Source organism: Hippopotamus amphibius, chromosome 15 (genome assembly GCF_030028045.1).
Source record: "Hippopotamus amphibius kiboko isolate mHipAmp2 chromosome 15, mHipAmp2.hap2, whole genome shotgun sequence".
Taxonomy (NCBI): Eukaryota; Metazoa; Chordata; class Mammalia; order Artiodactyla; family Hippopotamidae; genus Hippopotamus; species Hippopotamus amphibius.
Window position 1 is genome coordinate 18645985 of NC_080200.1, and position 72089 is coordinate 18718073.

The 72089-nt window shown below is 42.9% G+C and overlaps 3 protein-coding genes across 3 annotated transcripts; 1 reads left to right on the forward strand and 2 right to left on the reverse strand.

The window, feature by feature from the left end:
- The first annotated feature begins 5500 nt into the window (after positions 1 to 5500).
- SLC1A6 (solute carrier family 1 member 6) lies at positions 5501 to 25428 on the forward strand. Its single transcript, XM_057709028.1, has 10 exons — positions 5501 to 5796; positions 11294 to 11505; positions 12287 to 12424; positions 13972 to 14176; positions 14962 to 15004; positions 15249 to 15592; positions 18391 to 18624; positions 19739 to 19933; positions 23902 to 24036; positions 25209 to 25428. The coding sequence occupies exons 2-10, from the start codon at positions 11301 to 11303 to the stop codon at positions 25402 to 25404; spliced, it is 1695 nt and encodes a 564-aa protein (XP_057565011.1). The 5' UTR covers positions 5501 to 5796; positions 11294 to 11300; the 3' UTR covers positions 25405 to 25428.
- Positions 25429 to 32361: 6933 nt separating this feature from the next.
- LOC130836284 (olfactory receptor 7C2-like) lies at positions 32362 to 33366 on the reverse strand. The gene has a single exon (XM_057708344.1). It carries the CDS (start codon positions 33322 to 33324, stop codon positions 32362 to 32364), a length of 963 nt encoding a protein of 320 aa, XP_057564327.1. The 5' UTR covers positions 33325 to 33366.
- A 15833-nt stretch (positions 33367 to 49199) lies between these two features.
- LOC130836285 (olfactory receptor 7C2-like) lies at positions 49200 to 50210 on the reverse strand. Its single transcript, XM_057708345.1, has one exon. The coding sequence runs from the start codon at positions 50151 to 50153 to the stop codon at positions 49200 to 49202; it is 954 nt and encodes a 317-aa protein (XP_057564328.1). The 5' UTR covers positions 50154 to 50210.
- Positions 50211 to 72089: the final 21879 nt, after the last annotated feature.

Sequence of the window (72089 nt, forward strand, 5' to 3'; positions counted from 1 at the left end):
ATTTAATATCCTACGATAAGCTGTAATGGAGAAGAATATAAAAAGGAATATATATATATATAAATATTATGTATATATAAAACGTATATTATATATACAGCTGAATTACTTTGCTGTACAGCAGAAATTAACACATTGTAAATCAACTATATTTCAATAAAAATGTTAAAACTGAAAAAAGAGTACAATTCATTGGCATTTGGTACATTCACAATATTGTGCAACTGTCATCTCTGTCTAGTACTGAACATTTTCATCACCTCTAAAGGAGACCCTGTACCCATTTGCAATCAGTCCCCATTCCTTCTCCTCCATCCAACCCCGGGCAACCACTCATCTGCTTTCTGTCTCTATGGATTTGCCTGTTCTGGACATTTCATATAAATAGAACCATAGAATATGTGAACTTTTGTGTCTGGATTTTATCATTGCACATAGTGGTTTTGAGGTTTATCTACGTTGTAACATGTATCAGTGCTGCCCCATACCTTTTGCACCCGTGGTGAGTTCTCCATTTGCCTCAACTTCATCCAAGCCCTGAAGAATCATAGCAGCTAATTTTTTTTGATTCCAATCTTTTTTATTTTAATAACCAATGCTCTCCTGTCTGTGCTATGTGCTGATATCATGCTCTTTATTAAAACGATGTTTTACTGCATACTAGCAGAGGACCACAGGGCATGATGGCATTTTGAATGCCCAAGAAGAGGACCTTCTTTCTTCATTGTGTCCTTTTCTTCTCCTTTTCTATTTTATCTTTCTGGACCCAGATCCTCTTTTCTAAACTCATTTCTCCTTGGCTCTACCTCTGAGGACCCACTCCTCCATGCCCCCCTTGAGTCCTATGTGCTGCTCCTTCGTGCTGCTCCCACCCCTCATCATCCAAACTCATTCTCACACCTCCTTCACTCTCTCCCAACCACCTGCTTTTTATTCTTCCACATCAGCCCCATCAGCCCAGTTCTAGTTTCTCCTGCCTTCACTCCACATCCCTTCCTTTGGCTCTGCTCCTCTTGGTGTGCTACTGTCCAGTCTCATCCCTCCTGCCTCCATGCTTCCTTCAGTATCTCATAGCAGCTAATTTTTATTGAGCCCCTCATGTATGCTTCATTTTAAAAACTGAGATATAATTGACATACATTGTGTAAGATTAAGTTGTACAACATGTTGATTTGATACATTCATATATTGCAATATGAGTACCACCATAGCATTGGCTAAAATCTCTGTCACATCACCTAATTATCATTTCTTTTTTGTGGTGAGAACATTTAAGATCTAGTCTCTTACCAACTTTGAAGTTTACAATACAGAATCGTTGACAATAATCACTATGCTGTGCATTAGATCTCCAGATCTTATGCATCTTCTTGTTCACTGAACTTCACTACAACTCTACAAATGCAAGGGCTGTGAGCATTCCCATTTTACAGATAGGAAAACTGAAGCTTGGAGAAGTAAAGCAACCTGTCATAAGCCTACAGAGCTAACTATTGGGGGAATGGATGGAATCCAAACTCAGGTAGCCTGATTCCAGGGTCAGTACCCTAAATACTGTCTAGGGAGAGTACCCGGGTAGTGCCTGGCATAGAGGGGGTTCTTGGTACATGCAGAATAGCTCAGGCCACATGGATACAAAAAGGGTTGGCTCTGTCTGGGCCTAGACTAGACTCCCTGATTTGCTTCCCAAAGGCTTTCTAATTGGGGACAGGTAGATTTTTGAATAGCCTGTGGAACATGTTGTGGGGAGATGCAGGTGCTACTCTCCTTGCTGTGTGTCAAACTCCCCAGGCACATCCTACTCACAGCATTTGCATTTGCTGTTCTCTCTGCCTGGATTGTTTTTCCTCCAGATATCCTTATGGCTCTCTCCCTCATCTCCCTTGTGTCTTTGCTCAAATATCACCTCCACACCCAGACCTTTACCCAGTAAAGAATGTTACTTCTTCCCTACTCTTCAGACATTCTTTTCCTGATGATTTTTTTCCATAGGGCTTATCACCATCTGACAACAGTTTGCAAAGCGTAGCCTTGCAGAACCTGAAGGTGTGGTAACCCTGAGATTTTTTTCAGGGGGTCTACATGGTCAAAACTATTTTCATACTAATTTTTAGGATACTAGGATACCCTAATTTAGGAGGATATTTGCTTTTTCGCTATGTTAATCTATGCACTGATGGTACAAAAGCAATGGTAACAAATGCTAGCATCTCAGCATAGATCAAGGCAGCAACACCACCCCGTGCTAGGAGTTGTTACACTCTTTGCTGCTGCACACTAATGGTTAAAAAACCCAACGAAAGCCAGTTTCACTTTATCATGACCTTGATGAAGCAATAAAACTTATTCATTTGATTAAATCACAACTTGAGTGCATGCCTTTATTTTGTTCTGATTTTAATTGGAGTGTTCTTTTTTTTAGAGACAATTTGTTTTTTTAGAGCAGTTTAAGTTTGCAGCAAAATTAAGCAGAAGGTACAGAGATTTCCCACATGCATCCTGCCCCTACTCATGTACAGCCTTCCCAGCTATCAACATCCCCATCAAAGAACAGCGTTTGTTCCAACTGATGAGCCTACACTGACATATCATTATCACCCCAAGTCCACAGTTTACATTAGAGTTCACTCGTAGTGTTGTACGTTTTAAGGATTTGGAAAAATGTATAGCGGCATGTATCCTTCTATATTATGATACAGAGTAGTTTCGCTGTCCTAGAACTCCCCTGTGTTCCACCTATTCATCCCTCGCTCTCCTCTAACTCTCGCCAACCACTGATCTTTTTACTAACTCTATAGTTTTGCCTTTTCCACGGTGTCATAATTGGAATCCTATAGCAATGTAGCCTTTTCAGGTTAGCTTCTTTCACTTACTAATATGCATTTAAGATTCCTCCATGTCTTTTCATAGCTTGAAAGCTCATTTCTTTGTAACTTTGAACAATATTCCGTTGTCTGGATGTACCACGGTTTACTTACCCATTCACTTACTGAAGGACATCTTGGTTGCTTCCAAGTTTCGGCAATTATGAATAAGGCTGCTATAAACATCCGTGTGTAGGTTTTGTGTGGACATAAGTTTTCAACTCCTTTGGGAAAATATCACGGAGTGCAATTACTGGACCATACAGTAAAGGTATGTTTAGTTTTGTGAGAAATTGCCAAACTGCCTTCCTAAGTGGCTGTACCAGTTCATGCCTTTTTAATATCTAATATGATGAAATGAGAAGTATGCATACAGCATTTTTGCAGCATGTTGAAGTACCATGGTAGCTGTTTCCAGGAAAAAACACTTGCGTGATTATCTGAATTGTAAACTGAACAAGCCACTCTTCCTGGAATACCATTTTTAGACAGACAAGCCTCAGTTATTCCAATATGGGTATTTGGCAGACATTTTCACAAAAATGAAAGAAATGGGTCTGTCATGTCAAGGAAAACAGCTGATGGTATTTATTATGAATGATAAAATTTGGACTTTTAAGTGAAAATTAGAATTTTGAAAAACTTGTATTTACCACTGTAATCTTGACAGCTTGCCAACACTTAAAGTTTTTTCTGGTGAGATCGGTGGTCATATTAACAAATATGACTTTCTGATATTTGGATGATCTGTTAATATTTCATGGATCTACGTAATTCAAGAACTAATGTTTTTCAGATGACTAGTGCATGATATTTAAAAAGAAGCACTCAGTAGATTTTAATGTTAATAGAAGACTAAAGGTTTACTGGCAGTTTCAGATTCCACTTTGGAACTATCTTTTAAAATATGTCAAGTTTTGGCGTTAGTCTCAAAGAATAGCCACAATAACTGAAAAAGCTGATTAAGATATTCCTGTCTTTTCCAACCACCTGTCTGGTTGTTTCTGTTTAGAGACTCCTTATTTAATATATATTGTTGATTCATGAACATAGAATTCACAGCCAACAGCACCGTAAATTATGCCTGCCTGAAGCTTATCTAACACACGGATTTTCTCCATGAGGCACAGCACAGTCTTTTTGTGCTAAAGAACATCAGACAGCACTTCAGCACTGTGCCTGGGGCCATTTCAAATAGCAACATCAACAAAAAGCACAAAAATGGGAAAAATGCAGCACTAAACAGACTGTGGAAAGGACATTTTTTACAGAATGACACCCGAAGCAGGAAGGTAGAGGGTTGCCTTGTTTGACCTTAGCTGGAAACTTGACCTTAGCATATCAACAAGTTCAAATTTTTTTACCATGCTGAGCATGTCCGCTAATGATCACAAAAGTGCCATGGGTATCGATTTTGGGGTCACAAATAAATTTTAGCAAGTATGTGAATTTGCAAATATGGAGTCCTCACATAAGGAGGAGTTGCAGGTGTGGCCCAGGAGAACCTGACATCCAGGGCAGGGGTTCAACTTCAGCCAGACATTGAAATCACTTGAGGAGCATTAAAATATGCTTGAGCCCCTGGCCCAGGGATGGTGATGAGATTGGTCTGGGGTGCCACCTGGGTATCAGAATTTTTAAAGGCTCCCTCGGTGATTCTAAGGTACAGCTAAGTTTGAGAACTGCTTAATCGAGAAGGCGCTGTGTCAAGAGGAGAGTGGGGGCTGTATGCACAAAGAGTTGGAATTGGGATGGCTGCTCCCTGGCAGTGTGACCTCGGTCAAGTTACTGAACCTCTCTAAGAGCCTGTCCCCTCATCTGCAAATGAGGGTAGAGATATCTACTGCATTGGGGTGTGTAGGTTAAATATGAGTAAAAGAGCCTGTCGAGACTAGGAATTTGCCATCGAACAATTGCTTGATAACCATAATAACAGGAAACATGTATTGGGTTTTCATCACACGCCATGCTTTGCGCTCAGCTCTTAAAAATGGCAATTAGTTTTCAGAAGAGGTAGGAGATATTGGAAGCAGCCAAGTCAATGTCATTTGGGAAGAAAAGCAAAATCTACATTGCCCGGTGTATCCTAAAGAGAGCAAAGAATAATATTAATTACAATACTAACAGGAATGATTTGCCTCCCACTTGCACAGCGCTTCACGTTGCTGGGACGATTTCCATGCTCACGAGCTTTAATTTTCTCAGCTCTAATTTTCTGTGGGGTTGGCAGAGTCATCTCCGTTGTTTAAACGAGGAGACCAGGCACAGAGAGGGAGAGGGGCTGGCGGAAGCTCACACAGCAGCTAAGTGGCCAGGAATGCAATGTGCACCCCGAGGGAGAAGAGGGGCAGCCGAGCCCACGCAGAGGCTGCTGTCACTCGGACGCTCACACCCGCGGCTTCCCCAGACCTCCGCTGAGGATGCGGGTGCGGGCCCAGTGGTGCCAGGGCCTGGTCCCTACGCTCTCCAGCGGGACCGCTCAGGAGGCGGCGGGAGGCGGGGGCTCGGAGGCGCGGCTCTGAGCTGGGGGGCGGGGGCTAAAAGAAAGAGAAGGCCATCCACCCCGCCTACCCTAGGATCCCCTCCCTCCCCAAACTCTCGGCGGCCTTTCTCCCGAGCGGCTGAGAAGCCAGGGCTGGGAGCGGGGGAGGCGGGGGGCATCCCGGAGGGGATCCCGTCCCCCCCACCCTCCAGCGGCCCGGCGCCCCCACACCCACGTGAACGCAGGGCCGATGCGGATCCCACCCGCTGCACAGCGCGTCGCGGCTCCGCGCGGGTACCTCGGCCTTTTGGTTCTGGAGCCGGCGCTGCGCGGTCTCTGGCGGGTCCCCGCTGCCCGGGCCGGGCGCTTAGCTGGACTCCGGCTCCTGCATCCCCCGCGCAGCGCGCAGGCGGACCCGCGGGCAGGCCGCCCCCGCCGTTCCTGGCGCTGGTGAGTGGGAACACCGAGGCTCCGCGAGGGCGGGGGCTCTGAGGTTCAGGACAGGCAGGATCCGAGGCCGGCTTGGCCTACCCCGTGGTCGGGCAGGTGCGGCGCCCCCTGCGCCCACGTTCCAGTCTCTCGGCTGCTCTTTGTCTCAGCTGCTCGCTGCCCTTTGAGTTGTCGCCTCCGCTCGTCTCCCGGTAAGCCCTGGTGAGTTTCCTATCGCCTTAGTTGCCCCAGGGTTTCCCTGCCCATCTCCCCGCCCCTTCCCATCCGGTCCCTCTATCCCTGGCCTCTACTGATGGGCAGGTTTCCATTTCTGCCTGATGCCTGGTCCCTTTACAGGGCTTGGTTCCCTTCCCTATTAGGGGGTTTATTCCTCTAAATCCGGAGGGACCTGGTTGTGACTGAGACTTTGGCCACCGCTGCGGGGGTGGGGGACTGGGTCCGAAGTTGTGTGTGGGTTGGTGGTGATGGTGATGGTGATGGTGATGGTGATGGTGTGTGTGTGTGTGTGTGTGAGACTGAATTTATGAGTAGGGTTGCCTACCCAAAGAGGTGTGTGGGGCTGAATGTTTAAATGTGGGAAGGAATTTGGAAGTCTGAAGTTTTGTGTCCCAAGGTGTGTGTGTGTGTGTGTGTGTGTGTGTGTGTGTGTGTATGTATCTGCAAATGCCCGTTTGGAGTTTCTTTTACAAGGCGTGTGGCACAAGGACGTGAAGGTGTGTATGTGTGGGTTTGTGTGTCTGAGGAGGAGTCTGGGGTTTTGTGTCTGATGGTGTGCATGAGTATGTCAAGTGTGTGCGTGTTTGCGTGTGTAGGAATTGTATGACTAATGCTGCTTTAATGGGGTTGCATTTCTCTTTTTTTAATTGAAGTATAGTTGACATATTATATAAGTTACAGGTATACAATATAGCGATTCATCATTTTTAAAGGTTGTACTCCATTTATAGTTATTGTAAAATATTGGTTACATTGCCTGTGTTGTACAATATATTTTTGTAGATTAGTTTATGTATAATAGTTTATACCTCTTAACCCCCATCCCTAAATTGCCCGCCCCCTTCCCTCTCCCCCCCCCACCCCGGCAGCCACTAGTTTGTCCTCTATACCTGTGTCTGTTTCTTTTTTGTTATATTCACTAGTTTGTTGTATTTTCTAGATTCTACATCTAAGTGATATCATACAGTGTTTGTCTTTTTCTGACTGATTTCACTTAGCATAATACTGGAGTTGCATTTCTGAAGGTGTATGGGTTGTATGTCAAATAGTTCTGTGTGTGTGAGACTGTGTGTCTGTGTGTGGTTGTGCATGTGTCAGTTGTTCACAAGAGGTGTGTGAGGTTGTGTGTTCAAGTGTGTATTTGTGATGTGTGATATATGTATTTCCTTCTTTTTTCCTCCCTTCACTCATTCCTCAGGTTAGCAGAATATTGAGATAAAATGTATGGAAAGCATCCTCGTTTGCCCACTGTAGGTTGCTTCAGCTTTAGAATGTAGGAGTTCCTTCCTTTTTGCCCCTGGCTCTGAGAGATGCCCATCTCATCACATCTAAGAGTCTAGAGGTTGGGGGAACCAGGTGGGAGATCCGTCCTTGAACCCCTGCAGATCCTGGGGACGCTAGAAGGGCCATTTCCTGAGCAGGAAGCCTAAGAAGCATGGCCAAGAGAAGGCCTAGGACCAGGAGTGACTAGAAAAGAGAGAACCTAGGGTGAGGGGAGAAGCCCCCAGGGGTCCAAGAGAGACCAAGAAGGGGCCAAGAGGAGGCCAAGATCCAGGGAAAACCATTTCAAGTCAAGTATTGCTTGGCAAGTAATGCAGTCAGGACTGAGCAAAGTTGATGGAAGCCTCTCTCCCCTGTCAACATTTTTCTCTGTCTTCAGTTGTGTATCTGTTGGATTCCTGCTTTTTATTAACCATGGTTGTCATCTATTTCATGCTCATTAGGTGCTGTTCTAACTGTCTTGTGAATTGGGCCATCAAAGCCACACAGAAAGTGACCAGTTCCTGCAAGGTGGAGTGGTATTTGAAACAAAGAGCTCATGAACATTCTTCCTCTAGACCAGGGGTCTCCAAAGTTTTTCAGTAAAGGGCCAGGGAGATTGTATGGAGACTCATAAAATCTCTGTTTCAACAACTCAACTCAGCCATTGTAGCACAAAAGTAGCCGTAGACAGTACGTAAAGAATGAGTATGACCATGTGCCTATAAAACTTTCTTTACAGAAACAAGCAGCAGGCTAGAGTTGGCCCTTGGACTATGGCTCGTGCATCCCTGCTCTATACTGTGCTATTTCCTATAAGGAAGAGATAAGAGATAGACCAAACTAGTTCTGGAGTTTTTGTGACTAGTTTGGATCGCAGCTGCATGCTCCCTTGGGACCCATGGGCAGCTTCATGCTAGTTCATGGTGACTGGAAACATACATCTTAGAGATGAGGGAGTAATTACACATTTCTTATGTAGTCTGTGGTCTCCTGCCTGGGATTTTTCACAGCCAGCTGAAAAAAACCATTGTGGTTCGAAGTGACAGATCCTTTGGAGCAGGATCCCAGCTGGGGTTTGACATCGGGAACCAGGAGCTCCTTAGAACTGGAGGAAGCAGGACCTGGAAAGCTGAGGCAGATACCCCATCCCTGAGATATGGGGAGGATGAAAGAGGACAAGAATGATAGTTATCTCAGAAAAGTAGTTGCTCAGCCAGCGGCAGCCAAAAAGAAAAAAAAAAGGAAAAAGTTCAGGGAATGATCTATTGGTCTGTCTGTGAAAGCCTCCCAGCCTGATCTGGATGGATTCAGGCACTGGGGTTGGGATTAGGGCTTGGCAGAGGTGAGGTGGTGGCAAGGAGAGGTATCTGAAGCCACGATACCTCAGAGAGTAGCTGGGGGAGGCCAAATTCTCCTTACATGTACAGACATCCCAGGCAACCCAAATATGCACAGCCCAGCACAGGATGCAATATGTACTGTCTTTCTTTGGTTTGGAGAGTTTTTTTTCTAGAAGTTAGATGAATCTAGTGTATGTGTCAGGAAGCAGACAGCACACTCAAAAAGAGGAATTGAAAATTAAGGACTACTTACAAGGTTAAACCAGTAAAGTTGGTGCAACACTCAGAGATCAGCAAGAGGGGGACCTGGGGAGAGCTGTGGCTGTAACAAAGGATTGTACTTATTTTTTTAATTGAAATACATATTGATACGTAACATTGTGTAATTTAAGATTTACACCATGTTTTTTTTCCATTTTATTTATTTATTTATTATTTTTTTGGGGTACACCAAGTTCAATAATCTGTTTTTATACATATATCCCCATATTCCCTCCTTCCCTCAACTCCCCCTAGATTTTTGATATATTCATATATTGTAATGTTATATCCATTGTAGCAATAGCACCTGTTTCATGTCAAGGGAGCCAAGAACACTCAGTGGGGAAAGGATACTCTCTTTAACAAATGATGTTGGGGAAGCTGGATAAACAGGTGCAGAATAATAAAATTGGACCCCTATCTTACACCATTCACAAAAATTAACTTGAAAGGGATACAAGACTTAAACATAAGGCCTGACACCATAAAACTGTTAAAAGAAAATGTAAGGTAGAAGCTGCTCAATGTTGGTCCCAGCAATGATTTTTTTTTTTTGATATGACACCAAAAGCTCAAACAACAAAAGCAAAAATCAACAAGTGGGACTACATCCAACTTAAAAACTTCTGTACAGCAAAAACAATCAAACAAAAACCAACAAAATGACAAGGCAACCTGTAGAATGGGAGAAAAATTTTGCAGACCATATGTCAGATAAAGGGTTAATATCCAAAATATGTAAAGATCTCATACAACTCAATAACAAAAATCATACACAATCTGATTGAAAAATGTGCAGAGGAACTAAAGTCATTTTTCCAAAGAAGATGTCCAAATGGTCAACAGCTGCAGAAGATTGTCTGATGGGAACTGTGACCTTAGGTAGAGGAATACAGTCACTCCCAAACAGGCCTGGCAGGGGGAGCTAAGAGAATGCTCTACCTCCATGTCTTCCCACCTTCCATTCTCCTGTGTTTTCCACTGGCCACACTGAAAGGGCAAGGGAGCCCAGGCAATGCCATCTCTAGTGGTCAGCCTTTCGCCTGGGGATGAATCTAGAGGGCTAACAGAATTGCCAGTATGCCGACAAGAGGGGCCTTGCCACTTTTTGCTGTAATATCAGTATAGGCAAGCCTGCTTATCTTTCTGGAATAGGAGGTGCCCAGGGCCCAGGACACTGTTAGGGCCAATGCAAACATTTTTGCTTCTTTTAAATCAGAATAAAGAATTTAGCTTTCAGGTCAGAGAAAATGTTTTAATATATAATATCAATATATTCATTTAAAAATTGGGGTGAAATTTACAATACTGAAAACCAACCATTTTAGAGTGGCGTTCAGTGTCACTTAGTGCATTTGCAACGTTGTTCAACAATCACCTCGATCTAGTTCCCAAATAATATATTCATTTTTATATCAATGCAGTTGTAAAATATAATTTTAATATATATTTTCATGGTGGAAGGGGCCACAAAGGCCGATGTTCCTCAGACTCATGAAAGTCACAATTTCCAAGCTGCCCTATACCTGTGAGGTGTTTAGTTGGTAAAAGGATAGGTAAGTTTTAATTTTTGTATGCATTTTATTTAATGTGTATTAAAATATAATGAGCATGTCAAGTAATGATCTAAAATTTCCAGTTTAGATACATTTATTTAGATAAGTAAATAAAGTGACATGGTTATGGCTGAATGTAAAGAGGAGATGCAGACGTCTGACGTTTGGGAAACGGTGCCTGGTACCCCAGAGTGACTCTGAACATCACATTTCCCTTCAAAGATGGATGCTGAAGAGCCACTGGGATCAAGAATTATCACCATTTCCATCTCGTAGGACTCCCCCTCTTCCTGTTGCTGTTGGGCATTCATGCAGAGCAGCTGCATTTATTGGGCCCCGACTGTTTGCTGGGTGCCTCCTGATTTTGTCATTGTGGAAAGCCCATTTGGTAGCACCTCCAGGCTAGACACCAAACCATATTAATTTGGGGGGCTAGCCACAAAGTGCCTTTTTTAAGCCCCTGCGTGAAGTTGGTGCTCAGCCAAGGCTTGTTAGTCTGGTTTGTGAGCTGGGCCAGCTCTCAGTCGCTTGTGATGCTCTCATGCAATAAGGAGGGGGCTGGAGTTAGAGAATGGCAAAAACGTCCATTATATTGTGATCTGCCTCTCTGTCTCTTCCCAGTCATGCCCGGGAGTGATTCTGGAGACCTTGATCTTTTTTCTGCCAGGACATGACCCTTGAACCCCTGGCAGTGTTCTCAGGTGGCCCAGCGCAAGGCATAACCCAACAGACCGACACCGCCCCTTCCCTGCTGTCTGGACTCTCTGAGTTCCTCACCAGCTTCTTCCACTCTTCCCCCTCTACCTACATCCGCCTTCTGTTCGGTCCCTCACCAGGCCTGGGCCCCTCTGTCCCCCGCAGATAGACGATGAGCAGCCATGGCAACAGCCTGTTTCTGCGGGAGAGTGGTCAGCGGCTGGGCCGAGTGGGCTGGCTGCAGCGGCTGCAGGAGAGCCTGCAGCAGAGAGCGCTGCGCACTCGCTTGCGCCTGCAGACCATGACACGCGAGCACGTGCTGCGCTTCCTGCGCCGCAACGCCTTCATCCTGCTGACCGTCAGCGCAGTGGTCATTGGTGAGTCGTCTGGGAGGGGCGGGCTCTGCCCCTGGTGGGCGAGGACTTGCGGGAAATTCCCTGCACGCATATTTCTTCCCTCCACTTAGTTATTCTCACCTGTACAGGTGCGCACGCCCACCCTTCCCCCTCCCCAGGACACACTCACACAAATGGGTACACACTCCTGCAAACACAGCTGTGTGTCCAATGTCTCATGTCCCGATATACGTATGTCTACTTACACGCATAAGTAAACACTATACAAATGCACACTTTCTGCAAATGAACACACACAAACATGAACAAATTTTTATGCATGTATAGAACTTACAGGTGCGAACATGTAAACTCATACACACACACATATACTAGAACTTACAAACATGTTCATACACACACACATTCCTCTGTACACACATTGGCACACTTATGAGCTTAAATGCATGTATACCCCCATGCTTGAAAACAGTACTATACACATACAAGTCACACCTACATACACATATAGGAAAAACATGTGCATCTCATGTACACGGGCCCTCATATACAGGCAGATGCATGTGCCCAAGTGAGCACACACTGTCACATGTGTATGTGTGTACACATGAATGTGCAGACATTTGCACACGTGTCAACACAGTAACATAAACTCATACATTCCATAATGTGCACATAAACACGCACACTCAGAGTGTTTCTCTTTCACCTCCATCGACACACACCCTTTTTGCAATGGATGGCCCCCGCTTGGGGCTCAGTGACCAAATTCAACTCCACTGACCCCTCATTTTGGCCCTAGGGGTTAGCCTGGCCTTTGCCCTGCGCCCGTACCAGCTCAGCTACCGCCAGATCAAGTACTTCTCTTTCCCTGGAGAGCTTCTCATGAGGATGCTGCAGATGCTGGTGCTGCCACTCATTGTCTCCAGCCTGATCACAGGTGAGAGAGCCCAGGCCAGTGTTGGCCTCCAAGACCCTCCCAGAGTCCAAATCTGGAGCCAAGGCTGTTCCGAGCATGGGACCACCTCCCCAATTCAGACCTCAAACACGGAGCATGCATCTAGCTCTGCGTCCTTGGCCAAAGCCCTGATACTAATCAGACCTGGGTTCCAGGACCCAGAGGATCTATAAGACTTATCTCAGTAACTTTCCTGTACTTTTCCTTGGAGGCAAAATACCAGCCTGCCAGGGGTTTAGTATCATCCAGAGATGAAAGGAAGGCTGTTGTGGGGCAACCAGGGAAGGTAGCTGGGATTTGGTGTGGATGGTCATGGGGTGGGATGTGGATGAAGGTATTTGAGATGGAAGTGACAGGATGGTGGGTGGAGGGTGGGATGGAAGAATGGATGGCTTATGCAGGGGTTGGAAAACTTTTTCTACAAAGGGTCAGGTAGAAGACACTTTTAGCTTCAAGGGCCATGTGGTCTCTGCTACAACTCTTCAATTCTGTTGTAGTTGCAAAAGCAGCAGCAGATTAGTATGTGAACAAATGGGCATGGCTATGGTCCAATAAAATTTTATTTACAAAAACAGGCAGCGGGCCAGATTTGGCCCATGGGTGGTCAATCGCCAATCTCCAGATTTTGGGATGGGGATGAAGATAAAGGAATGAAAGAATGATTTCTTGGGTTGGGTTTCCTTAGAAGCAGAGCCTGAGATGGGGGTATTTGCACAAGCGATTTATTGAGGGGTAGCTCTCAAGAGAAACCTATGAGGAAGTGAGGTGAGCAGAATGGGGTGGGGAAAGATGCTAAGCAGAAATGTGGGTTCAGAAGAAGGCTAGCCTCTCAACCTGATCCCATGGGGAGCTCTGGAGAACATGCAACACTACAGAATTGTTCTCCACAACCCTGCCTCTAAGTCAAAGGGGCTGACCTTTTGAATCCCTGTACCAATCAGTCATTGGCTGTAGGTCTCCCATAGGGCCTTTGTGGGTGAGGAAGCTCCTGTTCTGCTGAGGGCAACCCTCAAGAGAAGGGGGCAGCATGAGTTGTTAGGGTTAGAGCAGCCAACATGCTCAGCAGTGGAAGGATAGGTGTATCAACCTGGTGGAGGGTGTCCGGATAGGGCACCAAAAGTATCTACTACTTGGTGTATAGTGAGGTGTATAGATGGTGTATAGTGAGGTGGGTTGGAGGGAGTTGTAATTTTTAGGGTGGATAGGAGGATGAAGAGAGGAATGCAGATTAGGTTATGGTACAAAATAGGGGGTAAATAGAGGATGGAGTGGGAGTCGAAAATGTTGGCTTAGAGTAGAGGCAAGGTTAGTGAAGTGGTGCTTGGGATAAAGGAGGGAGTGGAAACTGTATTTGCAACATAGAATGGGAGCTGGAGGATAGCAAAGTGGGTGGAAGGATGGGGTGAGGCATAGGAAGAGGCATGCTTGGTGGAATGGTTATGGCAGTTTGGGGAGCATGGAGCAAACTGATGGGAGAGTGGGTGGTGGGGTGTGGATGGGGCTGCTCGATTGCACCACCTGTCCTCCAGGTATGGCGTCCTTGGATAACAAGGCAACAGGGCGGATGGGGATGCGGGCAGCTGTATACTACATGGTGACCACAGTCATCGCGGTCCTCATTGGCATCCTCATGGTCACCATCATCCATCCTGGGAAAGGCTCCAAGGAGGGGCTGCACCGAGAGGGCCGGATCGAGACCATCCCCACGGCTGATGCTTTCATGGACCTGGTCAGGTGACGTCCTTTCTAATTTTGATGGGAATTCCAGAATTTCAGCCCTACATGTGACAACCTACACTCTAGTGGAGACAAAAGGGACAGGCTAACCCAGCCTGGAAATGCAACCCAAGTTGAGCCTAGTTTTACTGATACCTGTTATCTGTCCTGGAGCTGTGCACAAATCCTCTGAGGGCAGCTTACTCCTAGGATATGATCTTTCGACCCACAAGTTAGGGAGGCTATAGTTGCAGCATCTTGGAATGGGCTCAGAACAGATGGTGTTTGGTATTCCCAAGATCCATTGGAAGGTAAATGATTCTCTGAAAGTAGCAAGATTTTGCCTGCCAGAATGAAGGCTGTTCATAGTTCTACCCCAGTCACTGACCTGGGGGGAACCTAGCCTTGGAAGAGTTTAGGAGCGTCCTGTGTTGTTTTTTTTTTTTTTTTTTGAGATATCACGGTGTGTGAATTGAAGTCCCTGAGGTGGCATAGGGTCCTACCAAAGGGCTCAGACAGGCCTGAATTTGAGGTCCATCTGTACCCCTTAGGAGCTGTGTGGCTTGGGCAACTTACATAAGTTCTTTGTGCTTTGGTTTCTCTGTATGTAAAGTGGAGACATCCATAACACTCACTTTTAGAGCTGTGGTGTTTACATCAGATCACGTAGGTAAGGCAGTTAGCTCAGTGTTCAGATGTTGGCTACTATTATTATTGTTGCCTTTGCTATTATTATTACTGTTATCACTCTAGGTTCTCTTCCAAGGTCTAACCACGTTCATTCATCTGATGTTTTTCTGCAGAAATATGTTTCCGCCCAACCTTGTGGAGGCCTGCTTCAAACAGGTCAGGGGGAAGTATGCAGTCTGATCAAGGAGGTTTGGAGGGTTGGGGGAGCTTGCTGCTGAGTGAATGGTCCAGGAGTGAGGGATGGGAAGAAGGACCTGTCTGAACATTGCCCAGGGAACTTGTGAAAAATGCAAAATCTATACTTTTTCTTCCATGCATTGGTGGTTCATTCCCTCATTAACCTTTTTATGCACTCAGTCTGCTATGCATTGGTCTATGGCCCAATATCTCCATATTTCAGTTTAAGACGCAGTACAGCACGAGGTTGGTAACCAGGACCATTGTGAGGACAGATAATGGATCGGAGCCGGGCACCTCCATGCCTCCTTTATCCTCATTGGAGAACGGAACCAGCCTCCTGGAAAATGTCACGCGGGCCTTGGGCACCCTGCAGGAGGTGCTGAGCTTTGAGGAGACTGTGCCTGTGCCTGGCTCTGCCAATGGCATCAATGCCCTGGGCCTTGTGGTCTTCTCGGTGGCCTTTGGGCTGGTCATCGGTGGCATGAAACACAAGGGCCGGGTCCTGCGGGATTTCTTCGACAGCCTCAATGAGGCTATTATGAGGCTGGTGGGCATCATTATCTGGTGAGTGTTGGGCTGTGACAAGGACGGGGGGTGGTGGTGATGGGTGTTGTCAGGGCTGGGAAGTCAGGCCGTGGGGCAGCTGCTGAAGTGGTTGTTGGGACCACTTGGCCAAAGTCATCAACATATGTATTGGTTAATTCACTCATTCATTCATACTTTTTTGCAATGATTTATTCACTCATTCACTCCTGTGTTCATCTATTTTTTCACTCATTTATTCATTTGTACTCAAGCTTCTGTGAATTCTTCATTCACTCCGTCATGCATCTATTCATCTTATTCTTCTCTGGATTGACCAAATTATCCACTCACTCATTTGTTTATTTATCTTCATTCTCCCATGCATTGATTCATTCATTTGTTCATTTTTCTGTGCGTTGGTTAATTCATGCATTCATTCATATGTCCATTCACTCATAAATTCATTCATAAACTCATCTGTGCTTTAGCTAATTGATGGATCCATTTACTCACCACGTCATCTATTCATTTGGATTCAATTCTTTGACTCACTTGTTCATCTCTACATTTGTTATTCTTTCATTCACTCAGTCAAATATCCCCTGCATCCATTCACCCATTTCCTTAACCCGCTCATTCATTCACTCACCCATCATTCATGTCTCATTTACTCATTTTCTCACTTATTTATCCACTTGCTGATTATTCCTTAACTGACCCATGCATTCATTCATTCTTTAAATCCCTTCACTATTTCAGCAGACATTTTACCAGGCTGACTTCGTTTTGAACTCTGGAATACAGAGATACATTGAATTCAGTCCATGTCCTCAAAAAGCTTGCAAAGTTTTGGAGGAGACAGATGTATATTAGATAAATATAAATACAAGATGGAAGGTTCTAGAGTCAAGAGATGTTTAAAAAGTATGGGGAATATGGATAAGTAAGCAACCAATGAGGGATATGCAGTGAACTCTGCCTGGGAAGGTGAGGAGGAAGTCATGGAGAAGTCCATCTCTTAGCTGGGTCTTGAAAGGTGAGTAGGAATCCAACAGGACAGGAAGAAGGGAGAGGCACTTCAAGCAGAGGGAACAGAACATGCAAAGCTTGAAAGAACCTGAGTTGTTAGGAGAATGGTGAGGATTTTAAGAAGGTGGGAGCATATGTTGGGAGTGGTGGTGGAAGATATTAATAAGGATGTCTTCCCAAATTGGGGAAGACTTTGTACACCATCCCAAATAATTTGAAAGTTGGGTGGGGGGGGGGAGGCTAGAGGCTAAGTTGAGAGCTTGGAGAAGCAGCTGAGAGGTTAGAAGGAGAAGCTTATCAAGGATAAGGAAGAGGATTGAAAAAGAGTGCTGAAAGCTCAACTGAATGGGGAACTGTGAGTTTGTAGTGGTGTCATTGGCATGTTTGGGAGAATATCCATATGTGCCAGGTAGCTGAGTATAGGAGGAAAGAAGTGTTGTGCAACTGATCCAGAGTTGAGGAATTTTGCAGAGGATGAGGAGTAAGGATGGAGGTGAGGGATTTGGGAAAGGTGTTTACAGAATATTCATAGAGGTATGTCTAGAGTTGGAGACAGCTCAGCAACCACCCACCGGGGCTAACCCCGGGCCCAGCCTGGGGAATACAGATGTGGCTGGAGGAGTCCCCTGTATCTTCATTCCCACAATCTTAGCTTGGGTCTTATCATTTCTGACCTAAGCTGTTGCACCAACTCCCCAAGTGGTCCTCACCTCCTCCGATACATTCCCCATGACAATGACCAAGTGTCGACTTCAGTTTCTAAAGAGAGAGACATAACAGAGGAAGCCTGGTGTTGGGTGAATTATAGCACCATTGGCAGAAACTCACAAAACTAAGCAGTGGGCTGGTTTGTGGGGAAAACAGGTGAGCCCCCGATGAACTTGCTTATGCTGTCTCCTTTACTCTCCTTTTCACTCACTGCTCCAGTCACACTGCTCTTCTCTCTGCTCCTCCAACACTGCTAGCTCACATTCATCTCAAGGTCTTTGCACTTTGCCTACAATGCTTTCCCCTCAGATATGTGTGGTGTCTTTTCATCATTCAGGTATCAGAGTAATTGTTACCTCTTCAGAGAAGCCCTCCCTGACCACTTATTCTTACAGCCCCACTCACTGACTCTCTTCTGCGGCTGTCACCACCTGAAGTTTTAAATGATATATTTCTCCACATATTGTACAGTTCCCCCATTATAATGTAAGCACCATGAGGGCAGGGACAATGTGACTGGAACATAGTAGGTGCTCAATGGATATTTGTTGAGTGAATGAATAAACAGAGAATTTAATAAGACAGGTTGTTTGAGATGTCTGTGGGAAGTCCAGGTGAAATAGCTTAGGTCTGGTGAATGAGTGAGAATATGCACTTATAGGAAAGAGAGTAGGGGCGTACAGGTTACAAAAGCAGAGCAAAGAGTTGGGGGCAGTGGATAAGGGAAGTCAGAAGGCCAGAGACAGAGAGTGTCTGAGTAATGTCTAGGGAAAAAGTCCTGAAGACAGTGACTCTTTGAGGGGATTTGAATCCGGGGTTGGGTGAAAGAGAGACCTTATGTGAATGTGTATCTTGGAGTCGTAGAAACTTCTCTGCTCTTTGAGGGTGAGCTGTGAGTAAGCAGGAAGAAAACATGGGATACGTTTGTGGGACCCAGTTCCATTTGTTATTGTGTGGGGAAGGCTGGAGTGGAGAAGGTGCTGTATGGTGGGCACCCTGTCTGGCACCAGGGTCTATGTGGCCAAAGCCTTGGGGATGCTAGTTGCAGGCTTGTAGGGGAAGTCATGAGGGAGGCCTGACAGGTGTCTGGCTTGGCCTAGGTATGCACCTGTGGGCATCCTGTTCCTGATTGCTGGCAAGATCCTAGAGATGGAAGACATGGCCGTCCTGGGGGGTCAGCTGGGCATGTACACCCTGACCGTCATCGTGGGTTTGTTCCTTCATGCGTGTGGCATCCTGCCCCTCATCTACTTCCTCATCACCCATCGGAATCCTTTCCCCTTCATTGGGGGAATACTGCAGGCCCTCATCACTGCCATGGGCACGTCTTCCAGGTAGGACCTTGACCCCCACCACTGGTACCCTTCCTAGGTTCACTCTTTGTCTTTCAACGCTCTCCTAGGAATGCTGCCCTCTCTGCCACTATAGAACCTCATCTGGGTTGTATAGTAATGTCAGGGGCTCTTGAAGGTCTCCAGGTGGCTCAACACCTGGAGCATTGATCTTTGTCCTGGGCTGGCTCTCCTAACCCCTTTTCCTCCTTTTCTGTTTCTCTATTTAATATGGAGGGAGAACTGGCTGCAAATTTTGAGGTTAGGACAGAGGGTCCAACATGCCTCATGATCTCAGTCATCTTCTAGCTCAGAGGGTCTCATCTTCCCTTGAGATGGCTTCTGGGAGCTCTTGGCTTCCTTCCTTTTTGTGTTTTCAGGGAGTTCACAAAGAGCTCCCCTTTCCCCCCTCATACAAATTCAAAACAATTTGAGAGGTATCACTAGAGCCAACCAGATGGAAGAAAAAAATATCATTTTTATTGCTTATAACAGCAGTTGGAGAATGTGCCTTTTGATCTGTGGCCAAGTAAGATTGGTACCATTGTACCCCAAAATTAAACTCACCAGGTTGCCACAGGCGTGGACACCCAAACATCCTCTTTGTGGGTCCAGGCTTCTCACTGCATGACATAAAGTTGAGCAGACAAAGCACGTGTTTTATGGACCACCTGATCCCAGGTGGGGAGAGATACCTAGAAGGTTAGTGTAGCTGAGGTGACTCCCCGAGTAAACAAGGGAAGTGGGGAATAAGAGTCTTCTGTAATACCCCTTTCTTAGCCCTGATGGGTGGCAGCTCAGAAGACCCTTCACATCCTTTCTGGGAGTGGATGGTTAGAGTAAACTAGTGGCATGAACTAGTGTCTTGTAAGTAGCCTTAAGCTACTGGCTTTAGGTGGGTCAAGAGACCCTCAGCCTGGGGGACCTCACTGCTATGTGCTCCCTGTGTCATGAGAAGTCCCTCTTCCCTATCACAGTTATCAGCCTCTGAAACGTTAGACACCTGCCATCTTCCCCTTGCTCTAGCTCCCAGCTCGACTCCCAGTGTTCTCAGGGGGAACCCTCCCCTGGCCCATTGTCGGCCTCTATTCTCAGCCCTCGGGGTTCTCTCCCCTAGCTCTGCGACACTGCCCATCACCTTCCGCTGTCTGGAGGAGGGCCTGGGTGTGGACCGCCGCATCACCAGGTTCGTGCTGCCCGTGGGGGCCACCGTCAACATGGACGGCACAGCCCTCTATGAGGCCCTTGCTGCCATCTTCATTGCCCAAGTCAACAACTACGAGCTCAACCTGGGCCAGATCACAACTATCAGGTGAGTTGGCCTTGGGTGGGACCTGTCAACAGGTGAGACCTAAGACGTCATTAGCTTGTGGGGGGTGGGGTGGGTGGGGAGGGAGCCACAGCTGGAGGTAAAGGGAGCCATTGAATGCTGGAGGAGGGATGTGGGAAGAGCCCCGTCATCCACGCTGGATGAGGTTAAAGGTGAGACTCTGCAGCGTGAGGCTGATGTTCAGGTCAGTTCTTCTCTCACATGCTATTGTGGGAGATTCCTTTGTCCATTATTTTCCAAGGTATGGCTGGTACATCCTAATAACCTGAGGTTCTTGTTATAAATATGGATGCCTGGGCCCCATCACCCAGCACTTCCAATTTAGTCATTATAAAAATAACAGCAAACGTTGTCATCTCCTTTAGGTCTTTGCTCCAACATCACCTTTTCGGGGATGTGTTCCCTGAACATCCTGTTTAGAATTGCACATCTAGACTTTCTGAGGCTGAACCATTTCCCCATTGAACCATGAGCCTTAGTGTGTATTTCTTGTATTCCTCTTGCTTATTTCTTGCCTCGCACTGGAGTGTAATCTCTGTTTGAGGAGGGATTTTTTTCTATGGGGATTTCTATTAGGTGCCTAACATGTAGTAAATGCTCAATAAGTATGAGCTGAAAGAGTGAATTCATGGAAGGCTCTGTAAACAGTGTTGTGCAAAGTGCCTTTTTGCCCATTAGCTTGATCCTCATGATATGCCCTGAGGTGGATAAAATTATCATGATGATTTTAGGGAGGAAGAAAAGGAAATTGAGGCAGGTTAAGTTACTTGCCCACGGTCACATCTTAGGAAGAGGTGGATTCTTGAATCAGTGCTGTGAAGTGCAGAGCTCAGAGTGGGAGGAGGGATGGATGAAGGGTGGGAGGAAGGAGCATGCATTTAAGGAGCTGGGCTGGGGAGCAGGGGTACATGTGGGCAATGGTTTGAGATTCTCCTGCCCAGGTAAAGAGTCTGAGTCAACAACCCTTACCTTCTTCTGCCCTACAATCAGCAACCTCATGATGCCCTCATGTGAGCATGAAGTACTTGGAGCCTATGGGGCTGTGGTTCTCTATTCCCTGTGCCCCTGAAACAGGGCTCATAATATTGGGTATTGGGGAATAGCCTCTTGTTCAATCAGTGAACAAATATTTATTTTAATTTATTTATTGTAGTAATACTGACTAGGTTCCAGGAGCTGGGAGTATGGCTATGAGCAACACACTTCTGGTTTTGTCCTGGGTCCCTTTGGAATTCAGATGACACAGCTGACTCAGGGTCTTGGGAAGTGTCATTGAGGATTTTCTTCATGGCTTGAACTCCTGGTAGTAAGGACTCTGCATGGACTCCCAGTAAAGGCTGGCTGAATTGTGCTGGACACCACTCTTTAAGGCTCTGCTCTTGTGCGGGAATTTTCTTGGAGGAAGAGGACAGACTGAGTGTGAATCCTCTGCTGATTGAGGCCTGGGGGGCCAGTTTCCTGGATTAGGTCCCCATTTCTTCAGTGAAAGCAAACTTGGAAAAATTTGCAGTAATTTTGTGAGTGTGGGTCTGCCTTTGTTTTTTCCTTGCTTGCCCAAATATTTATTTGGTGTCTACATGCCAGGCACTGTGCTTGGCACTTGGAGGACCTAAAGATGTGAAAGGCATGAACCCTGCTTGGAAGGAGTACCCAGTCTATTAGGGGAGCCCATGAATGAACTAAACACAATGAATTCCCACATTGGTCTTCCAAGTGCTGTGTTGGGGAAGCCAAGTGCTGTGGGAGGTGGCACCTGACCCAGCCTTGGAGCAGAAGCAGTGAGTGAAGCCTTCCTGGAGAGGTGACACCTGAGCTGAATGTGGAAGGAGGAATAGGAGCTGGTCAGGTGGAATGGAATGAAGTCAGGAAAGGGAAAGATGGCATTTGAGAACAGTGGTTCTCAAAGTGGACTAGTAGCATCCTCACCTGGAAACCTGCTAGAAAATGTGAATTCTCAGACCCCACTCCAGTCCTACTGAATCAGAAATTCTGGAAGAGCCCAATTATCTGTGTCGTAACTAACCTTCTAAGTGAGCCTGATGTGCAGTCAAGGTGGAGAATCACTAAGGGCACTCATCAAGGTTGGGGCTTTGTCTAGGTTAGGGTCTCAAACATTGCAGTGAGCACTTTTCAGGGGGAAATTTCACATTTTGGGGAGTAGAGAAGTCATCAAAAAGGGTAAGGATGAGAGACTTTTGAGGGTGTTCTTAAATGGATCAGGGAACTGAGCATCACTTGTAGCTTCTAATTAAGCAAAGAGCTTGGTGGCAATGGGTAGCTTGAGACCCATCAGGTGATGCTTCAGAATTTAGTGGCAGATTGTGATTGGATGCTTGGGGATTCCTAGTTTGGACTGAATGTAAACTTGAAGAAGCTTGAGTTGGATTGTCGGATCCAGGTGGAATTAACTCATCCCACTGAGAGCATGATGCCTGGCTCCCAAAGGCATGCACGGATCACTGTTTATGCCAGGGCCAGCACTTGGAAGAGATAATCTCTATCACTTAGGATAATGGTAATAATGACCCTTCTTGGGGCCCCATTCTCAAAGCACTGTTGTATTTTTCTGCCCCTAATAACCCCTCAAGGTAGGTATATGTTTGTCATTCTATAGATGAGGGAATTTAGGCTCTGAGCTTATGTCTAAGGGTGTACAGATGAAGAATAATATCTTTGGGACCCCAAAGTCCATTCTCTGATCACCAGCCCACGTGTTTGATCAATCACTGATCTGTTAGAGACGTCATCTGTGTTAAGCATCCTGGGTAGCTCCAGGTTCAAGATTATAGAATTTGGTAAAGGACTTCAGAGGCCACCAGGAAGGGGGGCAGTGTCAACCTCAGGGCCCTAACACCTCTCCTGGCAAGTCCAGTGTTTTTTTTTTTTTTTTTAAGAATTTTTTGTGATGTAGACCACTTTTTAGTCTTTTTTGAATTTGTTACAATATTGCTTCTGTTTTATGTTTTGGTTTTTTTGGCCATGAGGCATGTGGGACCTTAGCTCCCTGACCAGGGCTCGAACACACACCCCTGGCATTGGAAGGTGAAGTCTTAACCACTGGACCACCAGGGAAGTCCCCCAAGCCCAGTGATTTTATAATTCTTCTTAGCACACTATGCTAGAAATCCAAATTGATGCAGGAGCTCAAATCTAGCCTACTGTTGATCCAGTCTGATCCTCTACTTGGTGGTGGATGACCATCTCTTTCATTTTCTATATGTTTTACCTTTTAGTTTTCCAAAACCATATATATGTAAATGTATAATTTTTTATTCACTCAGCATCATAGACAATTTCTTCTTCTTTCTCTCTTTTTGATTTCCAGTACATTTATACAATTTACTTATTTATATTTAAATAAATTTTTTATTTTAAAATAGTTTTAGATTTATTATAAAGTTGCAAAGACAATACAAAGAGTTCCAATATCCCCCCCCACCCAGTTTCCCCTCATGTTAAGCTCTTATATTATTATGACATATTTGTCATAACTAGTCAGCCAATATTGATACATTGACAATTTATTCTTTTGAATCTAAACTTGGCCCACCTTCTAGAGTTCCTTTTCTGGCAGCTGGACCTGTCTATACTGACCTACCTACTTCTAGCATACGTGCACATGGGGAACTCAAGCCTCTGCTTCATGGCTGCTGCCCATGTTGAGTCTTCTGCTCTCTTCCAACCCCAAAGGGCAGCTGGTTGAATCCCTACTATTGCGTCTGCAACAGGAGTTGTTTGAACCTACAAATGTCCATCATTGGGTGGATGTCCAACCAGATCCCAGCAAGGGTGAGGGGACATATCTGCATTGGCACTCAATGAAAGTCACTTTGGATTTGTTCTTTATTTTGGGGAATTTGATTTAAGATGCCCTGGGGAACTGACCCCTTCTGACACTGCCTCATCTCTCCCTTCCCTCCTGCTTCCCTGTTGTCTCTCTCCATGTACAGTATCACTGCTACAGCAGCCAGCGTTGGGGCTGCTGGCATCCCCCAGGCAGGTCTGGTCACCATGGTCATAGTGCTCACCTCGGTCGGCCTGCCCACTGAAGACATCACACTCATCATAGCTGTGGACTGGTTCCTGTGAGTGCTCTTCAGACTCTGGTACTATCCTTGGACCCTCCACTTTCCCTGCAGGACTCCTAGCACATGGGCTCTCATTCCAGCAAGGACAGAGTTCTAGAATTTTAGAATGAAAAGGGGGCCTTGGGGAATATCCCAAGCCATGTGGGTCCCAAATTCCATAGAGTTAACCTTGGGAAGTAGGGCAGGGAGGAGATAAGCAAATGGGGACTTTACCCACCATCCAGAAATGCCGTTGCACCTGCTTTATGTAGAAATCACAGAAAAGGTGATCCAAGGGAGCAGAACTGGCTTGCAAATTTAAAAAAAAAACCTCAACTTTTATTTTTTTTATTATTCATGTATCTTTGGCCACACCCGAAGCTTGTGGGATCGTAGTTACCTGACCAGGGATTGAACCTGTGCCTTTGACAGTGAAGGTGCAGAGTCCCAACCACTGGACTGCCAGAGAATTCCCAACCTTAATTTTTTTCTGGCCATGCTGCATAGCTTGCAGGATCTTAGTTCCCCAACCAGAGATTGAACCTGGGCCCTGGCAGTGAAAGCGCCGAGTCCTGATCACTGGACCACCAGGGAATTCCCTTAATTTTTAAAAACAGGGGATTTACATATAAAAATCTGGACTTTTTCCCCACCTGGGAGCTGTCATTTGGATCTGTGTCCCATTTAGTTGGTCTCCACTCTGGCCTTATTTACTCACAGTGGTTACCTTCCCTATCTTGTGTGCTGTTCAGCTCATAACCTGTAATTTTCTATAACAGACATTTATTTGTTTATTTTTTAATCTCTTTATTGGAATATCATTGCTTTACACTCTTGCACCAGCTTATGAGGTACACCAAAGTGAATCAGCTGTATTTATACACATATCCCCATATCCCCTCCCTCCCACGACTCCCCCCCACCCTCCCCGTCCCGGCCCTCTAAGGCATCACCGATCATCGGGTTGATCTCCCTTTGTTATACAGCAGTGGGAAGACATTTATGTTTTTTAAAGAAAGGATTGCATTGCTAAGAACAAATGTGAGCATACCAGAGCTTGGTCCAACCTGTGTTGGATTGGAACATGAGCCCCAATGCCCAGGCACAAGGAGCCCCTGGCTGCCGCACCCTCTTCTCTGTGGAGGTCTTCAATCCTTGATTAATGGTGGCTCTTCTTTCCCCCGACCCAGTGATCGACTTCGCACGATGACCAATGTGCTGGGGGATTCTATCGGAGCAGCCGTCATTGAGCATTTGTCTCAGCGGGAGCTGGAGCTGCAGGAAGCTGAACTCACCCTCCCCAGCCTGGGGAAGCCCTACAAGTCGCTCATGGCCCAAGAGAAGGGAGCTTCCAGGGGACGAGGAGGCAACGAGAGTGCCATGTGAGAGCCTCTAGCTCTGCCTCCCAGAGAGGAGGGAAGGGGGCCGGGGAGGGGGTTCCTGGGGAAAGACCCACTGCCTGAGTGACTGTGCACTGAACACACATGTTCTTTCCAGTGCGTTTGGGGGAAACTACGATAAAGGAGCAGGAATGAAAGATGTCTAAGGTGTCTGTTTCTCTTTGAACATATGCTGAGAATTTCTGGGAGGGTGATGAGCATGGTAGGGGAGGAGATGTTTCTCCTGGGATGAGGGTAAGGGAGGCTTCAGGTTCAACAAGGTGATTGATCAGCTCATGTACCTCATTTTCTCAAGGAGTGGTGGAACTCAAGAAGGTAAAGGAAAACCACAGTATCTCATAATAAAACAATCTCCATGGCCTCTGTGTCGGGAGTCCCCATGACCCCCTTCAGGTTTGATGATTTGCTGGAAGGACTTCCAGAACTCAAAAAAGCTGTAATGCTCTCATTTATGGTTTATTGCAGTGAAAGGACAGAGATTAAAATCAGCAAAAGGTGCAGGGGACAGGGGTGAGGAGAGACCAGGTGTGAGCTTCCAGTTGTCCTGTCGCAGCGAACTGCACAGACATTTATTTCTCCCAGCAATGATATGTGACAACACGTATGAAGTACTGCCAACCATGGAAGCCCACCTGATCCTTGGTGTCCAGAGTTTTTATCAGGGCCTGTCATGTAGGCATAGAGTTCCTGCTGACCTTCACAACTCATTCTTTGGTCCCCCCAGAGGTCAAATGAATACAGCATTGCCCAGGGCTCCAGGTAAACAAAATCAGGCATTCACCATCAACTACACTGTCAGCATAGACTACCTGGCATGGATTAAGGCCCCAGGTAAACAAAGACACTTTCATCAGGTAGGATATTCCAGGGGCTTAGAGGTCATCTTTCAGGAGTCAGTCTAGGGCCAGTCCTTTCTTTGGGATGTGCAGGCTTTGAGCACCCTTTATTCTTTGAGTTAACACTTTAGTTCATACACCCCATGGTTGGGAATAGGGGAAGCAGCTTCCATGGGGATGAGTAATTGGGCCTTGTAGCCCTAACTCTTGACTCCTGGGACTGATCAGCCTGGACATCCCCACGTTGTCCTCAGAGGGCTCTGTGTCTCCTTACTACAGGAGTGGATGTTGGACCTTTAGCATTGTTTTCTTGCAGCCTAATGAACCAGGTGGGACATTACATGAGACCTTACTTACAGGTGTGGGGAAAACAAAAGTAAACAGAGGGTAACATGATTCTTGCTGCTATAGATATAGCTCAATTCCAGGATTCCTTTGTCCAAGAAACATGACATTAATTTTTCCTAAATTAAATTAAGCATCATGGGAGTACCTACCTCTCCCATAGAGGGGAGGGAAATTAAAACATGTGTATGTTTTGAGATGCTCCATCCTCCATTCCTTAGAATCCTAAGGGAAACTTGGAGCCTAAGAAATTAACAGAACTTGGGAGAAGAGCTCTAGAAATCTTTAATCTATTTGCAGTCATCATGGAGACAATTATAATCAAAGTTTGGACATAGTCCATCCCAAGGCAAAAAGCTCCTCTGTTTACAAAATCCTACTCTACATTTGACCATGGGTAACTTTTCATGAGATCCCTGTCTCAAACCAGAATTTCAGCTTCTATGCCCACCCACCCCATGGTCAGGGTTCTGTGTCCTCAGAGGGCTCCTGTGGAAGCAGGGTATATTAGTTTTCTAGGGACAAAGTGACAAAATACCAGAGACTGGGTGGCTTAAATCAGTGGTCCCAAAACTTTGTGGCACCAGGGACCAGTTTCGTGGAAGACAATTTTTCAACAAATTGGGGAGGGAGGATGGTTTAGGGATGATGTGAGGGCATTCCATTTATTGTTCACTTTATTTCTATTATTATTACATTGTAATGTATAATGAAATAATTATACAACTCACTACAGTGCTGATCAGAGACAGAGCTCAGGTGGTAATGTGAGTGATAGGGAGTGGCTGTAAATACAGATGAAGCTTCACTTGCTCACCTGCCACTCACCTCCTGCTGTGGGGTCTGGTCCCTAACAAGCCTCACAGGGTTGGGGACCCCTGGCTTAAACAACTGAAATTTATTTTTGTTTTGGAGGTTAGAAGTCTGAGATCAAGGTGTCAGCAGGGTTAATTTCTTCTGAGGGCTCTCTCCTTGGCTTGTAGATGGCCATCTTCTCCCTGTGTCTTCAATTGGTCTTCCCTGTGTGTCCTAATCTCCTTTTCTTATAAAGACACCAGTCAAATTGGAGTTGGGCCCACCTGAATGAACTCATTTTAACCTAACTACCTCTTTAAAGAGTTTATCTCCAAATGTGGTCATATTATGATGTGTGGGGGGTTAGGACTCCAACTTATGAATTTTCAGGGGACACAACTCAGGCCATCATATAAGGTGTAAGATACCATCAAGGGATGCATGACTCCATCTCCTTCAATCCTGGGAATGTCCTTCAGCCCTATGTTCTGTATACATCTGTGTTTTAAAGAATAAGGGATCAAGGAAAACATAGATCACTTTTTTGGGAAGGGGGATTGTGACTTGGATGTGATTTTTTCCCTTGGGTCAAGGGAAATATAGATCATTTTTTTGAGGGGAATTGTGGATTGGATTAGATAATCTTTTCATTCTTTCAAGTCCTTCATGCCATCCAGAGCAAGACAAATTTATCTCTGACAGAAGTTTTCTGTGACCTGCTTTCTCATTTGATCCTGAAAAGAGAAGAAGGATGTAATGTGGGGTATGCATGAGAATGTGCTCACCCTGACCACAATGAAAGGAAGTCATATTAAAATATTAGGGAAATCTTAATAAATCTTACTGTAGTGTTTGATTTACTTCTGAATCCACAGGCCCAGAGACAGAATATTTCTTGGTGGGGGAGCTGACATCCAGAAATAAATGCTTTAATATTAGAGGGCTCCTGTTTCCTTGAAAATTGAGCTATTATTAAAATAAGGTCGACTAGAGATGACATAATACTGTGCTTAAGAGAGTGGTCTGATACAGATGGCCAACAAACACATGAAAAGATGCTCAACATCACTAATCATTAGAGAAATGCAAATCAAAAGCACAGTGAAGCCGTGGTAACTCAGTCGTCACTTCCACAAAGCTTACCAGCAGTAATTGACCGAGCTGTGGAAAAGGGAATGCATCTTAGTTCTCTGCAGTGTGATATAAATTTCTCTTGGAGATGTTAAGTAATCATCAGTGAACATTCATTGAGTTTAAGCAAGGCAGAGCACTAAGCAGGGGAGTCAAATAGGACAAGAGGAAAGATGGTGGAGGAGTAGGACGTGGAGATCACTTTCCTCCATGCAAATACAACAAAAAACATATCCACTTGGGGAGTGGCTCATGGAGAACACCTTCCGAATGCCTCAGGAGACCTCAGACCGTCCAAAAGGCCAGAGAATTTCCATGTAATCCGGTAGCGCAAGGGAAGGAAGGGAAAAAGAGAGACAAAGAATCCTGAGGAGACTGGCCCCTCTGGGAGAGAGCTGTGAGTGGGGGAAGGCTCCCACACACAGGGGAGCCCCCTCACTGGCAGGGAAGGACAGGGGGAGCCTCAGAGCCCCCAGAAGAGAGAGCAAATGGCAAGTGTGTGGAGGGCAGAGCAGAGAGATCCCCACACGGAGGAGTCAGGCAGCACTCCCCAGCCAGAGAAGCTAATCTGCTCAACTGCGGTGGCGGTGGGGGCTGGGTGCCGAGGCTTGGGCTTCAGAGAACAGACGTCAGGGAGAGAGCTGGGGATGGCTGCATGAAAACAGCCTGGGGGGCAGGTTGCACCAGCAAGCTAAGAGGGGGCTTCCAGAAAATCCTGGGCCAGATGGAGAGGCAGGGGACTTTTGTTTCAGAGTGCTTTGGAGGAATTTCCCTTTCTGCAAGATCAACTCGATGATGGATGAAGACTTAGAGGGCTGGGATAGGGAGGGTGGGAAGGAGTCGCTGGAGGGAGAGGATATGGGGATATATGTATAAATACGCCGGATTCACTTTGGTGTACCTCAAAAACTGGCACAACAGTGTAAAGCAATTATATTCGAAAAAAGAGCTTAAAAAAGAAAAGGTGTTTTGGGCTGAGCTGTGAGCCTCGAATGCATCACTGTCTTCACTTCTTCATCAGAGGTGGGTTTTTGTCCTCGTGGGGCTGCTTTCAGGGGACTGGCAGGTGGGGGTCCTTTGGAGCAAGATCGGGACTATGGGGAGGATGCTTTAACACTTCAAAACAAAGTAATCCATGACAGACTTAGGTTTTGAAAGGTTTGTGTGAGATGGGTACCTAAACAACTCATGGAAGAGCATAAACAGAAGTGTTTGGATATCTGCAAACAAATTTTGGACTGATAATCTATCGAAGGTGAAAGTTTTCTTAGAGAGAATCATTACTGGTGATGAGCCTGAATTCATCTCTATGAGGCTGAGAGTAAATGGCAGAGTATAGAATGGAAACACCCTCAATTGCTGACCAAGAAAAAGCTTTAAAGTCAACCATCAGCTGGAAAATTGATGCTTACGGTTTTCTGAAATTCTCAAGGGCCAGTATAGGAACATTATCAGGAAAAAGGTTCAACAATCAACTGTTCTTCTTACAGTGAGATGCCTATTGAATAGCTGAAGCCTAAACTTTGGATTAAACGCAGAGGACTGCTATCCAAGGGCGTTGTGATCTTGCATGACAATGCATGTCTGCACACTTCTGCCCACACAGTCGACACTCTGCAAAAACTTCCTTTTGACTTGTTGGGGCAGTCTCCCTGTGGTCCTGGTCTTGCTCCATCGGACTTTGACCGGTTTGGTCCCCTGAGGGTGGCCCTGTGAGAGCAAAGATTTGCTTCTGATGGGGAGGTGAAGACAGTGGTGCATTTGTGGCTCGCAGCTCAGCTTAAAACATTTTTTAATGAGGGAATACAAAAGCTTGTTGACAGATGAACAGATTGAAAAGCAAGGAGATTATGTCAAAAAATGATGTATTTGTCTTTTCTGAAAGTTAATTAAAAAATTCTACAGCCAAACAGGCAAACAAAAAACCACAATGAGGTATCACCTCACACCAGTCAGAATGGTTATCATCAAAAAATCTAGAAACAACAAATGCTGGAGAGGGTGTGGAGAAAAGGGAACCCTCCTGCGCTGTTGGTGGGAATGTAAGTTGGTACAGCCACTATGGAAAACAGTACAGAGGTTCCTTAAAAAACTGAAAATGGAGCTACCATATGACCCAGCAATCCCATTCCTGGGCATATACCCAGAGCAAACCATAATCCAAAAACAAACATGTACCACAATGTTCATTGCAGCACTATTTACAATAGCCAGAACATGGAAGCAACCTAAATGCCCATGAACCGATAGATGGATAAAGAAGATGTGGCACATATATACAATGGAATATTACTCAGCCATAAAAAGGAATGAAATTGGGTTATTTGTAATGAGGTGGATAAACCTAGAGACTGTCATACAGAGAGAAGTAAGCCAGAGAGAGAAAAACAAATACCGTATGCTAACTCATATATATGGAATCTAAAAAAATGGTACTGATGAACCCAGTGACAGGGCAAGAATAAAGATGCAGATGTAGAGAACGGATTTGAGGACAGAAGGAGGTGGGGAAGGAGAAGCTGGAACAAAGTGAAGGAGTAGCATTGACATTTATATACTACCAAATGTAAAATAGATGGCTAGTGGGAAGCAACTGCCTAACACTGGGAGATCAACTCGATGCTTGGTGATGACCGAGAGGGTTGGGATAGGGAGTGTGGGAGGGAGGCTTGGGAGGGAGGGAATATAGAGACATATGTATAAATACAGCTGATTTGCTTTGTTGTACAGTAGAAGATGGCACAACAGTGCAAAGCTTTATACTCCAATAGAGATCAAAAAAAAAAAAAAAAAAAAAGAGTGGCCTGATGCTTTCTTTTTTAAAATTAATTTTTATTGGAGTATAGTTGATTTACAATGTTGTGTTAGTTGCTGCTGTACAACAAAGTGAATCAGTTATACATGTACATATATCCACTCTTTTAAGGTCATTACAGAGCATTGAGTAGAGTTCCCTGAGAAGGGTCTGATTTAGACTGCCCTGGGTTTGAGCCTCCCTTTAGGACATGTGTGACCTTGAGCTAGTTATCAGATTACCATAGTCTCTTACTTTCTCATCTGTAACTAGGGAAACGATAGTCATCACATAAAAGTGTTGCTGAAAAACTTCAATGAGGTGTGTTTAAATTCTTAGACTGTGCTAGCATATACCTAGTGCTCCTGTTATTTTTATCATCAATATCACCATTAAAAAGGGAATCTCTTTCCTAGCTCATAAGCTTTTATTATATCAACACATGTATTTTTCTGGTCCCAACTCTTTAACCATGTACTCATCCCTCTTTCATGCCATTCAACAAATATTCCCTGGGCATAAATTTCTTCCTAAGAAATGTACTAGGTATTGCAGTTTCAAAGAAGGATAAGATATAGTTCAGAAATTCAACATATAAAAGCCGTGGATTAGCAGAGAACTTCATTAAATTTGATGTGGCTGAAAGGAAAGTGAATCAGGAAAAAAGGCACTTTGAATTGATTTCATTCACATCTCAGAAAACGTTGCTGTAAATGTGTTTGCAGGGCAACGTTTCCATAGTAGGTATACATCCTATCACTTTGAGGATATATATATATAAAGTACATGAAATTCTATTTATTTTTAAATAAATTTAAATTATCACTGAATATAGCTAAGAAAATATCAGGTTTTACTCATACAAAATTAAAATGACTGGTTACAATGTGAGAAAGGAACCCAAGATATAACCTGAAGGAAAGTAGAGAGGGCAGTGAAGACCCAAGAAAATTTTGCTTTAAAACATGAATATTAGGAAAGATAAAAATATTAAACAAAGGAAGCCAGGATTTCTGGTCCTCAATTTCATGTGCCTAGTTACTTATGAGAGTGCTATAAAGGCCCTGTCATTGAGAGATGGTGCCCTGCTGAGGAGTCTCACCAGGGCTCCCTTCATGTCCTTGTTCCTCAGACTGTAGATGAAGGGGTTCAGCATGGGGGTGACCATGGTGTACATCACTGAGGCCACCAGACTTGTCCTGGAGGATGAAGTGGCTACAGAACTAAGGTAGACCCCAAGGCCTGTGCCATAGAACAAGGAAACCACTGAGAGGTGAGACCCACAGGTGGAAAAGGCTTTGTACTTGCCCCTGGCTGATGAAATTCTCAGGACGGAAGAGAAAATCTGAGAATAAGAAAAGAGGATCCCAGAGAGAGGGAAAACACCTAGGACAATAGTCACAAAATACAAGGCTATGTTATTGATGAGGGTGTTCTTACAGGCGAGCTTCAGAACTTCAGGAAGTTCACAAAAAAAGTGTGTAATATTCATGCTTCTGCAGAAAGAGAGCCTCAAGAGGGTCAAGGTCTCAAATAGGGAGCCCATAACACTGATGCACCAGGACCCCAGTGTCAACAGCCCACAGAGCTGGGGGTTCATGATGACCATGTAGTGCAGGGGGTGACAGATGGCCACGAAGCGGTCATAGGCCATCACAGTCAGGAGTAAATTTTCTAGGCATCCAAACACAATGAAAAAAAATTCCTGGGTGAGACAGCCTGCATAGGTGATAACCTTGCTGTGTGTCTGGAGGTTTAGCAGCATCTTTGGGATGGTGGTGGAGGTGAAACAGATGTCAGTAAAGGACAGGTTGGAGAGGAAGAAGTACATGGGTGTGTGGAGGTGGGAGTCTGAGACGACGACCAAGATAATGAGCAGGCTCCCAGTGAATGTGACCAGGTATACAGATAGAAACAGCCCAAAAAGAAGAGCCTGCAGGTCTGGGTCCTCTGTGAATCCCAGGAGGAGAAAGTTTCGGATTCCTGTTTGGTTTGCTCTGTCCATGAGTCTGCTGGGCTTGTCAACAAGCAGGAAAAAAGCAATGCAAAATTTAATCTAAGTAGATATTCCCCAGAGTGACAGAAATATCCTTAATCCAAACCCAGGGAATTCCTGAAGTCACTCATTTTGGCTAAGGATTGGCTTTCTGGATGACAAATTGTGGTGACGTTTGCTACCTGGAAAAATTGTCTCTAAGTCCAACAGTTCTCAGATTGTGGTTCATGTCCAGCTCCATCAGCACCCCCTGGATATGTTAGAAATGCACATTGTTAGGCTCACCTGACCCAGTCAATCAGAATCTCTGGGTGTGAAGCCAGCACCTTGTGCTTTAAGAAGCCCTCCTGGGAATTCTCACACACACAAATTTGAGGAGCACGGCTCTAGTGCTTGCCTGCATCCCTAAACAATCATCCTTTCCCAGCATCCCTGATGACCGTTCTTATATTTTCTGTTCAGTGCTAATGGAAATGGGAAATTCCCTAATGTTAGGCAGATCATCCAAACATTGAGAGGTTCTTTCATTGTGCTGCCTTTCTGTAATTTCTGTATCTTAGATTCCCTGGACTGTGGATGCTCCTTCTAAAAAATAAGAACCCATTTCATCATTAATCACCATTTACATGCCATTTATATTATCACTGTCCTGATATAAATTCAACCAAAATTAAATTTCTAGATAAATTGTTCTACTCATATATGGAATGTAAAAAATGGTATTGATAAACCTAGTGACAGGGCAGGAGTAAAGATGCAGACGTAGACAACAGAGTTGAGGATACAGTGGGGGAAGGGGAAGCTGGAATGAGGTGAGAGAGTAGTATTGACATATACACTACCAAGTGTAAAATGGATGGCCAGTGGAAAGCTGCTGCATAACACAGGAGATTGACTCCACGTTTTGTGACGAACTAGAGGGCTGGGATAGGGAGGATGGGAGGGAGGTTCAAAAGGGAGGGGATATGGAGATATATGTGTAAATACAGCTGATTCACTTTGTTGTACAGCAGAAACCAACACAACATTATAAACCAACTATACTCCACTAAAGATGTGAAAAAAATTAACGTGGAAAAAATAAATATAGTGTTCTACAGTTTCTAAATATTGTCTTCATCTAATTTCATCTTTTGTTTTTAGTTTTGTTGAAGTATAAAAGATTTACAAATAATTGCAATTGTATATATATATATATATATATATATATATATATATATATATACACTCCCCCTCCACCAAGGGAGAGTCAAAAATTATCCATACTCTGGATGTAGAATTTGCAGAAATTTTACTATAACAAGAGTGCGGATAATTTTTGACTCACCATCGTGTGTTTGAGTGTGTGTATCTTGGTAAGTGTGGACATAGGCCTTCACCCCAATACCATCACCACAATCAAGTTAATAAACATGTCTGTTGCCTCTAAAAATTTCCTTGTGTTCTTTTATGTGTTTGTTGTTTTAGTGTGTGGTAAGAAGCTTAAATTCTCTCCTCCTAACATAGTTTAAATTGTAGAATGCTGTATTATTAACTGTACGGACTATATTGTACACTGGATCTCTAGAATTTATTCATCTTGCTTAACAGAATCTTTATACACTGAGTAAGATTTCCCTAACGTTCTTCCCTTCCAGCCACTGGCAACCAACATTCTCTTCTCTGCTTTTATGAGTGTGATAATTTTAGATGCCTCATACAGGTATTTGATCTTTTCTGCCTGGCTTATTTCACTTATTATAATGTCCTCTAGATTCATCCAAGTTGTCGCAAATGGCAAGATTTCTACATGGCATTTAATGTATTTTATGTTTAATGTCATTAATAATGATATTCCCCTAGCTTATGTCTCTGATATTGCTATTATATTAGGAAAACTTTAGATTTCTCTGTACTAAAAAGATGTTGCATGCATTTTCTATATTCTCCTATTAATTTAATTTTCTCTAATATTATATACCTTCTCCAAAGAGTATTAATTTAAAACACCTGTTTATCTTTAGATCTTACTGCATTGATATGAAATTCCACAACACTGTTCAAATTTATGATGAGTTGGAATTCCTATTTTTCTTCTGTCCTTTCAAGAGAATAACTTTAGAGGTTTATAATTTAATAAGATGTCCCTAGATATCTTAGAGGGTCTTTTAAAGCTACAAACAAGTGTTTTACAATTGATTAACAATTTAGAAAGAATAATGGAAAATATTATCTCCATATTTCCTAATAAATTGCAAATGTTAAATGTGGAACAAGGGACCATATAAGCTATCAGAAGAAAGTAAAAAAATACATCGAAAATATACTATATACATGCATATATAAACTATTTAAAGTCGATGTGTTCTGTGTATAAAAAGTCTTTGACAGAAATAAGGGAAGAAGAGATCAATAATTGAACCATAAACTGAAAAATTATTAATGAGAAAATGTGCTGTGCCGAAAGTTAGGAATGCAAAAATAATCTGTTTGACTAATAAAAGTTATTATCATAGAAACATTAAAGTATCACCTGGGAGACGGGCATAGGATATTAAAGATTCATAAAAAGTATAAAAAGGGTAGTGAATGTTTGAGTATTTTCTTTAATACTAATCTATGAGGATGAAAAAAAATAAGATACTCTTTTCATTGAGGGGATTATGAAGTCCTTATTTACAAAAAGATAAAGAATGCAAAATTTCATCATGTGGAAAGAGAAAGAACACTTCAGATACTGCTGTGAGATTATAATTGACATGGTTTTCTGGACAGGAGAAATTAAATCAGAGTACAGATTTTTTATAAGCTTTTTTGCGCAAACCAAGGAAAAGGATCTACAAGATGCACCAAAATGTGGACAGGGATCAACTTTGAGTGATAATATGAGTCTTAAGTTTTAGATTCATTTTCTTCTATTATATCTTTCAAAAACTACCCAAGAACACATACATAGTCTATTGTGAAGAAAGAGATACAGAAGATTTGAAAGACGTTGTTAATGAAAATTCCACATAACTAACCTAGGTAAAGCAGAAATTTAAAACAGAAGCAGAGCTGATGAATTAACAAGAAGAAAATCTCTAGAACTGAGGCATTCCAGAGCTAATTCTTGGGCAAAAGCAAGCATACAGGCACAATTAGACAGAAGCCTAATGAATGGGATAAAAAGAAAGAGAACAGACATGCTTAAAATTAGGAATGAGAAAAACAATTTTAGACTTAAGGAAATGCTCAACTTTGCAAGAAAATGTTAATTAAAACTCCATGTTACAAATTGGAAAATCTCTATGAAATGAATTTGCTTCTGGGAAAATACAAGTGTGCAAAGTTGATTCAGGATGGAGGACAATAGATCAATAATTAAGGAAGGAATAGAGTAAACAGCAAGACTTACCTCCCAAAAAATGCCTTTGTGGGATTTTAGGGCAGGAACAATGGAAGGATTTCCCTTTAAGTATTAAAGGAGACAAGAAAGTCCCTCATCACTATTACTCTCAACACCCAGGAAGCTGCAGTCCATGCAATACAAGGAGGAAAACATACAGGAGATGTAAGTATCAAAAAGGCAACTCGTTGTTAGAAGATGATGGATTGGCTGAAGATAATGAGTTGGCAGCTGAAAACCTCCTTTGACTAAATGCGATTTTCGTGAGGCTGTTGATATAAAACAAATATGGAAAAACCAGTAGTCATTTTAGAGTGACATCCAGTGGCAGTCAGGATGTTCTGCAACCATGGCTTCTATCCAGTTTTGAAACATTTTCATCACTATGGAAACTCTCGGTACTATCTTTGTAACTTTTCTGTGAATCTAAAATTATTCAAAAATAAAAATAAACATGAAGAGTGGGTGCAAACCTCTCCCCCAGCAGTGTTCATATGTACATTTAAATCTCTCAGAAAAGAGATCACAATTATTCCACATGTTAACAAAAATATAAATCTCTTGGAACAGGGGCTGGGAACTTTCCAATACCCAGTAAATAAGCCCAGATTACTTGAGGACCCCCATGTGTCAAGTATTTGTGCTGTTTTATAGGCCTTAGCTCATTTTATCATCATCCCTATTGTTCTGACTTAGCAAGTGAATACAATGATAATCATTAACATGTATAGATGCTCTCTAGGCGATGGAGACAACTAGAAAACTTCCTGTATATTATCTCCTTTAATTTAATTTTCAGGTTAACTTTATGAAGTGGATACTACTATTATCTTCATGTTACAAATGTGAAAACTGAGACACAGAGATGTTCAGTAAGTTAATATCACAAGGTGTATGAATGGACTGTAAGTGCTAACTAGGCAGAATCCCAGGGAATGTTTCTTGTCTGAATGAGTCAATGAATAAGATTTGATAGATAAAAGAATATAGGGGAATCTGATGGAGAATAGAGGCACTTGGGTCCTGAAAGATGGTTGGATGAGAAACTTTGGAGAGATGTTGGGAGCTGAGAGGTGAGATTCCATTAGGAAGGTGAGAGCTCCTCGGTATTTAGTTTCAGAAGAGAGAGGAAGGAAGCTGACAGGAAGAGAGACTGCGAGAGCCTCTGGAATTGAATTGTCTAGAATGTTTTAGTAAATTGACTCTCACCACCACATTATGCCCACTTGTGCCACCAAAGTTAATAACCTGAGAGGTCTGCCTGCCTCCATACTTGTTTCCCATAGCAAGTACTCTACTGTCTTTGCTGAGCTTCTAATTCCCTGGCTCCTTTCTTTCCTGGGTGATGGATGATCAACTGAGCTCCAAGGAAGTGCAGGGAGATGGCATCAGGCATCTGTTCTCTGAAAGGTCACAGTTGAACTCCCTCCTCCCTGGGACAGGGGCGTTGCAGGTGAAATGAGTAAGGGGCATATTTACCATTTCTGCAGCTCCAGAGGTTGAATTCTCACAGATGCTCATTAAATTAATTTTTCCAATGTTACTCCATTCTCTGAGCAGTTCGGTTCCTGTGAGGGATGAAGCCAAAATAGCAATGAACTTCCTTTCTGCTCGTTCTGTACCCAGGGGAGGGTCTTGGATGCCAAATATGCATATGCCCTCCCCAGGCCCCTTAGTCATGATGTTCTTTTCTCCATGGGGCTGACCTCCAGTGTCTTTTCCCATGAGCATTTCCTCAACATTTGAGATGGAATTTCTTTGTCTATCAAGGGCATGATAGCACATTTTCCCCAGACCATGGGACTCCCAAGCACCTCGACTTGCAGTTGTAAACAAGGATCTGGGTCACACCCAACTACCAACAAAAGCAGTCCAATGACTTTGCCACAACTTCTGTTCTTACTATTGAAGGTGAAATCTGGAGAAAGTCCCAGGCACGCAATAAGAGAAGTAGCGGGAGAGGTGGGTTGGCTGGCTGTACAGGCAGACTGTATGAGTATATACGGTTTTTCATGGTGAAAACGTGACTTTGGGGTCAAGTCCATTGGAAGGTCCTTAGTATTCTAGTCCAGATAGAATGGACTATTGTTATCAATTCACAATGGAGTGACTTTGTTTTTTTAAGGTATGATTTCTCTTACATGTGAAATCTAAAAAATAGAACAATCTAGTGAATATAATAAAAACGAAACAGAGTCACAGACGAACCAGTGGCCACGAGTGGGGAGAGGGAAGGGGGAGGGGCATGACAGGGGCAGGAGATTCAGAGGTACACATCACCATGCATAAAATAAAGAAGCCACAAGGATGTACTGTGCAGCACAAGGAATATAGCCAATATTCTATAGTAAGAGTAAATGGAGTATAACCGTTAAAATTTGGGTATCACTATGTTGTCCACCTGAAACATATTGTAAATAAAATATACCTCAATAAAAAAGAACAAATAAAATAGGACACCAGGATACAAGGGAGTAACTTTTCTAGCTCAAATCAAATATGAAAATGTTTCCAAGAAATAAAAACAGTAGGAAACTGCTCTTTGCTCCAACATCTTTTTTAGGTGTATGTCCCCTGAATATCCCATTTAAAATTGCACATGTAGACTTTCTTAGGCTGAACCCTTGCCCCATAGAACCATGTGCCTTATTGTGTGTTTCACTTTTTCACCTTGGTGATTGCTTGCCTCGTCCTGTAATGTAAGCTCCATTTGAGAGGCATTTTTTCCTATGGGAATTTGTATGGGGTGTCTAACACACAGTAAATACTCAATAAATATGAGCTGAAGGAGTGAATTTGTTGAAGGCTTTGTAAACAGTCTTTTGCAAAATGCCATTTTGCCCATTAGTTTGATCCTCAGGATTCCACCTGGGCTGGATACAATTATCATGATTATTTTAGGCAGGAAGCATGGAAATTGAGGCAGGTTAGGATACTTGCCCACGGTCACATCTTAGGAAGAGGTGGATTCTTGAATCAGCGTTGTGAAGTGCAGAGCACAGAGTGTGAGGAGGGATGGATGAAGGGTGGGAGGAAGAAGTGTGCATTTAGGAGCTGGGCTGGGAAGCAGGGGTACATGTGGGCAATGGTTTGAGATTCTCTTGCCTACTAAAGAGTCTGAGTCAACAGCCCCTACCTTCTTCTGCCCTACATTCAGCAACCTCATGATGCCCTCATGTGAGCATGACGTACTTGGAGATTATGGGGCTGTGGTTCTCTATTCCCTGTTCCCCCTGAAACAGGGCTCATATGTGTTGGGTATTGGGGAATAGCCTCTTGTTTGATCAGTCAGACAATACTGTGTCCCCTAAAACAGGTCTCATAATATTGGGTAGTGGAGAATAGCCTCTTGTTCAATCAGTCAGCAAATATTTATTTTAATTTATTTCTTGTAGTAATCCTGAATTGGTCCCAGGAGCTGGGAATATGGCTATGAGCAACACACTCCTGGTTTTGTCCTGGGTCCCATTGGAATTCAGATGACACAGCTGAGTCAGGGTGTTGGGAAGGTTTCGCTGAGGATTTTCTTCATGGCCTGCACTCCTGGTAGTAAGGACTCTGCATGGACTCCCAATAAAGGCTGGCTGGGATGTGCTAGACATCACTCTTCAAGTCTCTGCTGTTGTGCAGGAATTTTCTTGGAGGAAGAAGACAGACTCAGTGTGACTCCTCTTGTGATTGAGGCCCAGGGCCCAGTTTCTTGGATTATGTCTCCATTTCTTCAGTGAAAGCAAACGTGGAAAATTTTGTAGTGACCCTGTGGGTGTGTGTCTGCCTTTGTTTGTTCCTTCCTTGTCCAGATATTTATTTGGTGTCTACATGCCAGGCACTGTGCTTGGCACTTGGAGGACCTAAAGATGTGAAAGGCATGAACCCTGCTTGGAAGGAATGCCCAGTCTAATAGGGGAGCCCATGAATGAACTAAACATTCCCACTTTGGTCTTCTAAGTGCTGTGTTGGGGAAGCCAAGTGCTGTGGGAGGTGGCACCTGACCCAGCCTTGGAGCAGAAGCAGTGAGTGAAGCCTTCCTGGAGAGGTGACACCTGAGCTGAATGTGGAAGGAGGAATAGGAGCTGGTCAGGTGGAACTGGATGAAGTCAGGAAAGGGAAACATGGCATTTGAGAGCAGTGGTTCTCAAAGTGGACTAGTAGCAGCCTCACCTGGAAACCTGCTAGAAAATGTGAATTCTCAGATCCCACTACAGTCCTATGGAATCAGAAATTCTGGGACAGAGCCCAGTTATCCGTCTTTCAAGTAACCTTTTATGTGATTGTGATGTGCGGTCAAGTTGGAGAATCACTAAGGGGCCTCATCAAGGTTGGGGATTAGAGGAATAGAGTGGGTGTGAACCTGCCTTTGTTTGTTTCTTTTTTGCCCAGACATTTACGTGTTGTCTACATACCAGCACTGGCATGCGGGAGTAGAAGGACATGAGTCTGGAAAGTTGAGCAGAGGCAAGCTCAGGAAGATATCTGTGCCAAAAGTTTCAAGCTAAGAGCAAACATTAAAAAACATATGTTGAATGCTTCTTATATGGCAGGCTCTGTGAAAAGACTGAGGGGTGCAGTAGAAAATAAGAGATGGTTCCTGAACTCCAGACATGAGTCTGGAAAGGTGAGCAGAGGCAAGCTCCGGAAGGTATCTGTACCAAAATTTCCGACCTAAGAGCAAACATTAAAAAACATATGTTGAAGGCTTCTTAAATTGCAGGCTCTGTGAAGAGACTGAGGGGTGCAGGAGAAAATAAGACATGGAAGATCCAATCTAATGACGAGAAAAGACACAGATGATGATGATGGTGATGCTGATATAGATTATGGTGGTGATGGTGGTGATATTGGTGGTGATGCTGATAGTGGTGATGATGGTGGTGTTGAAGATGGTCAACATTTACAAAGCACTTGCTCTGTGACATACACAACATTAAATATTTTACATGCCTGAGCTCGTTGAATGACATTCCATAATGTCCTATGCCTAGCTGCTTTGCTGCCCTTGCCAAATTAAAAAAAAGATTATCTAGTTATTATGCCTAGCATAAGAGATTTTGGAATCCAAAGAAGGTTTTCTAACTCAGCTGATGCTGTATAGCTTTCTTTTTCTTTCCAATTTCTTAGCCTCTGGCTGAATAATTTCAACACCCAAGCAGGTGAGCCTTCCATCATCTTCTTTTCAAAGTTCGCTGACCTTTGGAATTCTAGCCACCTACCCTTGGGGCCATGTCCTGGACTTTGCCACCACTAAGACTGCTCTGACACCTCAAATATGTGCATCATGGCCACAATCTCCATCCTGTTACTTTACTTCCCCTACACATTTTCTTTAGTTCCATGAGAAGTTTTGCTTCCTCAGCTCCACTTGTCCCCCAAGTTATGGTTTCACCTTTCCATTTATGTATTTTAGTTCAATGGCTCTCAAAATTTATATGCATCCTGATCACTTGGTGGTCTTGTTCACAAGCATATTCCAATACAGTGGGTCTGGGTTGGGGCTTGAGATTCTGCATTTCTAACAAGTTCTGAGGTGGGGCTGATGCTGCTGGTCTAGGGACCACACTTGGTAACATGAGCTTCCAGACCAGAGAGTGTGGCACTTCAGGCTTTCATTTTCTTGAGAGCACCTTTGACATCCTTTTCCCCTAGTCTTTCTAAATCCTCAACATCAGGGGATTCAACCATCTACTTTATCTATTCCTGTGTCAAGGTGTCTAAACCCAGAGAGAGAAAAATCTACCCACTGTGGTGCTTACTGCAGTGGCCACTACAAGATGATGCATTACATTATCAGCTAAGTGTATTTCCACTTTGAAATCTCTTTATATCAGTGGTTCAGAGTCTTGGCTACACACTGGCCTCACCCGAGAACACCTACTCCCTGAGGCTCTGACTTAGTTATAGTGGGAGTGGGCTCTAGGCATTGGTATGTTTGTGAAAACTGCCCAGGTGATTCTACTGTGAATGCAGAGTTGATAACTACCCAGTTATATGGGGGCACCATTATCCATCCCTCATTCCAAGTCTTCACTCGATTTAAATTCCAGGTCCATTCTCCATTTTTCTTCCTTTGTAGGAGGTTATATTGCTTATACTTCAGGGGAGTGATAAGATTCCTGGGTGGGAATGGACCCAGCTTTCTGCTCCCACAACTCAAATTTATTGTGGTGTACATGCATCCATGCTTTCTTTCCCCTGATCTCAGTTTAAACATGGATCTGTTGCTCTATTCAAAACTCATCCCTGTACCATTCCCAAATCTCATTCCTCCTATCTTCTCATTCTGTCAGCCATTCCATTGCTTACTTGCATTTTCAACTCCACTGCCTCTGCTTGACTTTGCTCTATAGCATGTGAAGGCATGCTGATGTCTCTCCCATATTATAAAAATGAAGACCTTTGCCTGGAATGCTAATGATCTCAGGGAAACTGGACTCAGTGCTCATGCTCTTTAGTGGAGCATCCTACCTTCCCCCAATAGTTGTCTGCCCCTCTTGGAACCATAGGGATTTCGGATGAAGGCAGGGACCACAATGTCATGCAGCATGGTATAAAGCTGGCTTGATTGGAAGCACCTCTACCTGGGGTCAGTGGTAGGCCGGCGTGCTCTCTCTGTTTATAGAGGTCCTGAGAGACCACTTTGAAAATAAGAAAAATAGTCTGAACTTGAGTCCCAATGGCTTAGGGGACATTCAGGGATGTAGCTTGAATCTGGGCACTATGGCTGATAGCATCTGGAGGTTCTGTGAGATTTTGAGCCCTGTGAAGTCCCTTCTACTATGGGTGGAGGCAGTTCCAGCCACCTTGTTGCCACACAACCCAGAGATTGCCTTTGGGTCTTTCTTCAAACAATCTTTCTTGCCATTACAATGGATGGCTGTATAAGAAGCCTTTTCTAGGGGAAACCAAGGATGCAGTGAAGATGACATAAAGATAACTTCAGAGGAACACATTTTGGATTGTTTGTTTGTGTAGGTTGGGGTCCCAAACATTGCAGTGAGCACTTTTCAGGGGGAACTTTCATATTTTGGGGAGTAGGGAAGTCATCAGAAAGGGTAAGGATGAGAGGCTGTTTGGGGTGTTTTTAAATAGGTCAGGGAACTGAGCACCATGTCTACCTTCTAATCTCTGCAAAGAGCTTGGTGGCAATGGGCGGGTTGAGACCCATCCGGTGATGCATCAGAATTTAGTGGCACATTGTGATTGGATGGTTGGGGATTCCTAGTTGGGACTGAATGTAAACTTGAAGAAGCTTGAGTTGCATTGTCGGATCTAGGTGGAATTAACTCACCGCATTGAGAGCATGATGCCTGGCTCCCAAATGCATGCACGGATCACTGTTTATGCCAGGGCCAGCACTTGGAAGAGATATTCTCTCCCACTTAGAATAATGGTAATATTGACTCTTCTTGGGGCCCCATTCTCAAAGCATTGTCCTATTTTACTGCTCCTAATAACCCCTGAAGGTAGGTATATGTCTACCATTCTATAGGTGAGGGAAAGTAGGCTCTGAGTTTATGTCCAAGGGTGTACAGCTGATGAATCATATCTGCTGGACCCCAAAGTCCATTCTCTGTTCAGCAGCCCACGTGTTTGATCAATCACTGTTCTATTAGAGACGTCATTTATGCTAAGCATCCTGGGTAGCCCCATGTTCACAATTACAGTATTTGGGAAGGGGCTTCAGAGGCCACCAGGAAGGGGAGGCATCAACCTCAGGGCCCTAGCAGCTTTCCCGGCAAGCCCAGTTTTTTTTTTTTTAAGTTTTTTTGATGTGGACCAGTTTTTAATGTCTTTAAAAATTTTATTTTCCAATTATAGGTTATTACAGGATACTGAGTTGGAGGTAGACTTTTAAATAATTAATTAATTAATTAATTAATTTTTATTGGCTAGGTTTTGTGTTTGTTGCTGCCTTTGGGTTTTCTGTATTTGCAGAAAGCGGGACCTATTCTTCATTCCAGTGCACGGGCTTCTTATTGTGGTGGCTTCTTTTGTTGCGGAGCTTGGGCTCCAGGTTCTCAGGCTTCAGTAGCTGTGGTGTTTGGGCTCAGTAGTTTTGGCTCAAGGGCTCTAGAGCACAGGCTTAGTAGCTGGGGCACATGAGCTTAGTTGCTTCTTGGTCTGTGGAATCTTCCTGGACCAGGGCTCGAACCCGTGTTCCCTGCATTGGCAGGTGGATTCCTAACCATTGCACCACCAGGGAAGCCCTTAAAGTCTTTTTTGAATTTATTACAATATTATTTCTATTTTATATTTTAGTTTTTTGGCCATGAGGCATGTGCGATCTTAGCTTCCTGACCAAGGATGGAACCAGCACTCTCTGCATTGGAAGGTGAAGTCTTAACCACTGGCCACCAGGGAAGGCCGCCAAACTCAGTGATTTTATAATTCTCCTAGCACACCATGCTAGACATCCAAATTGATGCAGGGGCTCAAATCTAGCCTACTCTTGATCCAGTCTGATCCTCTACTTGATAGTGGATGACGATCTCTTTCATTTTCTATGTGTTTTACCTTTTAGTTTTCCAAAACCGTATATATGTAAATGTACCATTATTTTATTCACTCAGCACCATAGACAATTTCTTCTTTTTTTATTGATTTGAGTACATTTTAAAAATATTTATTTATATTTACATAAAGTTTATACTTTATTTTTATTTTTTAAAATGTTTATTTATTTATTTATTTATTTATTATTTATTTAATTTTTGGCTGCGTTGGGTCTTCTTAGTTGCATCTGGGCTTTCTCTAGTTGTGGTGTGCGGACTTCTCATTGTGGAGAACTTCTCTCATTGCGGAACATGGGCTTCAGTTGTGTCACATGGGCTCTAGAGTGCAGGCTTAGTAGTTGTGGCGCACAGGCTTAGCTGTTCCGCAGCATGTGAGATCTTCCCGCACCAGGGATTGAACCCATGTCCCCTGCATTGGCAGGCAAATTCTTAACCATTGTGCCACCAGGGAAGTCCTCAACTTTTTATTTTAGATTAGTTGTAGATTTATTAAAAAGTTGCAAAGACAATAAAAGAATTCCAATATCCCCCGAACTAGTTTCCTCTAATGTTAAGATCTTATATTACTATGGCATATATGTCACAACTCGTCAACCAATATCGATATATTAACAATTTCTTATTTGACTGTAAATTTGCCCCACCTACCAGAATTCTGTTCCTGGCAGATAGACCTGTCTATACGGACCTGCCTATTTCTAGCATATGTGCACATAGGGAACTCAAGCTTCTGCTCCACAGCTGCTGCCTAGGTTGATTCTTCTGCCCTCCTTCAGCCTCCAAAGGCAGCTGGTTAAATCCCTACTCTTGCATCTGCAATATGAGTTCTTTGAACCTACAAATGTCCATCATTTGGTGGACATCCAACCCGATCCCAACAAAGGATGAAGGGACATATCTGCAATGGTACCCAATGAAAGTTGCTTTGGATGTGTTCCTTATTTTGGGGAATTTGATTTAAGATGCCCTGGGGAAATGACCCCTTGCCTTCCTTTGTCTCTTCTGACACTGCCTCATCTCTCCCTTCCCTCCTGCTTCCCTGTGTTCTCTCTCCATGTGCACTATCATGGCTCCAGCAGCCAGCGTTGGGGCTGCTGGCATCCCCCAGGCAGGTCTGGTCACCGTGGTCATTGTACACACCTTGGTTTGCTTGCTCACTGAAGACATCACACTCATCATAGCTGTGGACTGGTTCCTGTGAGTGCTCTTCAGACTCTGGTACTCTCTCTCCTCGAACCCTGCACTTTCCCTGCAGGACACCCAACACATGGGCAAGGACAGAGTTCTAGAATTTTGGAATGATAAGGGGGCCTTGGGGAATATCCCAAGCCTTGTAGGTCCCAAATTCCATAGAGTTAACCTTGGGAAGTAGGGCAGGGAGGAGATAAGCAATGGGGACTTTACCCACCATCCAGAAAAGCCCTGTTGTACCTGCTTTATGTAGAAGTCACAAAAAAGGTGATCTAACGGGCGACACTGGCTTGCAAATTAAAAAAATTCTCAACTTTTATTTTCTGAATTATTTATGAATTTTTGGCCAGGCCTGAGGCTTGCGGGATCGTAGCTCCCTGACCAGGGATTGAACCTGCACAGGAGGCTGAACTCACTCTCTCCAGCCTGGGGAAGCCCTACACGTTGCTCATGGCACAAGAGAAGGGGGCTTCCAGGGGACGAGGAGGCAACAAGGGTGCCATGTGAGACCCCCCCATCTCTGCTTCCCAGAGAGGAGGGAAGGGGGCCGGGGAAGGGGTTCCTGGGGAAGACCCACTGCCCGAGTGATTGTGCACTGAACACACATATTCTTTCTAGTGTGCTTGGGAAAAGCTAAGGTAAAGGAGCAGGAATGAAAGATGTCTAAGGGGTCTGTTTCTCTAGCAGCATATGCTGAGAAGTTGTAGGAGAGGGATGAGCATGGCAGGGGAGGAGAAGTTTCCCCTGGGATGGGGGTAAGGAAAGCTTCAGGTTCAACAAGGTGTGATTGATCAGCTCATGTACCTCATTTTCTCAAGGAGTGATGGAACTCAAGAAGGTAAAGGAAAACCACAGTATCTCATAATAAAACAATCTCCATGGCCTCTGTGTCGGGAGTCCCCATGACCCCCTTCAGGTTAGATGATTTGCTGGAAGAACTCCCAGAACTCAAAAAAGCTGTGATGCTCTCATTTGTGGTTTATTGCAGTGAAAAGACAGAGATTAAAATCAGCAAAGGCAAAAGGTACTGGCGGCAGGGCTGAGGAGAGACCAGGTGTGAGCTTCCAGTTTTCCTGACCTGCAGAATTGGATGGAGGGCACTTATTTCTCCCAGCAATGATATGTGACAACACGTATGAAGTACTGCCAACCATGGAAGCCCACCTGATCCTTGGCATCCAGAGTTTTTATGAGGGCCTGTCATGTAGGCATAGAGTTCCTGCTGACCTTCACAACTCATTCTTTGGTCCCCCTGGAGGTCAAATGAATACAGCATTGCTCAGGGCCCCAGGTAAACAAAATCAGGCATTCACCATCAACTACACTGTCAGCATAATCTACCTGCCATGGATTAAGGCTCCAGGAAAACAAAGACACTTTCATCAGGCAGAATATTTCAGGGGCTTAGAGGTAATCTTTCAGGAGTCAGTCTAGGCCATTCGTTTCTTTGGGATGTACAGGCTTTGAGCACCATTTATCCTTTGAGTTAACCCTTTATTTTATACACCCCATGGTTGGGAATAGGGGAAGCATCTGCCATGGGGATGAGTAATTGAGATTTGTAGCCCTGACTCTTGACTCCTGGGACTAAGTAGCCTGGACATCCCCATGCTGGGCTCAGTGGGCTCTGTGTCCCCTTACTACACAAGAGCGGACATTGGACTTTTAGCATTGTTTTCTTGCAGCCTAATGAACCAGGTGGGACATTACATGAGACCTTACTTACAGGTGTGGGGAAAACAAAAGTAAACAGAAGGTAACATGATTCTAGCTGCTATAAATAAAACTCAATTCCAGGATCCTTTTGTCCAAGAAACATGACATTAATTTTTTCTAAATCAAATTAAGCTTCATTTGAGCGCTTATCTCTCCAAAGAAGGAAAGGATAGTAAGGCATGGGTATATTTTGAGATGCTCCACCCTGCATTCCTTAGGATCCTAAGGGAACCCTTGAGCATAAGCCATTGAGAGAACTTGGGAGAAGAGCTCCAGAAGTCTTTAATGTATTTGCAGTCACCATGCAGACAAGTATAGTCAAAGTTTGGATATAGTCCATCCCAAGGCAAAAGGCTCCTCCACTTATAAAACGTGCTACTCTACTTTTGACCATAGGTAACTTTTCTTGAGATCCCAGCTTTAAGCCAGAATTTCAGCTTCTAGCCCATCCTTCCATCCCATGGTCAGTGTTCTCTGTCCCCAGATGGCTCCTTTGGAAGCAGGGTATATTAGTTTTCTAGGGCTAAAGTGACAAAGTACCAGAGACTGGGTGGCTTAAACCAGTGGTCCCCAAACTTTATGGCACCAGGGACCGGTTTTGTGGAAGACAATTTGTCCACAAATCGGGGAGGGAGGATGGTTTAGGGATGATGTGAGGGCATTACATTTATTGTTCACTTTATTTCTATTATTATTACATTGTAATGTATAATGAAATGATTATACAACTCACCATAGTGCTGACAGGAGGCAGAGCTCAGGTGGTAATGCGAGTGATGGGGAGTGGCTCTAAATACAGATGAAGCTTCACTTGCTCGCCCACCACTCACCTCCTGCTGTGGAGTCTGGTCCCTAACAGGCCTCACAGGGTTGGGGACCCCTGGCTTAAACAACAGAAATTTATTTTTGTTTTGGAGGTTAGAAGTCTGAGATCAAGGTGCCAGCAGGGTTAATTTCTTCTGAGGCCCCTCTCTCCTTGGCTTGTAGAAGGCCATCTTCTCCGTGTCTTCAGGTGGTCTTCCGTGTGTGTGTGTGTCCTAATCTCCTTTTCTTATAAAGACACCAGTCAAATTGGAGTTGGGCCTACTTACTTATGAGAGTCATATAAAGGACCTGTCATTGAGAGATGGTGCCCTGCTGAGGAGTCTCGCCAGGGCTCCCTTCATGTCCTTGTTCCTCAGACTGTAGATGAAGGGGTTCAGCATGGGGGTGACCATGGTGTACATCACTGAGGCCACCAGACTTGTCCTGGAGGATGAAGTGGCTATAGAACTAAGGTAGACCCCAAGGCCTGTGCCATAGAACAAGGAAACTACCGAGAGGTGAGACCCACAGGTGGAAAAGGCTTTGTACTTGCCCCTGGCTGATGAAATTCTCAGGATGGAAGAGAAAATCTGAGAATAAGAAAAGAGAATCCCAGAGAGAGGGAAAACTCCCAGGAAAACAGTCACAAAATACACCACTATGTTATTGATAAAAGTGTTCGTACAGGCGAGCTTCAGAACTTCAGGAAGGTCACAAAAAAAGTGTGCAATATTCACGTTTCTGCAGAAAGAGAGCCTCAAGAGGATCAAGGTCTCAAATAGGGAGCCCATAACACTGATGCACCAGGACCCCAGAGTCAACAGTCCACAGAGCTGGGGGTTCATGATGACCGTGTAGCGCAGGGGGTGACAGATGGCCACGAAGCGGTCATAGCCCATCACGGTCAGCAGTAAACTGTCTAGGCATCCAAACACAATGAAAAAAAATACCTGGGTGAGACAGCCTGTGTAGGTGATAACCTTGTTCTGTGTCTGGAGGTTTAGCAGCATCTTTGGGATGGTGGTGGAGGTGAAACAGAAGTCAACGAAGGACAGGTTGGAGAGGAAGAAATACATGGGTGTATGCAGATGGGAGTCTGAGATGATGGCCAGGATGATGATCAGGTTCCCAGTGAATGTGACCAGGTACATGGACAGAAAGAGCCCAAAGAGGAAAGGCTGCATGTCTGGGTCCTCTGTGAATCCCAGGAGGAGAAAGTTTCTAACTCTTGTTTGGTTTCCTCTTTCCATGAGGATGCTGGGTGTGCCAAGAAGGAGGAAAAACACAATACAAAATTTACTCCAAAATAATATTCCCCAGAGTGACAGAAATCTTCTTTAACCAAATCCAGGGAATTCATGAAGCCATTCACTTTGGCTAATGATTGGCCTTGTTTGATGACACACGTGATTACTTTTGCTACCTGGAAGAATTGTATCTAAGTTCAGTAATTCTCAAATTGTAGTCCCTGAAAATCAGCATCCCTTGGCAACCTGTTAGAAATGCACATTTTTTAGGCTCGTCTGACCTGCTGAATTTGATACTCTGGGTGTGAAGCCAGCACCTTGGGCTTCAGGAGGCCCTCCCGGGAATTCTCACACACACAAGTTTGAGGAGCACTGCCCTGGTGCTTGCCTGCATCCCTAAATAATCATCCTTTCCCAGCATCGCTGATGACTGCTCTTGTATTTTCTGCTCAGTGCTTATGGGAATGGGAAATTCCCTCACTCTAGAGAGATCTTCCAAACATTGAGAGATTCTTTCATTGTGCTGCCTTTCTGTCATTTCTGTGTCTTAGATGTTCTGGACCTTGAGTGCTCCTTCTGCTAAAAAATAGTAACTCATATCATCATTAATCGCCATTTACATTATCACTGTTTCTATATAAATTTGACCAAAATTGAATTTCTAAGTATAGGTCCTAGAGTTTCTAAATGTTGTCTGTCTTCACCTAAGTTCATTTTTTATTTTTAGCTTTATTGAAGTGTAACTGATTTACAAAAAATTGCATGTATTTGATATACATATCTTGGTAAGTTTGGACATAGGCATTCACCCCAATACCATCACCACCATCAAGTTAATAAACATATATATCACCTCCAAAAATTTCCCTGTATGCTTTTGTGTTTTTTCTTTTGTGTGTGTGTGGTAATCTATCCTGTAAATTTGTGTGCCATCTATCCTCCTCACATACTGTAAATTGTTCAATATTGTATTATTAATTATACCGACTCTATTGTATACCAGATCTCTAGAATTTATTCATCTTGCATAACAGAAACTTCATCCACTACGAATTTCCTTATTTCCCTTCCCTTCCATCTCCTGGAACCAACATTCTATTCTCTGCTTCTATGAGGTTGATGATTTTAGATGTCTCATGTAAGTGGAACCATACAGTATTTGTTCTTTTCTGTCTGGCTTATTTCACTTATAATAATATCCTCCAGGTTCATCCAAGGTGCCACAAATGGCAGGATTTCTACATGGCATTTAATGTATTTTATGTTTACAGTCTTTAGTAATGATATTCTTCCATATTATATCTCTGATATTGCTATTATATTAGGAAAACTGTAGTTTTTTCCATACTTATAAGGCAGTGTGTGCATTTTCTGTATTTTCTTATTAATCTTAAGATATTTTTCTAATATTTACATACTTTCTCCAAATAATATTAATTTACAACTCCTGTTTATCTTTAGGTCTTATTGCATTGGTTTGAAATTCCCCAAAGCTGTTCAAATTTATGTTGGTTGAGTTGGAATTCTTATTATTTTTCCTTTCTTTCAAGGGAATAATTCTAGAGTTTTGTAATTTAACATGATGTTTATCATAATATAGGATATATCTGTATGCATTTTTATCAACTTAATTTGCATTTTTTATTCCTAGATATATTAGAGGGTCTTTTAAAGGTACAAATAAGTGTTTCCCAATTGATTAACAATTTAGAAAAAATAATGTTAAAGCCCATCTCCATATTCCCTAATAAGTTTCAAATGTTACCTGTGGAGTCAGGGATTGTATAAGCTATTGGAAGAAGAAAAATAAAATACATAGATAATATATATGTGAATATATGTAATCTTTAAAAGTAGATGTTCTCTCTGAATATAAAGTCTTTGATAGAAATAAGGGAAGAACAGATCAATAATTGGAGCATAAGATGAAAAATTATTAATGAGAAAACGTGCCATGCAGAAAGTTGGAATGCAAAAAATAATCTGTCTGACTTATAAAAGTGAATCTCTTTAACCTATAAAGCCTTAATTATAAATCATAGAAACATTAAGGCATAGGATATTAAAAATTCATAAAATGTATACAAAGCGTAATAAATGTTTGAGAGTTTTTTCCTAGTATTAGTCTATGAGGGTGAAAGTAAAATAAGATACCATTGTCACTGAGGAAATTAAGAAGCCCTTTTTTAAAAAAAGATTAACAATGCAAATTTCATTGGAAATGAAAGAAAAATAGCATGGAAAGAGAAATAGCATTTCAGATATTGCTATGAGATGATAATTGACCTGCTTTTCTGGACTGGAGAAATTAAATCAGTGTACAGATTTTTTTATACGTTACCTTTCACAAATCCAAGGAAAATGATCTACAAGATCATTTAGTCTACAATGGTCTACAAATGTGAAGAGGAATCATCTTTGCTTGATAATACGAATCTTGATTTTTAGATTCATTTTCTTCTATCTTTCGAAAACTACAAATGAACACACATGTAGTCTATCCTCAAATTATAGACACAAAGATTTGGAAGACGTTGTTAGCGAAAGTTCCAAGTAACAAACCTAGGTAAAGCAGAAATTTAAGACAGAAGCAGAGTTGATGAATTAAGAAGAAGAAAATTTCTAGAACTGAGGCATTCCAGAGCTAATTCTTGGGCAAAAGCAAGCATACAGGCACAATTAGACAGAAGCCTAATGAATGGGATAAAAAGAAAGAGAATAGAAATGTCTAAAATTAGGAATGAGAAAAACAAATTTAGACATAAGGAAATGTTCAACTTTGCAAGAAAATATTAATTAAAATTCCATGTCAAATACTGGAAAATCTCTATGAAATGAATTCACTTCTGGGAAAATACAAGTGTGCAAAGTTGATTCAGGATGGAGGATAAGAGATCAATAATTAAGGAAGGAATTAAGTAAACAGCAAGACTTACCTCCAAAAAAATGCCTTCGTGTGACTTCAGGACAGGATCAATAGAAGAATTCCCCTTTAAGTATTAAAGAAGACAAGAAAGTGTCACATCACTATTACTGTCAACACCCAGGAAGCTCCTGTCAATGCAAGTAATCAAGAAAAACATGCAAGAGATGTAAGTATAAAAAGGCAATTCTTCGTTGTTTGAAAATGATGATAATGAGTTGGAGGCTGAAAACCTCCTTTGACTAAATACGATTTTCGTGAGGCTGTTGATATAAAACAAATACGTAAAAACCAGTAATCATTTTAGAGTGACATTCTGTGGCACTCAGGATATTCTGCAACCATGGCTTCTATTCAGTTTTGAAACATTTTCATCACTATGGAAACTCTCAGTACTATCTTTGTAACTTTCCTGTATCCAAAATTATTCAAAAATAAGAATTAACATAAAAAGTGGGTGCAAGAGAAACCCCGTCCTGCAGTGTTCATATGTACATTTAAATCTCTCAGAAAATAGATCACAATCATTCCACATGTTAACAAAAATATAAATCTCTTGGGACAGGGCCTGGAAACTTGCCAATACCCAATAAATAAGCCCAAGTTACTTGACGACCTCCATGTGTCAAGTATTTGTGCTGTTTTATAGGCTTTAGCTCATTTTATCATTATCCTTATTGTTTTGACTTAGCAAGTGAATATAAGTTTACAGTAATACAACGGTAATAATTAACATGTATAGATGCTCTCTGGTTGATGGAGACAATTAGAAAACTTCCTGTGCATTATCTCCTTTAATTTAATTTTCAGGTTAACTTTATGAAGTGGATACTACTATTACCCTCACGTTACAAGTATGAAAACTGAGACACAGAAACATTAAGTAACTTAATATCACAAGGTGTATGAGTAGACTTGTAAGTGTTAAATAGGCAGAATCTCAGGGAATGTTTCTTGTTGAATGAGGGAATGAATAGGAGTTGATAGATAAAAGAATATAAGAGAATCTGATGGAGAATTGAGGCATTTGGCTTCTGAAAGATGGTTGGATAAGAAAGTCAGGGAAGTTGTTGGGAGCTGAGAGATCAGATTCCATAAGGAAGGTGAGAGCTCCCTGGTATTTGGTTTCAGAAGAGAAGAAGGAAGCTGACAGGAAGAGAGATTGCGAGAGCCTCTGGAATTGAATTGTCTAGAATGTTTTAGTAAACTGACTCTCACCACCACAATATGCCCACTTGTGCCACCAAAGTTCATACTCTGAGAGGTCTGCCTGCCTCCATACCTGTTTCACATAGCAGGTACTCTACTGTCATTGCTGAGCTTCTAGTTCCCTGGTTCCTTTATTTCCTGCGTGATGGATGTTCAGCTCTGCTCCAAGGAAATGCAGGGAGGTGGCATCAGGCATCTGTGCTCTGAAAGGTCACAGTTGAACTCCCTCCTCCAGACAGTGCAGCTGTAGTGAGAGGAGTAAGGGGCATATTTACCATTTCTGTGGCTTCAGAGGTTGAATTCTCACAAATGCTCATGAAATTAATTGTTCTATCGTTGCTCTGTTCTCTGATTAGTTCAGTTCCCATGAGTGATGAAGCCAAAATAGAAATGAACTTCTTTTCTGCTTGTCTTGCACCCATGGGAGCATCTCGGATGCCAGATATGCATATGCCTTCCCCAGTCCCCTTAGCCATGGTGTTCTTTTCTCCATGGGTCTGACTTCCATTGTCCTTTCCCATGAGCATTTCCTCAACATTTGAGGTGGAATTTCTTTGTTTATAAAGGGTGTGATGGCACAGTTTTTCAAGACCATGTGAATCTCAAGCATTTGGAGTTGTGAACAGGGATCTGGGTCACACCCAACTACCAACAAAATCAGTCCAAAGACTTTGCCACAACTTCTGCTCTTACTATTGAAGGTGAAATCTGGAGACAGTCCCAGGCACAATAAAAGCAATAGTGGGAGAGGTGGATTGGCTGGCGGTACAGGCAGACTCTGTGGGTATATATGGATTTTCAGAACTTGACTTCAGGGTCAAGTCCATTGGATGGTCCTCAGTATTCTAGTTCAGAGAGAACAGACTATTTTCATCAATTCACAATGGAGTGACTTTTTACTGTATGATTTCTCTTATATGTGAAATCTAAAAATTAAAACAAACTGGTGGATATAAGAAAAAAGAAACAGACTCTCAGACATAGAGAATAAACCAGTGGCCACAAGTGGGGCGCATGAAGGGGGAGGGGGAAAACAGGGGCAGGGGATTAAGAAGCACACATCACTATGCACAGACTAAATAAGCCACAGTATATACTGTACAGCACAAGGAATACAGCCAATATTCTGTAGTAACAGTAAATGGAGTATGACCTTCAAAAATTGTGAATACTATGCTATACACCCAAAACTTATATTGTAAATAAAATATACCTCAATAAAAAAAAGAACAAAAAATGAACACTGGTGTACAAGGAAATGACTTTTATAACTCAAATCAAATATTAAAATATTTCCAAGATATAAGAACAGTAGAATACTGGTTTTTGCTCCAACATCACCTTTTCAGGGATGTGTTCCCTGCATATCCTGGTTAAAATTACACATGTACACTTTATTAGGCTGATGCATTTTGCCATTGAACCATGTGCCTTAGTTTGTATTTCACTTATTCATCTTGCTTATTGCTGACCTCCCTCTACAATGTAAACTCCGTTTGAGCAGATTTTTTTCTATTGGAAATTCTATTAGGTCTCTAATACGTCATAAGTGCTCAATAAATATGAGCTGAAAGAGTGAATTCATGGAAGGCTCTGTAAACAGTCTTGTGCAAAGTGCCTTTTTGCCCATTAGTTTGATCCTCATGATATGCCCTGAGGTGGATAAAATTATCATGATGATTTTAGGGAGGAAGAAATGGAAATTGAGGCAGGTTAAGTTACTTGCCCAAAGTCACATCTTACGAAGAGGTGGATTCTTGAATCAGAGTTGTGAAGTGCAGAGCACAGAGTGGGAGGAGGGATGGATGAAGGGTGGGAGGAAGAAGTGTGCATTTAAGGAGCTGGGCTGGGAAGCAGGGGTACATGTGGGCAATGGTTTGAGATTCTCCTGCCCAGGTAAAGAGTCTGAGTCAACAGCCCCTACCTTCTTCTGCCCTACAATCAGCAATCTCATGATGCCCTCATGTGAGCATGAAGTACTTGGAGCCTATGGGGCTGTGGTTCTCTATTCCCTGTGCCCCTGAAACAGGGCTCATAATATTGGGTATTGGGGAATAGCCTCTTGTTTGATCAATCAGCAAATATTTATTTTAATTTATCTATTGTAATAGAACTGACTTGGTTCCTGGAGCTGAGGATATGGCTGTGAGCAACACACTCCTGGTTTTGTACTGGGTCCCTTTGGCAATCAGATGACACAGCTGACTTGGGAAGTGTCATTGAGGATTTTCTTCATGGCGTGAATTCTTGGTAGTAAGGACTCTACGTGAACTCCCAATAAAGGCTGGCTGGACTGTACTGGACACCATTCTTCAAGGCTCTACTGATGTGCGGGAATTTTCTTGGAGGAAGAAGACAGACTCAGTGTGACTCCTCAGCTGACTGAGGCCCAGGGGCCAACTTCTTGGATTATGTCTCCATTTCTTCAGTAAAAGCAAACTTGGAAAGGGATAGGGAGGGTGGGAAGGAGTTGTGGGAGGGAGTGGATATATATATATAAATAGAGCTGATTCACTTTGTTGTAAAGCAAAAAGTGGCACAAGAGTGTAAAGGAATTATACTGCAATAAAGAGCTAAAAAACAAAAGCAAAAACAAAAACATATGTTGAATGCTTTTTATATGGCAGGCTCTTTGAAGAGACTGAGGGGTGCAGGAAAAAATAAGACATGGTTCCTGAACTCAGGGAGGATTCAGTCTAATGAAGGAAAAAGACACACATGATGATGATGGTGATGATCATGTAGATTACGGTGGTGACAGTGGTGATGATGTTGATGGTGATGATGGTGGTGATGGTGGTGATATTGGTGGTGATGATGAGGGCCATCATTCATAAAGCACTGGCTCTGTGCCATACACAACATTAAATATTTTACATGCTTGACGTCTTTGAATGACATTCCATAATGTCCTACACCTAGCTCCATTACTGCTCTTTCCAAATTAAAATGTTTACCTGCTTATTACAGGTGGCATGAGAGATTTGGGAATCCAGAGAAGGTTATCTAACACAGCTGATGCCTTATAGCTTTCCTTTTCTTTCCAATTTCTTAACCTCTCACTGAATAATTTCAACATCCAAACAGGTGAGCCTTCCATCATCTTCTTTTCAAAGTTCACTGACCTTTGGAATTCTAGCCACCTACCCTTGGGGCCATGTCCTGGACTTTGCTACTACTTAGCCTGCTCTGATGTCTCAAGTATGTGCCTCATGGTCACAATCTCCAATCTCTCCATCCTCTTACTTTACTTCCCCTACACATTTTCTTTAGTTCCATGAGAAGTTTTGCTTCCTCAGCTCCTCTCTTCCCCAAGTTACGGTTTTGCTTTTCCGTTTATGTGTTTTAGTTCAATGCCTCTCAAAATTTATATGCATCCTAATCACTTGGGGGTCCTGTTAACAGGCATATTCCAATACAGTGGGTCTGGGTTGGGGCTTGAGATTCTGCATTTCTAACAAGTTCTGAGGTGGGGTTGATGCTGCTGGTCTAGGGACCACACTTGGTAACATGAGCTTCTAGACCAGAGAGTGTGGCACTTTAGGCTTTTGTTTTCTTGAGAGCACTTTTGAAATCTTTTCCCCTTAGTCTTTCTAAATCCTCAACATCAGGGAATTCAACCATCCACTTTATCTATTCCTATGTCAAGGGGTCTGAACCCAGAGAGAGAAAAATCTACCCATTGTGGTGCTTATTGCAGTGGCCACTATAAGATGATGCATTACATTATCAGCTAAGTGTATTTCCACTTTGAAATCTCTTTATATCAGTGGTTCAGAGTCTTGGCTACACACTGGAATCACCCGAGAACATGTACTCCCTGAGGCTCTGACTTAGTTATGGTGGGAGTGGGCTCTAGGCAGTGGTATGTTTGTGAAAACTGCCCAGGTGATTCTACTGTGAATGCAGAGTTGATAACTACCCAGTTATATGGGGGCAACATTATCCATTCCTTATTTCAAGTCTTCACTCAATTTATCTTCCAGGTCCATTCTCCATTTTTCTTCCTTTGTAGAAGGTTATATTGCTTATACCTCAGGGGAGCGATAAGATTCCTGGGTGGGAATGGACCCAGCTTTCTGCTTCCGCAACTCAAATTTATTGTGGTGTACATGCGTCCATGCTTTCTTTCCCCTGATCTCAGTTTAAACGTGGGTCTGTTGCTCTATTCAAAACTCATCCCTCTACCATTCCCAAATCTCATTCCTCCTATCTTCTCATTCTGTCAGCCATTCCATTGCTTACTTGCATTTTCAACTCCATTGCCTCTACTTGACCTTTCTCTGTAGCATATGAAGTCATGCTGATGTCTCTCCCATATTATAAAAATGAAGACCTTTGCCTGGAATGCTAATGATCTCAGGGAAACTGGACTCAGTGCCCATGCTCTTTTGTGGAGCATCCTATCCTCCCCAACAGCTGTCTGCCCGTCTTGGCTCCATAGGGATTGCGGATGAAGGCAGGGACCACAATGTCATGCAACATTGCACAAAGCTGGCTTGGTTGGAAATACTGATAATAGGAGCCATCAGCAGGATGGGGGTCTCACTTTTTTAGGGGTTCTGAGAGACCACTTTGTGAGTAAGGAAAACTGACTGAACTTGAGTCCCAGTGGCTCAGGGGACATTCAGGGATACAGTTTAAACCTGGGCACTATGGCTGATAGCATCTGGTGGTTCTGTGAGATGTTGAGCCTTGTGTGAAGTCCCTTCTGCTATGGGTGGAGGAAGTTCCAGCTACCTTGTTGCCACACAACCCAGAGATTGCTACTGAATCTTTATTCTAACACTCTTTCTTGCCTTTACAATGGATGGCTGCATGAGAAGCCTTTACTGGGGGAAACCAAGGATGCAGTGAAGATGACCTAAAGATAATTTCAGAGGAACACGTTTAGGTTAGGGTCCCAAACATTGCAGTGAGCACTTTTCAGGGGGAACGTTCACATTTTGGGGAGTAGTCATCAAAAAGCATATGGATGAGAGACCTTTGAGGGGTGTTCTTAAATAGATCATGGAACTGAGCATTCCTTCTAGCTTCTAAGTATGCAAAGAGCTTGGTGGCAATGGCCAGCTTGAGACCCATCAGGTAATGCTTGAGAATTTAGTGGCACATTGTGATTGGATGGTTGAGGATTCCTAGTTTGGACTGAATGTAAAGTTAAAGAAGTTTGAGTTGGATTATTGGATCTAGGTGGAATTAATTCATCCCATTGAGAACATGATGCCTGGCTCCCAAAGTCATGCATGGATCACTGTTTATGCCAGGGCCAGCACTTGGAAGAGATATTCTCTCTCACTTAGAATAATGGTAATAATGACCCTTCTTGGGGCCTCATTTTCTAAGCATTGCTCTATTTTACTGCTCCTAATAACCCATCAAGGTAGGTATATGTCTACCTTTCTATAGATGAGGGAATGTAGGCTCTGAGTTTATGTCCAAGGGTGTACAGCTGATGAATCATATCTGCTGGACCCCAAAGTCCATTCTCTGTTCACTAGCCCATGTGTTTGATCAACCACTGTTCTGTTAGAGATGTCATATATGTTAAGCATCCTGAGTAGCTCCATGTTCACGATTATAGAATTTGGGAAAGGGCTTCAGAGGCACCAGGAAGGGGAGACGTCAACCTCAGGGCCCTAACACCTTTTCTGGCAAGCCCAGTGTTTTGTTTGTTTTTTAATTTTTTTTTTGATGTGGAACTTTTGTAAAGCCTTTATCAATTTGTTAAAATACTGCTTCTGATTTATGTTTTGTTTTTTTGGCCACGAGCTGTGTGGGAACTTAACTCCCCAAGCAGGAATGGAAACCACATCCCCTGCATTGGAAGGAGAATGCTTAACCACTGGACCACCAGGGAAGTGCCCCAAGCCCCATGATTTTATGATTCTTCTTAGCATACCATGCTAGACAACTGAAATGATGCAGCAGCTCAAATCTAATCTATTTTTTTATCTTTCTTGGAGTGTAATAACTGTACAATCTTGTGTCAATATCGGCTGTACAGAAAAGCAAATCAGCTGTATTTACACTTATATCCCTATATCCCTTTCCTCCGGAGCCTCCCTCCCACACTCCCTATCCCACCACTCTAAGTCATCAGCAGTCATCAAGTAGATCTCCCTGTGTTAGGCAGTTGCTTCCCACTAGCTATCTATTTTACATTTGGTAGTGTATAAATGTCAATGCTACTCTTTCACTTTGTTTCAGCTTCTCCTTCCCTACCTCCCCATGTTCTGAAGTCTGTTCTCTACCTCTGTGTCTTTTTTTTGAAGCCAGTTTCTGCTGTACACCAAAGTGAATCAGCTGTATTTATACATATATTCCCATACACTCTCCCTCCCGCGACTCCCTCCCATCCTCCCTATCCCAGCCCTCTAAATCATCACCCATCACTGAGTTGATCGCCCTATATTATGCAGCAACTTCCCATTAGCTATCTATTTTACTTTTGGTGATGTATATATGTCAATGTGACGCTCTTACTTCGTCCCAGCTTCCCCTTCGCCACACCCCCTCATGTCCTCAAGTCCGTTCTCTACATCTGCATCTTTATTCTTGCCCTGTCACTGGGTTCATCAGTACCATTTTTTTTTAGATTCCAAATATATGAGTTAGCATATGTTATTTGTTTTTCTCTCTCTGGGTTACTTCGCTCTGTATGACAGTCACTAGATCCATCCACCTTACTACAAATAACTCAATTGCATTCCTTTTTATGACTGAATAATATTCCATTCTCTATATGTGCCACATCTTCTTTATCCACTCATCTGTCGATGGGCATTTAGTTTTCCATGTCCTGGCTATTGTAAATAGTGCTGCAATGAACATTGTGGTACATGTTTCTTTTGGGATTATGGTTTTCTCAGGGTATATGCCCAGGAGTGGGATTGCTGGGTTATATGGTAGTTCCATTTTTAGTTTTTTAAAGAACCTTCAAGGTTTTCCATAGTGGCTGCACCAATTTACATTCCCACCAACATTGCAAAAGGTTTCCCTTTTCTCCACACCCTCTCCAGCATGTATTGTTTTTAGATTTTTTTGTTGATGGCCATTCTGACTGATGTGAGGTGATACCTCATTGTGGCTTTGACTTGCATTTCTCTAATGATGAGTGATGTTGAGCATCTTTTCATGTGTTTGTTAGCCATCTGCATATCTTCTTTGGAGAACTGTCTATTTAGGTCTTCCACCCATTTTTGGATTGGGTTATTTGATTTTTTGGTATTAAGCTGCATGAGCTGCCTGTATATTTTGAAAATTAATCCTTTGTCCACTGCTTCATTGGCAAGTATTTTCTCCCATTCTGAGGGTTGTCTTCTGTCTTGTTTATGCTTTCTCTTGCTGAATTCACCTGTGAAGCCACCTGGCCCTGGGCTTTTGCTTGTTGAGAGGCTTTTAATCACAGTCTCAATTTCAATGCTTATGATTGATCTGTTCATATTTTGTATTTTTTTCTCGTTCAGTGTTGGAAGATTGTACTTTTCTAAGAATTTATCCATTTCTTCCAGGTTATTCAATTTATTGGCATATGGTTGCTTGTAGCAGTCTTTCATGATCTTTTGTATTTCTGCAGTGTTTGTTGTTAATTTTCCTTTTTCATTTCTAATTCTGTTGACTTGCATCTTCTCCATTTTATTCTAATGAGTCTGGCTAATGTTTTATCAATTTTGTTTATCTTCTCAAAGAACTAGCTTTTTGTTTTATTGATCTTTGCTATTGTGTCCTTGATTTCTATTTCATTTTTTTCTGATTTGATCTTATGATTTCTTTCCTTCTGTTCACTTTGGGTTTTTTTTTTTTGTTCTTCTTTCTCTAGTTGTTTTAGGTGTAAGGTTAGGTTGTTTATTCGAGATATTTCTTGTTTCTTGGGATAGGATTGTATTGCTATAAACTTCCCTCTTAGAACTGCTTTTGCTATGTCCCATAGGTTTTGTGTCATCATAATTTCATTGTCATTTATTTCTAGGTATTTTTTTATTTCCCCTTTGATTTCTTCAGTGCCCTCCTGGTTATTTAGTAGGGTGTCGTTTAGGCTCCATGTGCTTGTATTTTTTACAGCATTTTTTCTATAATTGATATCTAGACTCATAGCATTGTGGTCAGAAAATATGCTTGATATGAGTTAAATTTTCTTAAATTTATTGAGGCTTGATCTGTGACCCAGGATGTGATCTACCTTGGAGAATGTTCCATGTGCACTTGAGAAGAAAGTGTATTCTGTTTTTTTTGGATGGAATGTCCTATAAATATCAATGAAGTCCATATGGTCTAATGTTTCATTTAGTGCTTGTGGTGCTTTATTTCATTTCTGTTTGGATTGTATGTCCATTGGTGTAAGTGGGGTGTTAAAGTCCCCTACTATTATTGTGTTACTATCAATTTCCCCTTTTATGGCTGTTAGCATTTGCCTTATGTATTAGGGTGCTTCTATGTTGGTTGCATTGATACAATTGTTATATCCTCTTGAATTAACCACTTTATCATTATGTAGTTTCTTCCTTATCTCTTGTAATTGTCTATATTTTAAAGTCTATTTTGCCTGATATGAGTATTGCTACCCCTTCTTTCTTTGGATTTCCATTTGCATGGAATATATTTTCCATCCCTTCACTGTCAGTCTGTATGTTTCCCTAGTTCTGAAGTGTGTCTCTCATAGACGGCATAAATATGGGTCTTGCTTTTGTATCCATTCAGCCAGTCTGGGTCTCTTGGTTGGAACATTTAATCCATTCAGATTTAAGGTAATTATCAAAATGTATATTCCTATTACCATTTTCTTAATGGATTTGGATTTGTTTTTATAAGTCTTTTCCTTCTCTTTTGTTTCCTGCCTAGAGAAGTTCCTTTAACATTTGTTGTAAAGCTTGTCTTGTGGTGTTGAATTCTCTTAGTTTTTGCTTGTCTGTAAAGCTTTTAATTTCTCCTTCAAATCTGAATGAGATCCTTGCTGGGTAGAGTAATCCTGGTTGTAGGTTTTGCCCTTTCCTCACTTTAAATATATTGTGCCACTCCCTTCTGGCCTGTAGAGTTTCTACTGATAGATCAGCTGTTAGCCTTATGGGGGTTCCGTTTTATGGTATTTGTTGCTTTTCTCTTGCTGCTTTTAATATTTTTTCTTCTTACTTAATTTCTGATAGTTTGATTAATATGCATCTCAGTGTGTTTCTCCTTGGGTTTATCCTATATGGCACTCTCTGTGCTTTCTGGACTTGATTGGTTATTTCTTTTCCCATGTTAAGGAAGTTTTCCACTATAATCTCTTCAAATATTTTCTCAGACCCTTTCTTTTTCTCTTCTTCTTCTGGGACCCCTACAGTTAGAATATTGGTATGTTTATGTTGGCCCAGATGTCTCTGAGACTATTCTTAATTCTTTTCATTCTTTTTTGTTTATTCTGCTCCGTGTCAGTTATTCCCACCATTCTACCTTCCAGGTAACTTACCTGTTCTTCTGCCTCAGTTATTGTGCTGTGCATTACTTCTAGAGTATTTTCAATTTCATTTATTGTGTTGTTCATCACTGTTTTTTTCGTCTTTAGTTCTTCTAGCTCCTTGTTAAACATTTCTTTCAGTTGCTCTATCTGTGCCTCAATAGTATTTCTGAGATCTTGGATCATCTTTACTATCATTATTCTGAATTCTTTTGTAGATAGACTGCCTATCTCGTCTTCATTTGCTTGGTTTTTTGGGTTTTTACCTTGTTCCTTCATCTGCTGCATCTTTCTCTGTTTTCTCATTTTGTTTAACTTACTGTGTTTGGGGTCTTCTTTCCTCAGGCTGCAGAGTCATAGTTCTTCTTAATTCTGTTGTCTGTCCACAGTGGAGAGACTAGCCCAGAGGTTTGAGTAGGTTTCCTGGTTGGGGGAACTGGTGCCTGTGTTCTTGTCTGTGGAACTGGATCTTATCCTTCTGATGTGCAGAGCCACGTCTGTTGGTGTGCTTGGGTGTGTCTGTGAGCTTAGTATGAGTATAGCAGTCTGTCCAATAATGGGTGGGGATGTTCTTGTCTTGCTAGTTGTTTGCCTCAAGTTTTAAAAACAGGAATCTTACATGTAAAAATCTGGACTTTCATCACCACCTGGGAGCTGTCACATGGATCTGAGTCCCATTTAGATGGTCTCCACTCTGGCCTTATTTACTCACAGTGGTTACCTTCCCTATCTTGTATGCTGTTCAGCTCATAACCCCTAATTTTCTATAACATACATTTACTATTTTTTAAAAAGTATCTCATTGCTAAGAACAAATGTGAGCATACCAGAGCTTGGTCCAGGCTGTGTTGGACAGGAACATGAGTCCCAATTCCCAGGTACAAGGAGCCACTGGCTGCTACACCCTCTTTCCTGAGGAGCTCTTCAATCCTTGATTTCTGGCAGCTTATCTCTCCCCCCAACCCAGTGACTGACTTTCCATGATGACCAATATACTGGGGGACTCTACTGGAGCAGCTGTCATTGAGGATTCGTCTCAGGGGGAGCTGGAGCTGCAGGAGGCTGAACTCACCCTCCCCACACTGGAGAAGCTCTACAAGTCACTCATGGTACAAGAGAAGGGGGTGTGCAGGGGACAAGGAGGCAATGAGAGTGCCATGTGACAGCCCCCAGCTCTGCCTCCCAGAGAAGAGGGAAGGGGGCCGGGGAGGGGGGAGGACCTACTGCCTGAGTGACTGTGCACTGAACACATATATTCCTTCCAGTGCATATGGGGGAAACTAAGATAAAGGAGCAGGAATGAAAGATGTCTAAGGTGTCTATTTCTCTCTGAGCATATGTTGAGAATTTTTGGGAGGGCAATGAGCAAGACTGGGGAGATGTTTTCCCTGGGATTGGGGGTAAGGAATGCTTCAGGTTCAACAAGTTGAGCGATCAGTTCATGTTCCTCATTTCATCAAGGAGTGTTGGAACTCAAGAAAGTAAAGGAAAATCACAATTTCTCATAAAAAACAATATCCATGGACTCTATGATGGGAGTTCCCATGATCACCTACAGGTTTGATGATTTGGCAGAAGGACTCACAGAAATCAAAAAAGCTGTGATGCTCATATTTATGCTTATTGTAGTGAAAGGACAGAGATTAAAATCAGCAGAGGCAAAAGGTATAGGGGGCAGGGGCCAGGAGGGACCAGGTGTGAGCTGCCAGTAGTCCTGTCCCAGTGAATTGCATGGACATCTCTTATTTCTCCCAATAATGATATGTGACGACACATGTGAAATACTGCCAACCATGGAAGCCCACCTGAGCCTTGGTGTCCAGAGTTTTTATCAGGGTCTGTCATGTAGGCATGGAGTTCCTGCTGACCTTCGCAACGCATTCTTTGGTCCCCACAGAGGTCAAACAAATACAGCATTGCCCAGGGCCCCAGGTAATCAAAATCAGGCATTCACCATCAACTACAATGTCAGCATAGACGACCTGGCATGGATTAAGGCCCTGGGGAAACAATAACAGGCATGATATTCCAGGGGCTTAGAAGTCATCTTTCAGGAGGCAGTCTAGGGCCACTCCTTTTTTTGGGATGTGCACGCTTTGAGCAGCCTTCATTCTGTGAATTAACCCTTTACTTCATACACCGCATGATTAGGAATAGGAGAAGCAGCTCCCATGAGGTGAGTAATTGGGACTTGTAGTCCTGATTGTTTTGACTCCTGGGACTAATTGACTGGGACATCCCCAAACTGGCCTCAGGGGGTCTGTGTTTCCTTACTACACAAGGGTGGACATTGGATTTTAGCATTATTTTCTTGCAACCTAATGCACCAGGTGGGATATTACATGAGACCTTACTTACAGGTGAGAGCAAAACACAAGTAAACAGAAGGTACTATGATTCTAACTGCTATAGATATAACTCAACTCCAGGATCTCTTTGTCAAAGAAGTGTGACATTAATTTTTCCTAAATGAAATTAAGCTTCATTTGAGCACCCTAACCTCTCCCACAGAGGGGAGGAAAATTGAAGCATGGGTATGTTTTGAGATGCTCCATCCTGCATTCGTTAGGATCCAAAAGGAACCTCTGAGCAGAAGCAATTGAGAGAACTTGGGAGAAGAGCTCCAGAGATTCTTAACCTATTTGCACTCACCATGGAGACAATTATAGACAAAGTTTGGAAATAGTCCATGCCAATGCAACAGTCTCCTCCACTTACAAAACATCCTATTCTACATTTGACCATGGGTAGTTTTTCTTGAGATCGCAGTCTCAAGGCAGAATTTCAGCTTCTAACCCCACCCACCCCATGGTCAGTGTTCTGTGTCCCCAGAAGTCTCCTGTGGAAGCAGGGTATATTAGTTTTCTAGTGCTAACCTTACAAAGTACCATAGACTGTGTGGCTTAAACCAGTGGTCCTCAAACTTTTTGACACCAGGGGGTCAGTTTTCTGGAAGACAATTTTTCCACCAATCAGAATGAGGGCATGGTTTCGGTATGATGCAAAGGCATTACATTCATTGTTCACTTTATTTCTATAATTATTGCATTGTAATATATAATGAAATAATTATACAACTCACCATAATGCTGACAGGAGGCGGAGCTCAGGCGGTAATGTGAGTGATGGGGAGGAAGCATGGGGAGCAGCTGTAAATAGAGATGAAGCTTTGCTCACTCACCCGCAGCTTACCTCCTGCTGTGTGGCCCCGTTCCTAACAGGCCTAACAGGGTTGGGGAACCCTGGCTTAATCAACAGAAATATAGTTTTGTTTCAGAGGTTAGAAATCTGAGATCAAGGTGTCAGCGGGGTTAGTTTCTTCTGAGGCCCTTCTCCTTGGCTTGTAGATGGCCATCTTCTCTGTGTCTTCACGTGATCCTCCCTGTGTGTGTGTGTCGGTGTCCTAATCTCCTCTTCTTATCAGGACACCAGTCAAATTGGAGTAGGACCCACCTGAATGAACTCATTTTAAGGTAACTACCACTTTCAAGACCCTATCTCCAAATATAGCCACATTCCGAGGTGTGTGGGGTTAGGACTTCCATGTATGAATTTGGGGGCGGGGGACGCAACTCAGGCCATCATATAAGGTGTAAGATACCATCAAGGGATCCATGACTCTATCTCCACCAATCCTCGGAACCTCCTCAGGCTGTATTTTCTTTATAAGTCTGGGTTTTAAAGAATAAAGGAGCAAGGAAAACATAGATAACTTTTCTGTTGGGGGCGATTGTGGCTTGGATTTGATTTTATCCTGGGACCAGGGAAATACAGTTTTTTGAGGGGAATTGTGGATGGGATTAGGTCATCTTTTATTCTTTCAACCTTTCATGCCAGGCAGAGGAAGACAAATTGATCTCTGACCACAGAAATTATCTGTTTTTAAAATATTTGACCTGCTTTCTGGGTTTATCCTGAGAAAAGAAGATGAATGTAACATGACGTGTGATCAAAGGCAGGCTGGAAGCTCCAAGCAAGAGATGGAAATTCATGAAGATGGAATAAAGCCTTTGTCCACCTGTGTAGCTTCTGATCTCAGTGATGAGAGTATTCTGCAGAGCCCAGAGCTCTTTTTCGTGGAGATAAACACACACACTTGTTGCAAGAGGCAGAGAGAATCAAAGAGGATCTAGGGGAATGTAGAAGAGCTGCAGGTCCATTTGCTGCTTCATGTCAGTGAGGCACATCACTAGATCTTCAGCAGTACGTGTGTGTGTGTGTGTGTGTGTGTTTGTGTGTGTGTATTTCCACAAATGGCAGCTGCTTCCTGGTTGCCCCAAATATTCTAAGAATTTTCCTTAAGGCCAGTATTAGTTTTCTGTGGCTGCTGTTACACATTACCGCAATGTGTGTGGCATCTAAGTACAGAAATTAATTTTCTTACAGTTGTGGAGGCTAAAAATCTAAAGTCAAGGTGCCAGTAGGGGTGCACTGAAGGCTTTAGGGGAGAATCCTTCCTTGCCTTTTCCAGATTCTGGTGGCTCTAAGGGTTCCTTGGCTTGTGGCCATATCACTCTAATTTCTGCCTTTACATCATAGAGCTTTGTTTTCTTTGTGTCTTCTCCTCTTCTGTATCTTGTAAGGACCACTGTCATTGGATTTAGGGCACACCTAAGTAATCCATAATTATGTCATCTCGAGGTCTTTAACCTAATGAAGTTGGCAAAGACACTTTTTCTAAATAAGGTCACATTCACAGGTTCTGGGTTTTGTGGGGCTGCCAATCAGGCCACTATATGTCTCAGGAAATGTAGCTCAGTCAAGGTAAGGCAAAGATTTTAGTGGTCCCAGGCAGTGCAGTTGTGAGTCACGCAAGGGAAAATAGCCATAAAGGGTGTGTTTATGAAGCCAGTTACCAACATGGTCAACTGGGATTCCTGCTGGGGATCAATGGGAGCCAGTGTAATATATGTGCTTCAGACTTATCTCACCCAATAGGCAAGTGAGTTATACACCAACTCCTGTCAGCCTTTAGTTAAAGAGTGATTCCTGGGGCATTAATTCTCTATGCACATGGACAGGGCAGACTAGAGAAATTCCTCAGGCAAAAGATGCAGATATGAAAATTTGAAGCCAGACGGAATGCACTAAAATGATAAATGAAGATGGGATATCTTGTATGTTATACTTCTCCATTCTACCTTCCTGGAATGCAGTTGCAGTGGCTGGAAGGGCAGAAGCCATTTTGTGATCCCAAGGGTGAAAACTCCATTCTAAAGGTGTTGAGCAGAAAAGTAGAAGGATCCTGAGTACTTGAGGGCCATCCTTGAACTGTTTAGCCCTAGAATTCATGTTTCAGGCAGAAGAAAACTCTTTTGGTCAGGCCATGTAGTCTGGTTTCTACCATATGTAGCCAATTGCACTTTTAAACAGATATAGGAGAAATTAGCTAGCAACATACCTGATCACCTTGAGGGGGCATGCCTGTAGAGTTTTGTAAAGAAAAGTCAGCATCCTTCTACAGTCATACTCTCTGATAGAACTTTGTGCAATGACAGAAATGTTCTCTATTTGTATTGTCCTCTATGGTGGACTAGCCTTGCATAGCTTACTGAGCACTTGATATGTAGCTGGTATGACTGAGGCAATTAATTTTTAAAGTTTTTATTTATTTTTCATTATTTTAGACTTAGCCACATGTGGCCTAAAGCTGCCATAATTTGTTGGACGGCACAGTTTTAAGGAATCTCATCTTTGGGGGCAATGGAGCTATTTTAGTAACATTAGGAGTGTGAAGGGGACTTCCCTGGTGGTGCAGTGGTTAAGAATCCTCCTGCCACTGCAGGGGACACTGGTTTGAGCTTTGGTCTGGTAAGATCCCACATGCCATGGAGCAACTAAGCCTGTGCGCCACAACTACTGAGCCTATGCTCTAGAACCCATGAGACACAACTACTGAGCCCATGTGCCACAACTATTAAAGCCCACATGTCTAGAGCCTGTGCTCTGCAACAAGAGAAGCCACAACAATGAGAAGCCTGTGCCGTGCAATGAAGAGTAGACTGTACTCACTGCAACTAGAGAAAGCCCACACGCAGCAATGAAGACCCAATAGAGCCAAAAATCAAATAATAAATAAAGTTCTTAAAAAAAATGGAGTGGGAAGCACAGAGCTCTGATCCCTGTGAAGGACAAAGGTGGTCAGTACTCCTATCCCAGAGTGTAGCATTTAAGTTTCTTTATTTGATCTCATATGTATAACTAAAGTGAAACTGAGAGTTTTCTTTAAGGTATGGGTATTTGTGGCTGAGACTCCAAAGCTGCTGTCCCTCTATGACCCCTTGAGGAGTCACGTTCAGCTTAGAGCAGCTGAGGCCATGAAGTGACAGGGCTCAAGCCTAGGTTTATAAATGACTCAGGAAAGTGGCTCCTTGTCTTGGAGGTAAGGGAAATCAAAACCATAATGAAATATTATCTCACATCTGTCAGAGTTGCTATCATCAAGAAGACCACAAATAACAAATGTTGGCAAGGATGTCGAGAAAAGGGAACTCTAGTACACTCTTGGTGGGAATGTAAACTGGGGCAGCTGGTGTTTACAGACACACACACACCACACTGGATATTAGCCATACAAAGAATAAAATCCTGCCATTTATAGCAACATGGATGGACCTCCAGAATATTATGCTTAGTGAAATAAGTCAGACAGAGAAAGACAAATTCTGTATGATATTGCTTATATGTGGAATTGGAAAAAAAGAAGAGGAATGTGTATGCAAAACAGAAACAGACTCACAGATATAGAAAACAAACATGATTATCAAAGGGGAGAGGAAAGGGAGGGAGGGACAAAGTAGGGATATGGGATTAACAGATATAAACTAATATGTATACAATAGATAAGCAACAGGCAACAAGGGCATACTGTATAGCACAGGAAATTATAGCCATTATTTTACAATAATTTATAAGGGAGTATAATCTGCAAAAATACTGAATCACTAAACTGTACACATGAAACTAATATAACACTGTAAGTCAACTATACTTCAATTAAGAAACCCAGAAAAAACCAAGAAGAATAGCAAACCCTAAGATGATAAATGATCAAAGTATGTCAATAAAAAATTTGAAGGGAACCCCCTCGCACTGTTGGTGGGAATGTAAATTGTTACAGCCACTATGGAGAACAGTACGGAGGTTCCTTGCAAAACTAAAAATAGAACCAACATATGACCCAGCAATCCCACTCCTGGGCATATACCCAGAGAAAACCATAATTCAAAAAGACACATGCACCCCAATGTTCATTGCAGCACTATTTACAATAGCCAGGACATGGAAGCAACCTAAGTGTCCATCAACAGATGAATGGATAAAGAAGACGTGGTCCATATATACAATGGAATATTACTCAGTCATAAAAAGGAATGAAATTATGTCATTTGTAGAGACATGGTTGGACCTACAGAGTGTCATACAGAGTTAAGTAAGTCAGAAAGAGAAAAACAAATATTGTATATTGACACATATATGCAGTATTTAGAAAAGTGGTACAGATCAACCGGTTTGCAAGGCAGAATTAGAGACACAGATGTAGAGAACAAACATATGGACACCAAGGTGGGAAAGTGGGGGAGGGATGAATTGGGGTGGGATGGGATTGGGAGATTGGAATTGCCATATATACATTTCTGATAAAAAAATCAAATTGTACACTTTAAATATATGCAGTTTATTGTATGTCAATTATATTTCAATAAAAGTTCTTAAAAATTAAAAAAAATAAAAAATTTGAAGGAAGAAATACAGTGAATATATAAAGATGATAAGGTGCTCACCCTTATCACAATTAAAGGAACTCAGATTAAATTATTAGGGGAATCTTAATAAATCTTACTCTAGGGTTTGATTTATTTCTGAGGCCATAGCCCCAGAGACAGACTATTTCCTGGTTGGGGAGCTGACTTCCAGAAATCAAAGTTTTTATTTACGAGGCTTCCAGTTGCTTGGAAATTGGACTATTATTATAATAAGATTTGACTAGAGACAACACAACCTCATGCTTAAGAGAGTGGTTTGATTTGAACCGCCCTAGGTTTGAGCCCCTTCATCACATGTTTGACCCTGAGCTAGTTATCATATTACCATAATCTACTTCCTCATATGTAACTAAAGGGAAATGATAGTCATCATGTAGAAGTATAAGTGGAGAGAGAGAATTTCCAAGGTGGCAAAAAATAGGAGGATGTGGAATTCATCTCTCTCCACAAATGCATCAAGAATACATTTACCTGACACCCCTTGGATACCAAAATCCACAGATGCAGTTCCCACAGATACTAAGGGACAACACTGTGTAGCCTTTTCAGATTGGTTTCATTCACTTAGTAATAGGTTTCCTCCAGTCTTTTCATGACTTGATAGCTCT

What these genes read in the sequence shown, in the direction of transcription:
- LOC130836284 (XM_057708344.1), bottom strand. Translation starts at nt 33,324, where the DNA reads ATGGACAGAGCAAACCAAACAGGAATCCGAAACTTTCTCCTCCTGGGA.
- SLC1A6 (XM_057709028.1), top strand. Translation starts at nt 11,301, where the DNA reads ATGAGCAGCCATGGCAACAGCCTGTTTCTGCGGGAGAGTGGTCAGCGG. An exon ending in GCCATGGGCACGTCTTCCAG is followed by an intron (nt 18,625 to 19,738) that starts GTAGGACCTTGA and finishes TCTCTCCCCTAG; the next exon opens with CTCTGCGACACTGCCCATCA. An exon ending in GGCCAGATCACAACTATCAG is followed by an intron (nt 19,934 to 23,901) that starts GTGAGTTGGCCT and finishes CTCCATGTACAG; the next exon opens with TATCACTGCTACAGCAGCCA.
- LOC130836285 (XM_057708345.1), bottom strand. Translation starts at nt 50,153, where the DNA reads ATGGAAAGAGGAAACCAAACAAGAGTTAGAAACTTTCTCCTCCTGGGA.